The sequence below is a fragment of the Anguilla rostrata genome, chromosome 2 (genome assembly GCF_018555375.3).
Source record: "Anguilla rostrata isolate EN2019 chromosome 2, ASM1855537v3, whole genome shotgun sequence".
Taxonomy (NCBI): domain Eukaryota; kingdom Metazoa; phylum Chordata; class Actinopteri; order Anguilliformes; family Anguillidae; genus Anguilla; species Anguilla rostrata.
Window position 1 is genome coordinate 60,090,308 of NC_057934.1, and position 68,906 is coordinate 60,159,213.

At 50.7% G+C, this 68,906-nt stretch overlaps 2 protein-coding genes across 2 annotated transcripts; both read right to left on the reverse strand.

Annotated features, from left to right (window-relative positions):
• Nucleotides 1–12,974: 12,974 nt before the first annotated feature.
• On the reverse strand, nucleotides 12,975–38,379 carry hs3st3b1b (heparan sulfate (glucosamine) 3-O-sulfotransferase 3B1b). The gene is made up of 2 exons (XM_064323516.1): nucleotides 37,450–38,379; nucleotides 12,975–16,480 (listed from the first exon to the last, which is right to left on the reverse strand). Exons 1-2 carry the CDS (start codon nucleotides 38,019–38,021, stop codon nucleotides 15,862–15,864), a joined length of 1,191 nt encoding a protein of 396 aa, XP_064179586.1. The 5' UTR covers nucleotides 38,022–38,379; the 3' UTR covers nucleotides 12,975–15,861.
• A 6,579-nt stretch (nucleotides 38,380–44,958) lies between these two features.
• LOC135248589 (protoheme IX farnesyltransferase, mitochondrial) lies at nucleotides 44,959–56,338 on the reverse strand. The gene is made up of 3 exons (XM_064323397.1): nucleotides 56,286–56,338; nucleotides 48,158–48,390; nucleotides 44,959–45,554 (listed from the first exon to the last, which is right to left on the reverse strand). The coding sequence occupies exons 1-3, from the start codon at nucleotides 56,336–56,338 to the stop codon at nucleotides 44,959–44,961; spliced, it is 882 nt and encodes a 293-aa protein (XP_064179467.1).
• Between the last annotated feature and the right edge of the window lie 12,568 nt (nucleotides 56,339–68,906).

Consider the following 68,906-nt stretch of genomic DNA (forward strand, 5'->3'; position numbering starts at 1 on the left):
GATTCAAGAGAAGGGAGAGTAAAGGCATTATGAAGTTAAAGAGTTAAACATAATTAAATGCTAGTTTGTGTGCGGTGTGTGTTAGGAAAGTCAGAGTTGGCAAAGCGAGGTTGTTTGGATGTCCGTATCCTGCGAATAAATGGTCAAATGCATGTTAGAACTACGCCTGACTTCGGAGGCAGAGGTAAATGGATGTTCAGCAACAAGCTAAGAATGAGATGTAAATCCAAGATGCATAAATCATAAAAATGCTTAGCTGAATGACTCCAGAGTGCTTTCCTCAGTCGTGAAGCAATATTCTGTTGTTATATTTAGTGAGTAATTATGGCTTTATGCAGTGAACTGGGGGGGGGGGTTATTACATAGTTGGCTGATGGATAGATAAACAGTGAGTGCTCTTAAAAGTATTACATAAACACTCTGACGTTAATGCCTGTATTATCCCTACACACAGGACACCACACTGTTGATTTAGGTTCTGTCTTCTGCGGCTTATAAGAGCAAAACTCCAAAACTTGGCTTAGCGTCTGCAGTCTTAATGAAGCTCATTTGTTCACCAATGAATGCACTTCGCACCCATGTGTTTCTCTGCCGCGAAGGCCTGTAGCCAATCAGTATCACTTCTTAACATGTGTCATTTTATTTTTTCTTTGCCGTGAACACAGTCATTTTTTCATTCATTTTACTGATGGCAAACTGCGCCTGTAAGGGGGAAAAAAAACAACACTGCTTGTTTTTAATTATGAGTCAAGTTAAGGACAAATGCTAATCGAATCAAGGCGTAAAATATATCTGTGCGTCATACGGCATGGGGTGCAAAAATAGCACGAAGAGTAAAAAATAACAAAGAGAAGGTACTTCTGCCTGTTTTATATATAAAACAGTTTCTGCTTTTATTACATGGATGCTAATAAATCAAAGCAACACTTCAAAGCGAACACGAGTACGCGTGTTCGAACGCGATCGTCTGCCATCTGCCATCAGACAGGAAACAGCGATGACATCATCATCGCCAGCCACCACCTCCATCTTCCCCGTCCGCGTCACCACCGTTATCGTGTAACACCATCTTGTGTGTCATCTTGCGGAGAATGGTTTCAATATGAGGACGAACTCTTTCCAGCAACGGGCCGGCGAGAAAATTCTCTCTTTGATCTGGGGCTTGACGAAAGCCCGTCTCCCTCTTTCTTTCCAGCCGGTCTATTAATGGCTTTATTTGCATATAATGACATTAAAGTGTGACCACAACTTCCTGCGAGATCCACAGCCAGCTGACTGTCCTGGAGGCAAGGCCGAGAGAGGAGAGGAGAGCAGAGCAGGGGAAAAAACTCCTAATTGAAAACAGGGACGCTCGCGAGTTCCTTTGAAAAGGAGAGGAAGAGAAGAGCCTCCTTCCTTTCGGGGGAACTGAAGAACATGCGATGCGTTTGTCGGCCGCGATGTCCCAAACCGGCCGTTTGCGTGAGCGCGTGATTACGACGGTGTGCTTTGGCGATGCAGTCGTTAGCTTTTTATTGCTGTAGTGGAATTCTAACCCAGAGCGTTTCTCCGTTGTTTCGGCACTGAATCTTTCCTGGCCCCCAATTTATTTTCTTTTTTCTTTTTTTTTTGCTTTATTGAGCAGAACAATTTGTGCATTGCAAACAGCGGACAGATAAGGTCCAAATAAGGTCCTTGGCAGCGTTAGTTCTGTCCCTTAATTCCACACCCTCCCCCCTTCCCCCACCCCCACCCGGTTGCGAAAGTCGATGAACTCGCTCAAAGCGCATCAGCTGACATTCGCCGCTGGCGGCGGGCCAGGCTGTGTAACAGCATCAGGCGTCCCCCTTATCGTACGCGGCGCGGGGTGGCGGGTGGGCGGAAGAATGGACTTTTAATTGGTTGTCGGAGTAATTTCATTCCGAAACCGGCGGTGTGGGGGGGGCGGCGGTGTCGGGCCTCGGCTGAGATGGAGAGATACACCCGTGGGATGAGACCAATTCTAATTACGACAATGGGCCCGTTCCCCTACACCCCTCCCCTCCCCTCCCCTCCCCCGCCCCTGACCCCCCCCCCGCCCCACTCTAAGGCTCTTCAGACGCGGGCGAGCTGACGGGCTGATGGCTGGGAGCAGGAGGGAAGACTGATGGTGCTTAGGCTAATGGGCAGAATGCAGAGACGTGTGCTCACCGGGGGAAGCTGCTCGTGCCATGAGGCTGTCTGCTGCTGCCACTCCTTACTGCTGCATCTGTTTGACTCTCCGCCTTGCTCAAGCCTTCTCTCTCTCAGATGCTTTCCCTACTATCCGTTTTGTACCATTTCTCTTTATTGTTCCCCATTCTTTCTCTCTTCCTCTCTCTGTCTTTCTTTCTCTTTATTCTATGTTGCTTTTTCTACCATCGGTTTCTTACACCATCTCTCTTTTTCCTGTATCCCACTCTCTCTCTCTCTCTCTCTCTCTCTCTCTTCTCTCTCTCTCTCTGCTCTCTCTATCTCTTTCTTCTTCTCTCCCATCATGCTTTTAAGTCCAGTTCTCTACCTCCCCCCCCCCCCCCCGCCTCCCAGTCCTGTGTGGGTGTAAAACTCCAGAGATGTCCGCTGCCTGACTCCAGCAGTCTCAGCCCCGTCATGCTTCCTGCAGGAAATCCTTTCTTCCAGAACCTGTGAAATATGCATGAGGGAAACGCCTCCCTCCCTCCCTCCCTCCCTCCCTCCCTCGCCGCCGCCGCTCGCCTGGCTCTTACATGGAGAGCTCTATGTAGGTTACCGTCCGACCCACTGACGCTGCAGTTAGAAAGGCCACGGAGTCCCTGAGCTCCATAAGCCCCCATAGCACTGCGCTGGCACGAAAAAAAAGGCCCGCCAACAGCCCCGCCCACCCCCCACCCCCCCACGCCCTCCGCCGCTGCCGCCGCCACATTCCGCTTCCGTTAGCCAGAGGTAACCGCCATCCCGGTCCGGAACAACGCCGGTGCCGCCATCTGGAAACACAGGCCAAGTCACTGCTTGCATGTCACACCTTTTTTTTGGGTCGTGAGTGATGATCCGCACTCATGAGCCGCCAACAAAAACAGGTCCCTTTTCCCAGCAGCGCTGAAATAACAGGAGGGGGAGGAGGCTGCGTCTCTCAAAGCTGTCCATCGACGGCACGTTCTGATTGGGTCTGCTCCTACACCCCCAATGTACAGAACACCCTGCACCTACACTCCCAAATTCCAGCGCTCCCCTGCACCTACACCCCCAAAGCCCAGCACACCCCTGCACCTACACCCCCAAAGCCCAGCACACCCCTGCACCTACACCCCCAAAGCACAGCACACCCCTGAATGCCCCCAGGTTCAGACCTAAGGCCGGAGTGAGTCTGTTATATAAATGCAGCAGTTGGTGCAGAAAATTGAGGGAAAGCCTGTCTGTCTGCTTCTGCTCATCGCAAAATCATGATATTCAATAGCGTCCGCAGGTCTGGCTGAAACCTAAACTGGGGAGGGGGGGAGAGAAAAAGAAATTGTGGCACTGGGCGATTGTGCATAAGCTGTGTCCCGCAGCAAGACCATCGCATTCGCAATTTCCATCAGTTGTCACTTGGACGTGAAAAAAAAAATGTTATTACTGTATATTACTGTATGTGCAATTCGAAATGAGGAGTCTGTCTGTGACTAGGGCTTTAGGTAAAATGGTGGAAGGGGTTAGAGGGGCTAGCTCAATAACTCCAGGTAATGCATTAATTTCATACCCTGTTTATGGTGCGTTTATGGCGCCCTGCCATGCCGCATTTCCACAGACGCACGGCCCTCTGCCCCCCCGTCTGCCGGGGGGATGATTCGCTGTCGGCAATCTTGGCGGACGTATGACAGCGGCTTATTAAAGATGATACGGTCTGCACCCCCCCCCCCCACCCTGAGGCGATGGGGGGGGGGAGGCAATGAATAAATCTATTACACTAATGCACTGACCCTAAAACTGTAAACGATGTTCAAACAGGGAAAGGGCTGCTTCCAACTGATGAAATACTCATTCAAAAAAAAGAGAAAAAAAACCCAAGAAAGAAATACGTGCTTAGTAGAGCCCACTCACCCATCCACACCCCGCCCCCCCACCCTTACTCGTCTCCCCCAAACTAACTTTATTTCCAAACCCCGAGATGAGAAAGGAGCTTCCACCACCAAACCACGTCAAACAGACCGCAAGCGGAGGCTCTTCGCGGGACGGACGGATGGGCTGTCGAGTGGTCCGCAGGAGGAAGTGGGGGAGAGCGCGATGGCTTCCAGACTGGGGCTGAAGCAGTGGCTGGGGCACGGGCTTTCCTTTATGATGTCACAGCACTCCAGGGGGCTTTCCTTCATGATGTCACAGCGCCCCAGGGGCTTTCCTTTATGATGTCACAGCGCCCCAGGGGCTTTCCTTTATGATGTCACAGCAGTCCCTGGGCAGATGAAGCTCCACTCATTCACAGGAGGTTCGGATGCACAGAGTGCTGAAGAGGGAGTTTATAAACAGACCTTCGCTGAGGTAGCACTGATGCACACAGCTGTGCTGGAGGTGATGCATCATAAAACACAAATGCGCACACACACACACACACACACACACACACACAGATAGATACATACACAAGTATACTCACGCTCATGTATAAGAATATATGCACACATGCACTTAGTGATGAAGATCCACAAACCCACACACACCCACAGAGAGAGTGCAGATCTGTCTCAGCAGTAGAAAGAGGAACAGTGATGTCATTAAAGACACACACACACACACACACACACACACACACACACTCATGCACACACACACCCACAGAGAGAGTGCAGATCTGTCTCAGCAGTAGAAAGAGGAACAGTGATGTCATTAAAGACACACACACACACACACACACTCATGCACACACACACACCCACAGAGAGAGTGCAGATCTGTCTCAGCAGTAGAAAGAGGAACAGTGATGTTATTAAAGACATTTGTGCCACCCCCTCTCCAGAGAACATACTGCTGATGTAGAAGGTGTTTTCTGAGATGAGAAGTTGGACGAGACATGGCCCTACCAAGGGTATATTTTTCCAATCCCACCCTCCCACCGTCTTGTCTCTCCTCCCATTTCACCCAATCAGGGGACGGCATAAAGCTGAAAGACGGAGTTAGCTGAAAAACCCATGAACATGGCCATGTAGAAGTGAGGGTAAAAAAAAGGTAAAAAGAGTTTTTCCTTTTCTCTCTCTCTGTCTCTGTCTCTCTTTTCCCAGCCACTGACCACATTGAACACATTGCCTGAGGCCTGGTGGGAGACGAGCCGTCACTGTGGGGCGCCAGGAGGAACGTTCCGGAAACCCTGCGTGAATCTTTTCATCGCCGGACCGTCGTCACACTCACGCCGCCCCCACCCTCACCGGCGTCTCCCCTCCGGCTGTCTGTGCGGCCGGGCGTCATGAGACGCTGAATTAAAGTCTCCCGTGGATTTGACTTCCTGCCGGGTCGAGTGTCCTCTGTGCAGGCCGATGTAGCCACGTCACCAGCCTCCACTGCCTTATTAATGCCAGCCAGTCTGAGTCTGACCACACTACAGCATCTCTGCACACACACACACACACACACACACACACACACACCTGCACTGACGCACACGTACACGCACACGCACACACACACACACACACCTGCACTGACACACACACACACACACACACTCATGCACACACACACCCGCAGTGACACACACACGCACACACACTGTCACACACACACAAGCACTCAAGCATACTCACGCTCATAAATACACACACAATCACGATTCACGCACACACACACACACGTGTGCGCGCACACATATATATTTTCTATATGAGATCACTATATACATCAGTCACAAAAAAGTCCATCGTATTACTTGATGTCAGAAATGCTTCAGACTTTGTTTCCTTCTGCTAATGAGAGACTATGCACCAAGAAAGACTTAATTAGATAGCTTTGCTCCAAATATATATCAAATACACAGCTTAGTAATATTTTTCATTAATGTTTACCTTCAACAAATATAAAATAAATAATATTTTTCAAAATATTTTGACTGCAACATGTTTTTTGTCATCCAACTTATGTAAAATAAATGTAAAATAAAATACTTTTCATTGGCCAGGTCTCAGGAGGATCTTGTTTCTGAGCTCGGATTGCCTCAACGCCTTAAAATGTACTGTTGAGAAAGAGAGAATACACAGCATCTTATCTCAGTTTCTGCTGGAAAAGGGTGTCTGCCCACAAGGCAAAAGAAAATATAACATAAAGTCCCTGATAAAGAGGATGATTGCTTGTGGCTGTGATTTCAAAAGTGCTGCTAATGTACACAAGTTCATGATTAGGCACAGCAAAGTAGGGCCGGATGGAAAACGTATCTGAAATGAAGGTGGCAGCTGGTCTCTTCGTACAGGAACTGTGTTTTTTTTTTTTTTTCCCCTTCTTCAGTGTCACCTGTGTAGCCCTCCTACCCTCTGACCCACAATGCATTGCTCTCAGGACAATGATAGTGAGAGTGAACTGCTTTGTACTGCTCCTATTCTAAATATACAATGAAATAATCCACCAAACAGACCATGATTGTGACAGTACACATGCAGGCATACAAACATACACACACACACACACACAGACACTCACACACAAATGCACAAATGCACGCACACACAAGCATGCATGCATACACATATCCAAACAACAGGAAATACATCAACAGACAAGTAAACACAGGAACCCACCCCACACACACACACACACACACACACCGTTATAGAGAGAGAGAGAGAGAGAGTGGGAGACAAAGAGAGAGAAAGAGATAGAGACAGGAAGAGGAGGAGGAACCATCGCTGACTGAAGACAGCAGTGGCAGGTGTATCAACAGCAGTCACAAAAGGCCAGGGCTTTTCCCCTCCCTTTAAAAAGAACACACTATCTCTGTTAGTTTGTGTGTGTGTGTGTGTGTGTGTGTGTGCGTGCGTGCACATGTGTGCGTGTGTGTGTGTGCGCGTGCACATGTGTGTGTGTGTTGTGCATGCGTGCATGTGTGTGTGTTCGTGCATGGCATGTTGTGTTGTGTGTGGTGCGTGATGGTTGTGTGTGTTCGTGCGTGGTGTGTGTGTGTGCATGCATGCACATGTGTGTGTGTGTGTGTTCGCTGTTGTGCATGCGTGCATGTGTCGTGTGTTGTGTGTGCATGCGTGCACGTTGTGTGTGTGTGTATTCGAGTGTGTTTCATCCGTGGTCGTGTGTGTTTTTCCGTGCAGCGTGTGCTTGTTGTGTTATATCCATGTCTGTGCCCTGAAACCTTTTTCCAGCGCTGCCTTGTGTTCCACTTGCACACACGGTCACAATCTCTCCACCGCCCGCCCATCACTGCAGAGCCCAGACTGCACCGGCCGCTGCCATATGTGCCCAGGCGACTGCACCATCAGTGAAGGACACAGAGCCCAAATCACATCAGTGAGATGACATTCACTAAAACAAAACAATAACCCCCCCCCCATCTATTTTTACATGTGCCTGGGTGGGGGGGGGGAGTGCTCTCCAATAGAATGTTAAGGAGTTTGGTTGATGACACACCACTCTGAGGTGCTTATTTTGACTCGTTAAAAGCCATCGGTGCTCCAGGTCACGGCTGGGCTGAAAGGACGGTGTTGTGTTAGCCTTCCCAGACAGCCTCACTGCTGTGCGCTGCAGTCTGCATGTTTGTGAGGTGCTCATCCCACGGAGGGAGTGGACGGAAAATGAAACTTTTTTTTTTTCCTGATAACAGGAGCGTTCGTAATCTCCAGGCCCTTGGGAGACTGGAACAAGAGCGTGATCTGAGCGAGGGAGGACGCGATGGGGCAGTCCCCGTTCCTGGAGGAGCAAAAAAAAAAACTTACCTTTTGAGCTTCCGTCCTAATCTCCCCGCTATCTCGCGTAAACTACCGGACTGCCACCGCAGGTGTGGCCGCTTATCTGTATTAATACCTGCCTGGGATAAGAAACACTTACGCACTCTCAGAGAGAGAGAGAGAGAGAGAGAGAGAGAGAGAGAGAGAGAGAGGAGAGGGAGAGAGAGAGAGAGAGAGAGAGAGAGAGAGAGAGAGAGAGAGCCTTTATGAGCCTGAACTTCCTGTCAAGGTCAAGGCAACTGTGAGAACCAGGCTGCTTACCAGGGACAAGGGATGGGATGGATCCCCTTCTAAGAATGGGGCTAGAAAGGAGGGCAATTATTATTATTATTATTATTATTATTATTATTATTATTATTATTATTATTATTATTATTATTATTATTAATAATAATAATAATAATAGTAACAATAATACAAATACATTTATTCAGCCAATGCTCTTATCCAGAGCAGCTCTTAGAAAAATTAGAACATGAGTGTTAATGTCAAGAACGCAAAAGTGAAATAATAATAAGAAGGAGAATGACTCATTTGACCGGTAATGTGGTGCTGAAATCGCCCACACACTTTGTCCCAGAGTGCAGGAAGTGATCACACTCAGGGCGGCCGGTGACGCTGTGGATCCTCATCACCATAACCATATAGCTGCTCATATCCTCGTTTTGTCTCCCTCGGTTTTTCTCTGGTTCTGAGGGACACTGGAAGCATATCCTCATTTCCATCACCCCTCCTGAAGCATAGTCCCGTGTAACCCTGACTTATATGTTCCGTATCTGGGTCAGGGAAGACGATTAAAAATGTAGAACCCCCCTATCCCACTGCAACTCGTAATGACGGGGGTTGGACATCCCTGAGTGAGGTGGGACAGCTCGAATAAGGCGGGGGCCCACCCACGTGGAGGAGCAGCGAGGTCTGTGTTTGTGTGTTTGGAGGAGAGAGGGAGCAGGTCTGTGTTTGTGTGTTTGGAGGAGAGAGGGAGCGGGGTCTGTGTTTGTGTGTTTGGAGGAGAGAGGGAGCGGGGTCTGTGTTTGTGTGTTTGGAGGAGAGAGGGAGCGGGGTCTGTGTTTGTGTGTTTGGAGGAGAGAGGGAGCGGGGTCTGTGTTTGTGTGTTTGGAGGAGAGAGGGAGCGGGGTCTGTGTGTGTGTGTTTGGAGGAGAGAGGGAGCGGGGTCTGTGTTTGTGTGTTTGGAGGAGAGAGGGAGCGGGGTCTGTGTTTGTGTGTTTGGAGGAGAGAGGGAGCGGGGTCTGTGTTTCTGTGTTTGGAGGAGGGAGGGAGCGGGGTCTGTGTTTGTGTGTTTGGAGGAGAGATGGAGCGGGGTCTGCATTTGTGTGTTTGGAGGAGAGAGGGAGCGGGGTCTGTGTTTGTGTGTTTGGAGGAGAGAGGGAGCGGGGTCTGTGTTTGTGTGTTTGGAGGAGGAGGGAGCGGGGTCTGTGTTTGTGTGTTTGGAGGAGAGAGGGAGCGGGGTCTGTGTTTGTGTGTTGGAGGAGAGAGGAGCGGGTCTGTGTTTGTGTGTTGGAGGAGAGAGGGAGCGGGGTCTGTGTTTGTGTGTTTGGAGGAGAGAGGGAGCGGGGTCTGCATTTGTGTGTTTGGAGGAGAGAGGGAGCGGGGTCTGTGTTTGTGTGTTTGGAGGAGAGAGGGAGCGGGGTCTGTGTTTGTGTGTTTGGAGGAGAGAGGGAGCGCGACCTGTATTATTGATCCCCTCTCCTGTCTTATCGGCCATGTTCCCATCCTGTTAGGACACGGTGCGATCGGCCTGGGATGAGGGACCTGTTAGCTGGAACCAAGAGGATAATAACCAACTCCAAACAGTGAGGAGAAGGAGGAGGAGGAAGAGGAGGGTGAGGTGGGTGCTGCTAGGTTGGCGGGGGGGGGGGGGGGGGGGAATTGCGTGCCTAGGATCGGCAGATGTCTGTACCCACCTAAATCCCCTGAACAGCAGCAGCCCGAGGGGGGCATCGCCGACGACAACAAGCCGCCAGCTTGGAACAGTGCCCTCATCGCGCTCGGTCCGCTTCACCTTCTCATTAACTGTCAAAAGGGGGGCGTTGCCTTAAAATGTGTCGTATGACTGTCACTAGCCTGCAGGCTCTCGGGTGGGGAGGGGCGGGGAGGGGGGGGGTGTTACGGGCAAACAGGTAAATCGGGTCATTATCGGGTAATGTGCTGTCCTGATTTATGATGGATGTGGTGTGACTGGGGTGTGGAAGAAAGGGCCCTTTTTGTTGTTTACAAGCGCGACTTGTAACTGACATCACTAAACACACGCAATCTCCGCTAAGCACACGCAAGAGTCACTAAACACATGCAAGCCTGACTGGGCACACGCAAGCCTCGTTAAACACACGCAAGCTCGCCCCAACCTTTCAGCGCTGCGTCTGAAGAGAGCGTTTCACCCAGACGTGTCCGTGCAGGTTGAGAGACAGCCTGCACTGCTAATTAAAGGGACAGTCGCAGAGGAACAGCTGACACTATTCCGCATGAAGTGTTATTGTTGTTGTTGTTGTTGTTATAATTATCAAGCGTTATTTCAGCCTACCTCAAGGATCACGGACGGCGTGGCGGTGCAGTGGTCAGCACTGTCGCCGGGTAAGAAGGAGGTTCTGGGGGTCCGAGTCCTGGCCGGAGCAGAACCTCTTCGCACGGACCTTCTCAAGCGCTGAGAATGCTTACGCGCAGGTGACAGAAACAGATTCACAGGTGAGACGTCGCATGAAACCCTACCAGACTGTGACGAGGCAGGTGAGCTCAGAGGTCTGTGATTTAAGCCACTCTCTGGGTGTTAAGGTGAGTTTGAAGCTCTGATGTAAGCCTGTGATTTAAGCCACTCTCTGGGTGTTAAGGTGAGTTTGAAGCTCTGATGTAAGCCTGTGATTTAAGCCACTCTCTGGGTGTTAAGGTGAGTTTGAAGCTCTGATGTAAGCCTGTGATTTAAGCCACTCTCTGGGTGTTCAGGTGTCATAATGTAGTGTAAGAGGGGCAAAAGGAGTCTCGCTTCCCTCCACTCTTAACACACCTCCCCCAACTCCCTACCTCCGTGTCTCTGAACACCATCCTGGTATCTCTTGGGGGGGGGGGGGTGTAGCAATTCAGCCCTCCTCTCCTCCCCTCCGTCCCTCCTCTCCTCCCCTCATCTCCTGGCGATGGGGGGGGGGGGGGCGAGGGGGGGAGTTGGGGGGAAGGTGGTGTTTTGGGATCGGGTAGGTCTCCCCGGGACCTCGCTGTTTTCAGATCCCGTCTCCTCCGAGGAGCCGCGGCGTAGCAGACGGAGCAGAAGACCACGGCGTGACTCCGCAGCCGCGGGCGACGGTGTCCATGGCGACATCCCCAAACCCAACCCCCCCGCCCCCCCCCCCCCCCCCCCCCCGTCCCCTGTAGCATCAGCGTTCACACGTGGAGTCTAAGGGGGCAGCCGCGCTCATTAGCACCTCTGCTAAATATATCTTACGCCACGAGCTCGCCGGCTTGGTGAACCCGAGATAAGGAAGGTGCGTTCAGCAGGTGCTCAGAGCAGGTGACGCAACCTCAGCGTTAACTTCGCCGAGCTCCCACCCAACGCTAGGCTGAGCGCCGGCCTTCCTGCGGACTTTGCAGGGGCAGCCCGCGCTAACGCTAACGCTAACGCTAACGCTAGTCTTTTTTGACGAGCGAGCGAGCGTGAGCGACGCCCCGGTGCTGCGCGTCGGGGGCGCAGCTGGCATCCGCGAGATCGCTGGAGCGCGCCGATCGCTCGAGTCCCCGCCGCGAGCGCAAACAAACGAGGAACAATAACCCGCGGTGCTCGCGCAGAGTCTCCTGAGAGACGCTGGGGGTTAGAAGTAAGGCACGCGTGCTTATTACAAAATTAACTCCTGCAGTTCAGAATGTACTTTTTGCTCTACTGATGTCAAGTCATTTAGCCCACTGACATGAGATCTGTAATTCCCACCGATAAAACCACCACCACACACACCCTGCTGTGTGACCTGCCTCCAGCTGTCTACGGAACAGAACATCTCGGTGGAAATTTGCACAGGAAGCCCTGGTGAAATCGCAGCCATGTTGAAAAGTCATCTACTACCCTCCACCTCTTCCGGTGCATGTCCAAGTCTATCGCCCCGTGTCTTACTAAAGGTTAGTCTCTGAATTTCCCCTGGTTCAGGTACATTTTTACAAAAATATCCACAAAATATCCCTTTTCTCTGAGAGGTAAAGGGATTATGTAGACAGGGGGAAAGGTAAGTGGCTCTTCTGTAAAAATCGAAAGGGGATGCTAACACTGCCAGCTGGGGTGTCCTGGGGTAAAGACCTGCACCCCAGGAAGGTCTCTATGTGCCAGGGCACCACAGGATGACCTGGTCACATTACGGTAATGCAACGGTCATGACATGGTTACAATGTGGTATAAGTTTTCAGATTCAGGGTTGGGGCCAATTCTGTTAGTTAGAACTACAAACTGAAATTATCTTCCTTCTAAAATGATTTTTCCGTTAATTCGCGGAATTTTGATTCATTTTGCGAACGGACCGAATTTGAAAATGGGCTGGGTACCATTTGGACCCTACCCAGCCTGGTTCTGTCGGGAACCCATTTCAGGAGGTTGCACTGCAAAGACTCCCAAGACCACACCCAACCCCCGACCGCATTCAGCAGCAGACTAGGTGTCGAGAAGCACACCTTAACACGCCTTAATGTGTGCTACTGAACGCATTAGCATATCATAGCCGGGAGGTACTGGGCTATGGCCAAGCCCTTAATAACCACAGAGTTCAGCGCACAGAGCTCTTGCGTTATGTTACTGCTGCTGTTGCTCATAGCTGGCCAGCTCTTCTCTGTTTCACGAGCGTACGCACGGCAAGAGGCCACACATTGATAAAGTATTTATTAGCGTAGCTATGGCTGAGCGAGGTGCTGATGCAACGTTTGCGAGAAGGAGATGTGGTCTGAGTGAAGGGCACAAAGAATTTGCATCTCTCTCTCTCTCTCCTCCTTCTCTCTCTCTCTTTCTCTCCAAATGCTTAATTCCAGGGGTGGGTTTCAGTCTTTTTCTTTTTTCTTTTTTTTCTTTTAAACTTTCAACATTTTTAATAAAAATACAAAAAGCAGAGGTTTGGTAAAATATATATTTTATTTATTTCTTCATACAAAGAAATAGTATGAATGTTCAGTATTTAATTATCTAGAAACATCTGTTGCGTTCACTTTTCAATGTGTAAAATTAATTTTTTTTGATGTACTTACCACAAAATACTTGATTTACATGTCTTTTTTTCATTTTTTATACATACAGATTGGCTATCCTAAATACCATATTATATGGGTAAGACAAACATCACTAACATTTGTATACTTCTGAGGGGTTGAATAAAACTCAACCATAAATGAATGCAACGACATGAACTGTCGAACCACAAGAAGAACCTCTCGGTGGCTTTAAAGAAAGACCCGGGTTCCTTCTGCGTTTCTCCAATGGTAACTCTGCGAGGAAGCCATCTTTTCTTGCTTTAAGTGCCCGGCAGCACTTGGTTTGCATATGGGAAGCCATCTCAAGATAGAGACAGTCCTGTTGTGTCCGCCATCTCTGAATCGCTCACGCAGGTAATCCCGTCTTCCGACTGGCGCACAGGATTCATTTTCTCGACAAATGATGAAAGGAATTTTGGGGGGTTTGCGTAGTACCGAACCGGCAAAGAGGCACAAAAAAATAAAATAAAAATAAAAATAAAAAACAGTACCATATTTTAGACCCTTAGTTAAATGTCTCTCTCTCTCTCTCTCTCTCTCTCTCTCTCTCTCAGACAGTGCTTTTGTGACTGACTCGCCTTTGCGTTTGTAAAAAGGTTTCGATGTTGGGGGAGACGACAGCACATACATTCATGAACGTGCGGGGCTGTTTCCCTCTCTCTCAGCGACCGGGGCTGTGACCTCACATCCTGGATCTGCGGACATTTTGGACACTACAGCTTTGAATGGCCCCCACCTCTCACTCAGTCTCTCCATTTCCCTCTCTTTTTCTTTCTGTCTCTCAGTCTCCATCCCTGTCTGTCACACTTTCTTTCTCTCTCTGTCTCGCTCAGACACGCACTCTCTCTCACGTACACACACACACACACACACACACGCTACATTACATTACTAACAGTCTCTCTCTATTTCTGTTTCCCCACGGCACACTCTCTCTCTCTCTCTCTCCCCTTTCTCTTTCGCTCTTTTCTCTCGCACCAAAGGCTGGATGCTACGGAAGAGACTCCATCTCTGAACGAGTACAAGCAGGCGCTTCTCCCTCTTGCATATACAGGATTCAAGTAGAACGACGAAACAACAACAAACAAACACAGCCGTACGGGGAAAAAGAAGCTGAATCAAACAAAATGAGGCCAGTTACACAAGCTTGGTATTCCTCAAGAGCTTTTGGGTTCCTTTAGACTGACAGATTTCAAATTTGGCAGCAACCACAGTTTGAGAAATAAAGAAAACCACGGCGACAGGAGACGGGGTATGATGGGATGGTGGAGAGATTTGGGTTTGGGGGTTTTGAGCAAAGAGAAGGCAGCAGAAGTGTCCCGCTCACACGGTCCACACGCTTATCTGTCGCTCTCGCACACGCACTCCAGAAACGTCTGTCTTTCATTCGCAGGTAACGAGGGGCCCGCCAGTCACACGGCCGCATAGCTTCAGCCAATCAGAGCCTTCGCTCGCCCCACGATAGGTGTGGCTCTGAGCCCAAGGAAGCAATGAGAACCCCATGTAGACCAAACATCCCATCAGACCACGCGGTCAAGGCTTAGAGGTGCTTTCAACCAAAACAAAAACACAAATACGTCTTTTAAAATCTGAATTTCAGGATATGGAGAGGGATGGAGGAGTCCACGGACATTCACTGAAAGACCTTACTTGACCTTTCACCCCTGGGTGACTGGGGGGCTGGCCCTGAGCTATGCCCTTTTCTAATGGGCCAGAGGATCGGGGGGCCAGGCCGGGGGCATCGATCCGTGAGGTTACATTATACGATTAGCATTATGTCAACATGAAGCCCCAACTGCCACCATAGATGTGATTTGGCCACTGATATATCTCCCATTCATTAAAAAGGACCATAGACGTGGTACAGGGGGGCAAGTGGAGTTATTCTTTAAGCTGAAGTGACACAATGAGTAGCGATTAGTCTATTGATCTAGCCGTTATTAAGAGGGGAGGGGGGGAGGGGTTTGGGGGGGGGGGATCAGCTGGGACTCGTAACGGCCTGGCTAAGTGGTCCCGGTGCCGTGTGGGGTCAGGCAAAAGTGAATTCTGAGCGATGGGGCACCTGCAGTCAAACGCAGTCCCGTCACCATGACGATGCGGCCGCCAACCTCCAGAACAAAGCTCTGAACAGGGTTTAAATACCAAGAGTTTTAAATACCAAGGTGAACCAAAAAAAAAAAAGAAAACAAGTCATGGCGAATGATTGCCAAGGGTTTAAGAGAAATTGTGAGGCATTAAAAAAAAATGTAAAGAATGCATGCTGAGTTGGTTTTTTTGTTGTTTGTTTGTATTTTATGTTTCATTTTCACTGGGCTGTGAAAGCTCCATACCCGTAACACAGTGCTTTTCTTTCCCTCCTCATTAAAAACATGCCCCCCCCCCCACCGGGGATTTCCTCACCCTGAGACTCCACAGAGTCCCCGCATTTGGAAGCACCATTAACTCAAACGAGTCGACAGGATCGCCAGGGAGGAGAATTAAACGAAAGAGCGGAATGTCAAAAAAAAAGAAGAAAGAAAGCCAAACAAAGAAGAGAAAACAAAACTATGCGGGCCGGCTGTTATGTACAAAATATGGTTAGGCAGCTTAGTGAATTAATTGCTTAGAAATTAAAAATAAATTATCATAAAATAGATTTCTGTACATTTTACATATATATAGCAAATATCTCCATGTATTTTGCCAGAATTACAGAAAAAACTCAAACAAACAATGTGTCCTCTTATTATTACTATTATTTTTTTCTTTCGTTTCAATCCCAACCGAAGTTGTGTCCCGTCATCTGGTAGAACTTCATGTTGAAGGGCCTGTAGAAGTCCCTGAGTCTCTGCAGCACCTCTGGGTGGATGTTGGGGTGCGTGCGGCCTTTGGTTTTGCCCAGGCAGTGGGGCTTGCTGCTGCCCTCGGCCTTCTTCAGGCAGGGGAAGCCCTTGGTCTGGTTGAAGTAGAAGTGTTTGTCGGTGATGATCCTCTTGAGCCCCAGGAAGTCCTGCACGCGGCCCAGCTCCCCCGCCGGGTCGCTGATGAGCCGCTCGCCGCTCACGAACAGGATCTGCCGCATGGGGAAGAACTGCAGCCAGTTGTCCAGGTGCTTGGCGTAGATGCCGATCTGGACGGCGCTCCAGGACGTGTCGATCAGACCCGTAGTCCTGTTTTTGAAGGTCAGGCTCTCGAAGGTGGGGATGTCGGGCTTTTTGGACAGCGTCTGGGTGTAGTCGGAGACGGCCCTGGTGACGGGGTCCCGCACCACCACGATGAGCTTGGTGTCCCGGGACATGGCGTAGATGCGGGCCGGCGCCTCCTTGGTCACAAAGTAGCTGGGGGTCTTCTCCATGGTGATCTGACCCTCCAGGGTTTTGGGCATCAGGTCCCTGAGAGGCAGAGGGAGAGAGAGAGGAGCAGGTGAAGGGACTGCTGGGAAACTCAGGGAATGCTGGGATAACTGGGTAAAACACATGAGCAACGACCGACCGCAATCAATGATGCGTACAAATCATCATTACTGTGCACAGAAGCCATTAGCAGAGAGTAAAACACACACACACACACACACACACACACACACACACACACACATACGCAGGGAAATACGTGCATACTCAGTTCTCACAATAGTCATCACTATCTCATGTGTTGCAAATTAAAGGACTGAAATATGCCAGGCAGTGATATAAACAGTCTTCAGCTATGGCAAGGACACACACGCACGCACACACACAGACACACACACACACGCACACGCACCACTCCACCCCTAATGCTGGAGAGTGGCTGGCTTAGCCTAAATCCATCTTGGCCTACTTTATCCATTAACCACTTAAAGCCCTGCTAAGGCTCCTTCCTTTAGGGAATGCGCTGATCAGCGACTCGGCAGTCGCTAAGAGCCAGCAGAATCCCCCAGATTCAGGCCCACAGATGCATTATGGGAGGGGGAACAGGACCTGCGACATACATGCAGCATACATGCAGGGCACTTGTGAGAACTGAGCAGAAGGGTGTCTGTCTGCACTGGACAGGTGACAGGAGCGTTACGGGCCCACGCAGTCAGCACCGGGCCCCGGGCCTGAGGCCTGCCAATCTGTCAACACGTCCGCGTGTGAGCGTGCGCCGCCCGCTTTGTCAGGACAAGCAGAGAGAGAGAGAGAGAGAGAGAGAGAAAGATCAGGGTGTGTAACAGACTGGGGGGGCTTTGTCATCAGAACATGAGGCCGTGTAGTAGGATTACTGCCCTGTTTGTAAAGAAGTCCCTGTGCTGTTCCTGTGAGAGTTCAGCTACATACACACACACACACACGCACACACACACACACACACCACACACACACACACACACACACTCACACACACACGCACACACGCACGGTAGCTCAGATCAGCAGTGCCTCCAAGGCCTTAGGTTTTGAGAAATATTAATAATACGAATTTTACTTATGACAATAACAGTTTTTTGTTTTTTTTTAAACCTATAAAAGAGAGACACGCCCAAAGCATTTTCAGGTATCTGATGATATGTTTAATGGAATTTCATTGGCAGCTACATGCAGTTTTTCTGCTTCTTTCAAGACAGTGTCAGCGATGTAATTATGATAATATCTTTCGCCGTTTTCTGTCGCTTCGCTGGAGGGGCTGGTCTCCAGGATGGATCCCATGACTGGTGGGAGGGTCTGTGAGTTAAAACCTCATTAATCGCCTGGCCCAATGAAAACAGCCGTGTGCGCACTCTCTTCTGCAAGTACACGACAGGTCCCTCCTCAGGCTTAACTGCTATTAGAGTATGCTAAAACAATACGCGTACGCAAGCATGCACAAGCTGCACAAACACGCCAGCGTGTTAGAAAACAGCAAGCATGCACACAGATACACAAACACACCAGCGCACACAAGCATGCAGGCAGATACACAAGCACACCAGCGCACACAAGCAAATGCATACAGATGCATAGCCACACACACACACAAATATGACGTACTACACACACCCGTGTACACAGATAAACATGTCGAGATGCATGTGTGCACAAATGCACGTGCATACAGGCGCACACACACACACACACACGTACTGCACTAAGCTATCTACACAGATAAACACAAAAATAAACCTATGTTTATTGCGCTTTATACATGCCTGGAGAAAAAAAAAATAAATAAATAAATAAACGCGGAGTCTAATTTTGCGAGTACAGCCCTGGAACAGAACAAACCTCTGAAGGAAGACAAGGCAGCATTAATTATTCATCCACAGGCGCTTGAAGTCAACAGCAGCAGAGAGAGGGTGTAGCTGCCATGACCCAGCCAGCCAGCGCTTGCCCTGCTTTTACACACGGCAGCGCTTTCGGACCCGCGCAGGAAAGGCCCGGAAGCTTCCGCGAGCCCCTTTCAGACCGCGGCCTGCAGCCGAGAAACTAGGGCTGAACGGCTAACCTTCATCAGGGCGCGCAATGAATGCAGTGGCGAGATTAAACTCGGAAGACATCTCTTGTTCTGTTGTTAGGAGGCGAGGCGGGCGGTGTTGGGGGGGGGGGGTTGGGGGTAAGTTGGGGTGGCTGACAGAATGTGACAGAACGGACAACGGGAATCAGACCCTCGACGGCAACGAGCTCTCAGGCGAGCGACCGTTAAATGACTTCACCTTTGTGCCCCGTCGCTGAAGAGCACTAGAATTATAAGGGGCCAAAGAAAGAATGTAAGGGAGAAAGAGCGAGAGCTAGTGCTATCGTAAGAGCTTTGTAAAGAAGGAGAGAAAGAGAGACAGAGAGAGAGAGCTCTCAGAAGAACAATGCCCATTATGACTGTATGATTTATGAGGTGTCTCACAAAAAGATTCCGTCAGCAAACAGCCCTTCCTCTGACACCAGGACCCCATTTTCTTCTTCTTTTCTAAAAAACTAAGGGGGAGGAGAAGAAGAAAACTACAGGCCTGGAGCGGGCCGGGCCAAGGGATGAGCTGCCTGCTGAGTGCTGAGAGGAGAACATCACCAACACCCCCAGAGCAGGAAGCTGTGTGTGTGTGTGTGTCTGTGCGTGGGTGTGAAAGTATGAGTGTGTGTGCGTGCATGTGAAAGTATGCGTGTGTGTGTGTGTGTGTGTGTGTGTGTCTGTGCGTGTGAAAGTGTGAGTGCGTGTGCGTGCATGTGAAAGTATGTGTGTGTGTGTGTGTGTGTGTGTATGTGTGTGTGTCTGTGCGTGTGAAAGTGTGAGTGTGTGTGCGTGCATGTGAAAGTATGTGTGTGTGTGTGTGCGTGTGCGTGTGTGCATGTGAGCTTGTGTGTGTGCATATCCTGCACATAGATATAGTTGCATATATTCTCAGGAAAACAATGCACTAGTTTTCCAAACACTGCTCATAATCAGTAAACGTACTGTGAAAAGTGTCATTCTGCTTCACCCTTTGATGTTTTAGGTCGTATTTCCTGCCCACCAATAGGGGAAAGACTCACACACTGCTGAAAAAAGATCCTACTGTCTCACTCCATCTGTTCTCACGTTTTGTAATGGGCATCAGAACAGAGTAAATATGTCATACTGGAAGATTTTGGAGGCACCAGCATGTTCTCCCCCCCCCCCCCCCATGTGCTTTTCCCAGTGGTCCCAAAATGGATATATTTTGGAAAACCCTCAAAGGGGGACTACCGAGAGCCCACCCGCAGCTTTCCCGATAACGCCATTTTCACATATCCCCTGGATTTCAGCGCCCGTATCTTCAAAGGGCTTCGTTCTGAACCAGGCCCCGCAGGAAGACCTCCGGCGACCGGCCGTCGATGAACTCGGTCCTGCGTTTCCAACGACAACCCAGACCGAACATCTGAGGAGACGTTGTGCGCCGGTCTCGTCTTCGCGGGTTGTTTTGCCTCCCGAGACGCGGGTTTCGTCCAGCGTGTCGCGTCAGGTCGACTCTCGCGTGCCGGTCGCCTGAGAGCCCAAACCCCCCCCCCCCCAGCCCCTCGGGGGACGATCGCCTTCCAGCTCAGAATGTTGACAGAATGTTGAAAGACGGGTCTCAGCTTCAACCAAACATGATTACTGTTCTCATTTTCTTTGCAAACATGAGCAAAGCGGGGCGGGGGGAGGGAAGGGGGGGGGTCATATGGGAGTCTCTCCCTCTTTCCGTCTCTCCTTTTCTGCTTGTCTCTCATTCACGCTCTCTTCTTGCTCTCTGTTCTCTCAGACAGCCTAATAATAAAGGGTTCCCCCCCCGAGTTGAAAGAGATGCCAAAACACAGAGATAAGACACAAAGCAGGCTACCTCTTACAGGACCACTTCAAAGAGCGAATGGGGCGACTCGTGGGACTGGATTTTAAGGAGCTCTGATCCTCTCGACTGTTTACATCTGTCCATTGTTTGTCTCGCTCGGGCCCTGCAGACGAATCGCTGGTGGGAAGTGGTTTCGCCAAACGAGAGAATCCCGTCAAAACGACGTTCGTTTGGACACCGCGTTCGTTCAGAAAGAGGAGCCCACCGGGCGCGTGCTCAAGGTCAACCGCAGTTTTTTCCCACAATAATGCCACAGAACATCAAAAGCACCCGATATTCATCTATTTTTACAGTTTGCAGACTTTCAAAAGGACAACACCCCCCCCCTCTTTCCTTTTTACAAAAAACATTGTACTGTAGACAAGAGGGTTCACCTGCAGACACCTGCATAGGTTCACTGCGGGCCTTGGGTTATCTGGCTGGGGTGAGACCGGCTAGACTGGCAGGCCAGACTAAATGCGGAGCCCTTGGGACAGTGGCAGGGGAGCTTGTGGCGGCTGGCTCCCGGGAGGAGCGTCAAAGCAAAGCTTTATTTGAGATACGAGGGCACGCTGAGCGGGACAGGGACGGCGCGTGCAAGCGCACCGCAGCGGCCAGAGACCGGGGAAGCCTCGAGACCGTCCGAGCCGGCAACTTCCATCACCGTCTGCTCCCACAGCCCTCCAACGACATCGGCCTACAATCTGATCGCTGATCAATGGAACCCCACCGCCCCCTTACCCCCACCCCCCTACCCCAACCCCCAACCAAGGGACGGGTCACGATCCCGAGAAGATCCAAGCAAGCGTTTCAGAGAAGCGAGGGATTGTTGAAAGAGTGCCTTTCTTCTCAACCCCCCCCCCCCCCCCCCAAAGTGTCTCTCCTTCTCTCTCTCTTTGCTTGGGACAGGAGGGCCGTACGGCTACACAGCAGAGCTGCTTGTTAAAACAGGCACGTCATTCTTCTCCAAACAGACGATACGCATCTCTCCGCCTGCCTGTTCCCCACTCGGAAAAACACGGCCCCTTGTTAAGTGGGGACCTGCATCGCCCCCCCCCCCCCGCCCCCCCTCCCCGCCCCTCCCTCGGAAGAGCTGACAAGTAATTAACTCGGTGATTGAAAAACTGAAGGGAGTGTTCTGAGTGCTCTTTATCGCTTAATTGTGCAGCGCTCATTCCGAACTCTTTCAAATGAGTGAGCGCATTCCGCCACGTTGTGCGCTCAATTATACATCGACGGCACATTAAATCGTTACCTTCCCCTCGGTTACTTAGCAACAGTGTTTATTGTGTTAGCTTTATCACGGTTGTGATTTTTTTTTTTTTTTTTTTGCCTTGCTTTCATCTTTTGTTTTTACATTTTTCCATTTTTATTTTTCAATTGCTGAGGATATCTGGATTCTTCTTCTTTTTTTTTTTTTTTTATAAGTGGAATTATAAGCAAACCTCTATCAGAGGGAATTGTTCCTATTACAATAGCACACCAGCATGATTAAAGTGTGCAAATGGAAAAGGACGGTCTTTTACTGAGCTCGGAAATGAACAGTGGAGCCTGGTCCTGGAATTAGCACTATGGCCGAGGAAAGTCCGGTTCTGGATTTAACAGTAGGAGAAGGTTAGCCTGGTTCTGGAATTCATCAGGAGATCAGCAGATTCCGGATCCAGAAATAACAATAAAACAAACAGATTATGGTTCTGGAATTCATCAGAAGGCCAGTAGATTCTGATCGTGACAGCAGCTGCATTCAGGCCCGTCGAACCCTTGCTTTAAAACCCTTTCTTTCTGAGACACCAAAGGCAGACATTAGACACCCAATCCCCCAAGAGCTGCGCCCCTGACATTGTGTTTAACCAGCAAACAGCTGTAGGCGGAGCGGGGGTCACCCCACGGGTCACGAGACAGAGGGACAGGTGGATGCCTTTCGGGAGGGGTGGAGCCGGCCCCTTTGAACAGCCCGAGAGGAGCAGGTGGTAGGTGGTGGAATGCAGCCACTTAGGGATCCCTGACGCTTCATCTGCCGCGTGACGAGGCCCAGAGCAGGGCTCTTAACCTTCCTGAGAGAGAGAGAGCACGGCTGCTCACTCAGGCCAAGTGCGTGTGCGTGTGTGTGCGATTGAGTGTGTGTGTGTGTGTGTGTGTGTGTGTGTATAAAAATGTACAAGGGAGAGAAAGAAAGAGTGTGTGAGTTTTAATGTGTGTGAAAGAAACACAGACACACTCTGTTTTGTTTCACCAGTCTCCTCTCTGTATCTCCCCCCCTCTCCTCCAGTGTATCCAGGCCCACTCTGCACTGTCCTGGAACTCATCAAAGCCATCCCTCCCTGTCACACACACAATCCCACAATCCTCTGCACCATTCTACTGGCACACTGAGCAGGTGATCTGGGAGCCTGTCTGATAGGGGAGGGGGGGGGGGGGCAGTGGGCGGTGGTTAGGACACTGAAACTAAGATCTGGGTGCAACTCATATAATGTTAGCTCATAAGCAAGGACCCACACCTGAAATGTTTTCCAGAACAGTTGGCATGTAAAGAATATGTTTGTAATGAAATTAGAAAACAGGACGTGATGCACCTGGATGAAGGCATCCAATAGGAAAATGGCTGAACGTGGCTCACATTATGATTGGACTGCAGCAGATGTGTGGGAGTTTTTTTGGCCACAGTGTGTCACCCCTTTACAGTTACATGGAAAGTCACGGAAATCGACCCCCGTTCCCAGTGTCCCGAACGGCAGCCTCATTCAGCCTCTCCACTGGCTACACCTCACCACCGAGTCCTTCACCGCCACCACGGCGAAGAGCCGGTGCATTATGGGAAAACAGATTACCCACAAAAAGAAACAAATAGTTAACCTAAACGACCCATTGGAGAGAGAGAAAGAAAGAGAAAGAGAAAGGGAAAGAGAGAGAGAAAGAAAGAGAAAGAGAGACAGTGAGAGAGTGAAAGAGAGAGAGAGAGAGAAAATGTCTACTTTATACATTAACTGAGTGCATTTTTCTCTTTCGCTTTCTAGGGCTCAGTGCAGCAGCAGCAGCTCAAGCGGTGCAGCAGTTTTAAATCTGGAAACGGGCCCATCCCAGCACTGCTGGGTGAGAACACTGGGCACTGAGGGGCAAACAAAAAGCTGGCGCGGGCATGTCCCGTACCACATGAGCAACTGTGTCCCAGACAAACATCAGACTCTGACTAACTCTCACTGCTCCTACATCCTGCTTCCTGTTCCTCACCCCTGCAACACTTAAGCGAGGCCTTCTGAAAAGCCACAGCGGTTCCTTTGTGTACGCAGCGTCGCCGAAGCATAGTATAAATGCATCCATTTTGGTCAATTCCAGTTGTGATTTGCAAGAAGCATTGTCTGGAGGTTTATTTGTTTCTGTTCAACACCTACAGAAAAACCGCTTGTGCACGCACACACACACACACACACACTCTCACTCACCCACCACACACTCACTCACACACACACACACACACACACGCACACACCAGGTGAGCAGGTCCCACTGACACACAAAAGTTGTCAACATCACCTGTAAACACGAAGTGCCCAGGCCTCATAAACCAGAGTAATGACTGACAGCTGCAACCCATTTCAATTTCTTAAAAATTGCAATTTTCCTCTATCTCATCCATCCATCTCTTCCTAAACTATCTTTCTCTTCTTGTCTCTTTACAGTATTTCTTGTGATCACAATAACACCTCCTCTCTCCCCCTCTCTCTCCCTCTCTTTGTTCCTCTCCCTTTCTTTCTCTCTTGCTCTATATAAGTCTGAAGGGATGTTCAGGTGCTTATGGGCTCATGGAGCAGGGGTCTCACGGTACCACAGGGCCTGCACTGCGGCGTTTGCACTGGTAATCCCCCGCTGATTACACGGTGGGGCCTGGTTCCCGGTGGCAGGAGTGGCCAGGATCGCTGGTGACCCGCTTTATCAGAGACAGGCATACCTGAGCACTAAGCCCCTCAGACACATTCCGCCGTCGCCATAGCGCCACTTCTGCCGCGCGCCGATAGGCCAAGTGCATCCGCTGTCGCCATGGAAATCCAGCGAAGGCCAGAGGGCTCTCTGGACATGGCTGATTCCACGAGGAGGGCTGGGAGCTGTAGAATATCCACCTCTGTGACGGAAACCGCAAGCTTCTCGCACAGACCAGAAACGAGGGGGAAGACACGCTACTTACACACGCGCACACACACACACACACACACACACACACGTGTAACAAGGTCCCCAGAAAACACTTCTGCTGCTTGCTGCTCGGTGCCCCGCCGCGGTTCGGACCCGTGATTTACAAATCCCTACCGACAAGCCGTCTCCCTTTCGCAAACTACAATTACAAAAAAAAGTACACGCAGTGATAGCAACAGTAGTGACAATTAAACTGTTCACTTTAGAGTAAAAGAGCGACACCCGATTTCCTGCCAGCTCCTCAGGCAATCCAAAAGCCCTTTTGGACGATAGCCTAGATATTCGGCATGATACTGCAACCAAGTACGAAGACAAGATAATTACCCTGGAACACAGGAGAAACGGGCATTAACCCTTTGTGCCTTTCTGAGCGATCGCAGGACCTCCGCGTCGGAGGTGGGGTACGGTTTCGGGGCTTCGCCATTTCGTCGAAGTCTAAGTGCCCCCGGAGCGCGATGACAACCTCCTCTCCCCCCGTCTCCGCCGCTCCTCGGGGCCTCCCGGTTTTAAACGAAATAGGATCTCCGTTCGGGCCGCTGCCAGGAAGACAAACTATTCGGTGGGGCAGGCGGGGGGGGGACCGGATTTGAAAAAGACATTCGCGAAACGCCCCGTCAGCTGAAACACTCCTACGTGCGTTTCTAATAAACCTGACTTTTCATCGCAGAAATGAACAGCGCTCAGCGGAGAAGTTTCCGTTTCTCCGCCGCTCTCTTCCCCCTCTGCCCATTTGCCTGTGACACATTATGTCAGGAAAAAGTCTGGCGGTAGTAGCAGGAAAAATTCCTTGAAGGGAAATTCTTTTTCCCTACGAAGAAATAGTCTATTACTTTTTGAAGAAATTGACTACGGTCCATCTCTGATCTCAAAATGCATCATCGCCTTTTTACCTTAGCTCAAAGTAAAATTATCAGAAACAACATGGCACTGGCAGCAACAACAACAACATCAACGACTAAATGAATGTGTTGGGGAAACAGCAGGGCTAACGCGCACTGCTCTTGCTTGTTTAAATCATCAGGGCCTGTAGGTCTGACTGCGCCCCCGGTCCGGTTGCCGTGGAGCTCAGCGGCCAGCTCATGCTGTGCTCACCCACGGCACCTCGCTCGCCGTATTTGCATACGAAGTGCGCAGAGACAACGCGCTTCCCTCTTAATTGTCATCCCTTTATTGTCGGGGTTAATGCACAACCCCGGGAGGGGAGGGGGTCCACTCCAAAAAACCCGTTTCTACTCCCCAAGTGGAAAGGGTAGTCACTCTTTAAACGCTGCGTAAGTTACTTCTTTCTTCTTTTTTTTTTTTTAATTTACCCGATACTGCAGTGGGAGGGCATTATGGTTTACTTCTCAGCCGATGCCTCTCCTTCCCTGCTTATTCACCTCTCCGTTTCTCCTCTCTTCTTCTCCTCTCCCCTGCTCTCCTCTCCTCTCATCTCCCAGTTGTGTGATTTTCTTTTAGGTAATCCTCAGAAATAATAACTTTTAAAACACATTGCTGATGGAGAATTGTGTAATAAGGGCGGGGGGGGCGGGGGGGGGGGTGGTTGTGGTTACTAACGCATAAAGCAAAGCATCTTCCCCCCCCACAGCCCCTGGGTCTATTTAATGTGCCAAAGAGTGTTTATTTAGCAGCAATGAATGACCATTAACCAGGGAGGGAGGAGGGCGAGCTCTGTTCTGACATGTGTTCCAACATCCAAATTATCACCTTGTTAAAAAAAAGAGGTCCAATTGACTGCAAACACAAGGGGAGGGTGTGTGTGTGTGTGTACAGGGCAGTGAAGGGAAGAGAAGCACAATCACGCTCTCAAAAGCATACGCTCTTATTCTTCTCATTCTTCTCCTTCTTTTATTTGTGCCCTTCGCTTGTCTAGACTTGACTTCAGCCATAAGGGGGAATAAATAAATGATTTGTCAGTTGGAAGGAGGGAGGAAAATGAAAGAAAAGAAAATGTTTCTCCACAGCTCAGCAGGCACAGGGGTCTCTTTAGTGGGCTTTATGAATGAGGGCGGACAATTGGTCAGAGACTGTGTGTGTGCGTGTGTGTGTGAGAGTGTGTGTCTGTGTATGCGTGTGTCTGTGTGTGCGTGTGTGTTTGCGTGTGTGTCTGTGCGTGTGTGCGTGTGTGTCTGTGTGTGTGTGTGTGTGCGTGTGTGTCTGTGTGTGTGTGTGTGTGTGTGTGCGTGTGCGTGTGTGTGCCTGTGTGCATGTGTGCATGTGTATGTGCATGTGTGTGCCTGTGTGCGTGTGTATGTGCGTGTATGTGCCTGTGTGCGTGTGTGTGTGTGTGTGCGTGTCTGTGTGTGCGTGTGTGTGCCTGTGTGTCTGTGTGTGTGCGTATCCGTGTGTGTGTGCCTGTGTGTGTGTGTGTGTGTGTGTGTGTGTGTACGTGTGTGTGTGTGTGTGTGTATGTATATGTGTACGTGTGTGTATCCGTGTGTGTGTGCCTGTGTGTTAGAGCCCTTTCTCTGTGGAGACGTGAGTGTTTGTCACGCAGTCCCTGTCGGGCTCCTTTGTCCGCGGGGGCAGCGGGAGGTTCCTGTTCCGCGGCGGCCATGTTTGCCCAACTGTTGTGGGCAGAGCTGAACGGCCGCCCGCGAGGTCCCGGCGCGGCGGCGGCTCGGCCACGCCCCTCTCCCCAGGCCGCCCCTTTTACAATTAGCCAGCGGTAATTTGGGATGAAAGCACCCCGCCCCTCCTCCCACCCCTAGTTTACTCCCTCCCCCATGCCAGTTTAAGAAAAAAGGGGGGGGGGGGGAGGGCAGACCCCCCTCTCCTTAGCCGGGGGCCAAAGAGGGCCCAGTGGCCAGAAACGCTGCCACATGATTGGACGGAAGGGGGGGGGGTAAGCAGAATGTGACACTATTCTGTTTGCCAGCGGGGAAGACAGGCATGGAGGGATTAAATAAAGGTTGGGAGATAAAAGGAGCTTTGGTATCAGCCAGAGGGGGGGCAGCGGAGGGGGCGAGGGGGGGTGGGCAGAAAGGACTGACCACAAAAGAGAGTGATCTGTGAATTTGGGGACACACACACAGCAAGTTTTGGCCGGAAAACAGAGAGATTTTTCTATGTTCGCTGCTGTTGTCCTCGCCGTCGCCATTGGCAGGGTCAGGACGGCAAAGCCGACCAGCAGTGAGTCGGACCGTTGGGCGGCCAGACGGCTAACTCCTGCGGAGCGTCAGGAGGCGGTGGGGGCAGGGGGGTGGGCTGGGGGGTTGAGGACGGAGTGTGGCACAGTGGGTAAGGAACTGCGCTTGTAACCGAAAGGTCGTAGGTTCGAATCCCGGGTAAGGACACTGCCGTTGTACCCTTGAGCAAGGTACTTAACCTGCATTGCTTCAGTATATATCCAGCTGTATAAATGGATACAATGTAAAAATGCTATGTAAAAAGTTGTGTAAGTCGCTCTGGATAAGAGCGTCTGCTAAATGCCTATAATGTAATGTAATGTAATGTAATGAGGGGTTAATAAGGAAGAAGCAGGAAGCGGTCACAGCTCCACGATCTCTGACCGAGCCAATCAGCTGGGGCACAAGCGGCCTCCCCCGTAACTGTGCTAGCCCTTACCGGAGAAACCGCAGAACATTCCGTAGCCAGGTAGCAGAACGGTTACGGAACTGGGCTTGTGACCGAAAGCACACGTTCAATTCCCAGGTAGGACACTGCCGGTGTACCCCTGAGCACGGTACTTCAGTATATACTTAATATATACAGTGTATAAAAAACGCTAATGTTGTGTAAATCGCTCTAAATGTAATTCACTGTAAACAGCAGACCCCTGTTCCAGTGAAGCAGCAATATAAATCCCATTAACAGCAGGCAACCCTCAGCCCCTATCCCACAGGACAGACTTACCAGTGGGACGGGACTCCTCAGACAAACAGGATCCAGGCTCCGCCCAGCAGCAACAAAACCGCAGACAAATCCCCTAATGCAACACCCTGTCCCCCGTCCTCTCTGACCAATCAGAAAACACCCCCTATCCCAAGTCACCGAGCTGTTTCCCACCGGCCGTTTTGCGTGAGTTTCGAGCAAGGGGCGCAAAGACGAGCACCCCTACCCTCCCAAAAACTGCCTCTCCCTGCGAGCGCGCGGCCAGCCCTTCAGAAACAGGCTTCATCGCGAGCAGGAAGCAGCGTAGCTTCACGCCGGCTCCGCCGCGGCGCGCACACAACCGCCGCTGCTGTTCACTGCCGGGCCCCGCCCATTTCATCTTTCTATCAGGAGGCCCTGAGAAGAGTCGCCGTCCCGCTCTGAGTGTTTTGAGGGTGGGTGGGGGGGGTGGGGGGTGGGGGGTCAGTCGGGGCCAAAAGGAGTAACGGGTCACCTACGCAGCAACGGGTCCACTCCTACGGGCAGGACGGAGGGGAAAGGAGAGCGTCCATCCAGAACTGTCCCTCACACAAAGGAGAACTCCGGGGCGAAGGTGCTGTTCTGCTGGGACGGGGTGTTTGACGGGAAAGAGAGGGACGTGGGGACCGGGGGGGGCCGGGGGATAAGGACTTTGAAGTGACAGACTTCCGCAGCGTCTCGGGTGCGACGGCGGAACCAGTCTTTCTCGGAAGCCCGGCGGAACAACGCTCCACTTGTGCCTTTGTGTCGCGCTGAAGGGGCAGCTAGCCGCACTGCCACTGAGCAGCCTTTGATTTGCACTTAATCACTGGAAGCCCGCCTACACACACACACACACACACACACACACACACACGCACACACACACACACACGCACACGCGCACGCGCACACGCACACGCACACGCACACGCACACACACCACACCACACAGCAACACACACACGCACCACACACACACACACACGCACACACCACACACACGCACAGCACACACACGCACACACACACACACACGCACACACACACACACACGCACGCACACACACGCCCAACTCAGGAATGGCGCCATCCTCGTCAACAAGTTCCTGTTCGGCAGCCGTTTGGATGGAGAGCTCGTCCTTTGATCACGCAGGGCTGGGGGGGGCTGGGGGGGGGGGGTGTAGGCAAACACGAGAGGCTTACCTGACATTACCCGCGGGCATTTCTCCAATCAGACGTGTGCTTTTGGATTTGGGCTCTTTAAAGGAGGGCCGCGGCCGCTTGTAATTAGACTGAGCTCTGTTAAGGGCACCAGGCAGCGCGCGCGCACACGCAACACCACACCACACACACACACACCCACACCACACACACACACGCTGGATATACCCTCAAATCATTAACTCCACAAGTGCTAACTAATAAAAGGCCGTGTGGACTCTCTTATCTGTCGGCGTGCCTCTGAGAGGGGGCCGGCGGAGTCTTCCCAATCTCTCCGCTCTCCAGACCAGCCCCCGGTTCCAGCAGCACACATTTGAGATCATTCCGGAAGACCCCGCGCACCGGAACGGTCTCGTGACTTAAAGAACTATTTCTTTCAAATCATCGCCGGCGAAACGAAAACGCCAAGAAATCCAAGAAATGGAAAGCGTCCAAGGGGTTCGGTCCACCAGGACGGCAAAAAAGTTACTTCTATATTTAGCGTACCGGCACAGCGTAGCGGTTCAGGCCCGTGGGTCTTGGCTAATAGTTATGAATTACTGCCTGTGATAGCACACACAGCTGGACAGGGACCTTAAATATGTGTTTTAGAAAAAAAAAGGCAAATGAGGTGGCAAATATCTCAAACGTCAGTCATCTGACCGGCATTGGGAAATGCACAGGGAAGGACAGCCTGTCCCAGCTCTCACTCTCACGCCTGTTGGGAAAAAACTATTTCAGGAGGGCGGGAATAAATTGGATTTGTGTTTTCGGCAGGCGTCCACGTTCCCCGATTTCAGTCCAATTTCAGGAAACCTCCGTCTGAGAGTGCCAGAGCTCAAACTCTGGGTGCAGCCTCCTAAAGTGCTGAAAACTATTTCTTTCTCGCTCTCTTTTTTTTTAACATCATAAACACAAGGCTGGGAGGACTGCGAAAGCGGCAAACATGCCGCACGAATCAAACACGAAAGCTGCAGAGCAAGACGGCACGAAAGCAAAGCCACAGCTCAGTAATTAAATATCAAAGGCACTTCAAACCCAATACGTTTTTTAAGCTTAAACGCATCCGGCGCGGCAGGAAGGGTTGAAATAAATGGCTACGCATCTTGGTCTGCAACGGCAAATTGCAAATGAAGTTCTCCTCATCGAGAAACAAATGTACAACTCACTTTTTTTTTTTCTCCCTCCCCTACATTAGTGGCTTTTGCTACGGTGACACACGTACCAGAGGGAGCACAGACGACAAAGGAAAACCCCAAAAACATTATGCGGGGCGACGCGCGACTATAATTTTTTGTACCGACAGACAGCAGAAAGAAGCCGGCTAACGTGACCGAACCCTGGTCCTGTCGCCGCCGGTGATGCAGCGGCAACCGCGATACAACGTTCCTGAAACGTCACGAGAACGTTTCAGGCCCTCGGCTGGGAGTAACCTCGGCGCCTGTCCGTCAAACCGCTCGCGGGGGCGGATCGTCCCGGAAACCCCGCGAAGGGGTTCAGCTACCCCCCCAAAAAAACACAGAGCCCCGGCACGTGGCTTAAAAAAAAAGGGTCGTCCCGTGCGCAAATAAACCCGCGTGTTACGGCAGAATCCAGGCCGTGCCATCGCCCCTCCCTTTCTCCCACACGCGCCCGGCTGGTGGAATTCCAAAGGCAGATGCAGGCGAGAGCTTTGGCGAAGGAGGACTGAGGGTCGGACACGCCGCCGGTCTTCCTGACGCACGTGAAGGCCGGGACGTTTACGCCAGAACTCCATCATGAGTCTGTTACCATCGGCTGAGTTCCTCTCTCTCTCTCTCTTTCTGTCTCACTCTCTCTCTTCCTCTCTCTCTCTGTTTCCGCTCACATTTAGCTGGTGTAACAGTGTAAGCCAAGCACCACAGGAGTTCCATGAAGAAAAGGATGAGAATCAAGGGGTGATCAACACTGCAGATTCCCCCCAAAACGCACCCAACAGGAAGACGGGGTGTACTGCGAACACCTGAGCTTTACAGCAATGAGAGAGAGAGAGAGAGAGAAAGAGAGAAATGAAAGAGAAAGAGAAAGAGAGAAAGAGACATTTACGCAGTTACAAGAATCAAGTTTGAAGGCAAGGCAGTCCAGGCTAGTCCAGGCTCTGAAACAGCATTTAGGCCTTGGAGCAGGGTCCTCATCTATCAGAAAGGCGTGGTGAGGCTTGTTCAACTGAGCAGTTACACCTGTTCTATAATCAACACTAGAGTAGTCTTTAAGGACCTGATAGTGGAACTGTGTCACTGGCGAACAAGCCTGCCACTTCTGGCCCGCCTAGTTCAGGGGAACTCCGCAGAGCAGATCGCCATTCCACCTCTCGCACAGCAGCTCTACCGCAGGAGAGCTCGGGGTCCCCGGGCCTGAAGCTACCCGGGGAACCGCGGGCATTAACAATGAAGTAGGGTTTCCTCTCTCCTGAAGAGGTCCTGCTGCTCTGTTTATCCTCCCCTTTTTTTTTAAAAAAAAAAGGGGGGGGGGGGAGGCTTACAAAAACTTTCCAGAAGGGGAGCGCCGCTCCAGCCAGCTGCCTTCGCGGCGATGCGCCCTTTAGAATTTCCACTCGCGATGGTTCTGAGGGCTCTCTCTGCCCGAGCTTTTCTCTCACTGCGAAAACGCGCAGGGAAGGGGGGGGGGGGGACTGGCTACAGGGTGGCTACACAAGATAGTATACACAATATTCACAGGTTTATATGGGGAGGCCTTAGCCGAAAACACCACCGCGCTGTGACAGTGTCGCACAACTGTGAAAACTAAAGTTCTCTGCGAAACTGAAACGCAACATGACGCGTAGTGTTTTTTTTTTCATTAATAAAATAAATCACATGTACTGCAGATATGACAGCAGCCTTTAGTAATTAATTTGGTTTTATCTTTAGGAAAAGATTTGAATTAATTGAGTAAAAAAACAAAGTCAATTCTTGAAAATCTGATAACCAAAAGATAGCAAAACAAATAGTTGCAACAGTCAAGTGCGTATATTGTCTTTGGTTGTGCAACTCCTCTCTTAACCTTGCACACTCACAGCAAAACTTAAAATTTAAATGTTCAAAGTTACATCAACTCCAATGGGAGTGCATGTTGTCCCATCAACTCATATAAACTTTGCTAAACTTGAATTAGCAGTACCCTGTAACAGGTGGTACAGGTCAGGCACATTAAGATAACATTCCAGTGTTAGCATAACGCTGGACCATTAGGTTCATTTGGTTAAACTTAAACTCAGCACACACAACCGTTGGTCAAAAAACAAACACAGAAGTCCGAAAGTATTCAGCCTCTGTTCACGCCAGAGTTAAAGCAGTAAAATAACTGAGATAGACGGGCAGGCCTCCTCCGTACTCAAAACAGGAATGACGCGACTGAAACATTCACACCGAGAAGAGCAGCTGTAGCATCAGTAATCTGACCGATACTGCATAATTGTGCAGTCACACGGTGGATGCGGATTTTAGGCCCATGTAACCAGCGCTGTGACGTTACACCTATCGGTTGCCAGGGCGCTGCGCTGCGCAGCGTTAACATTATGCCGACCTCTACCCGTACCGTCCCTGAGAAAAAAATCACCTATGACGTCTTCGTAAACTTCCCGGCCATCTGTCTGCAAAGATCAGCCAGCCGTTGGTACTGCGCAGCCTTGCATTATCCACAGGCGAAGGCAACTCCGAATCCTCAGAGGCCCGTTTCAAACGGCAGACAGTGCCAACGAAGCGGCTTTAGTTCGTGATGTGGTTTAATCTCCTGCCCCCTACTTCACTGTGAAGGTTAAAATACAGCCAAGTAAAATTCGTGTAATAAGACTGAGTTGATTTTATGAGCTAATACGTGCCGTTTAGCCTGGCTCCGATTAGGACAAAATTAAGGCCACGTTTCAGCTCAATGTTATTAGTCTTACTGACTGCCATGTAAAAGATACTCTTATCTCTGAATACTGGTAAGTCCCCATCTGTTATTAGTATTGTAAGCGCTTTGTGACGGTTTTGGGAGAAATGCGGGCATATTTGCCCATGGGAAGGTCGTCCTACAGTTAAATTTCCACTGATACTGAGTCAAGGTCACTTAACTTCTCAGATCTGCATTGCAAAGCCGCACTTTGTTGCAATTAGCGTTGTTTCCATTATCGTTTTGAAGATAAGAAGTGAGAGGCGATTTATTTCGGATTTGGGAGGATAAAGGGAGACCCAAACAGGCCCCGAAGCACGCCAAATAAAGCCCCTGTCCCCTGATACGAGCAGCGGAACCCCGACTCTGCGGCAGATACATGCATGTTTATTTTATTTGTCACTTAAACCGTGGAGCCGGCAAGTAGACAACGCCGCCTCTTGCTTTCACAGTAAATATGGCTTAAAAGGGGGCTTGCTTCTTCTTGACTCAAACAGAACACGCAACTAGTGTCCACAATCGCGCGCTCCCAGCAGAATTTAGCAAGTTTTCCCGACCGCAGCGCCTAATAGCTAAAGCATTGAGTCCACTGCCATTATCACGTTTAAAATAACGAACGGATGTAGGCTAGTTGGCGATATAAATAAGTCGTCTGTGGGAAAAAAAATAGTGAAGTAGGGAGGAAAGAAAGCTCTTGATTTCGTCTTTTTTAATTTCTACAGTAGGCCTACCAGTCATAAACAAGGTAAAGCAAGAGGCTGCAACAACAACAAAAAAACAAAAACAAAAAAACTAAAGAATTAAAGCCTCCCATGGTTTTTTGATTTTGTTTACACATGCGCAAAACGCGCCTCTCTGTCTATTCGATAAATGCTGTGGACCAATGTGAGTTGGTCTCCCTTTCATTTTTTCTGTCTTTGTTGGGCCATAAACTTCGTGCATATCTAATTGACTGCACTTTTTCTCCGGGCAGACGAAATCCGTTTATTCAGAGAGCCATGCTATCCCGCGCTGTTTTTTTATCAACTTGTCAGAGGGGTTATTAGTTCTGCTCTGGCTCGGCGGACGAGGAAGCGAAAACTTTTCTTTTTCTGGAGATGTCTTCGGGGTTAAGTGGGAAAAGAACATCACAGCAAAGCCCCCAAGCTTCTGAGTTGTAATCCATGTGCTTTTGCGCATGTGTGTATGCGGCAGTGGATATTGTAGCCTACACATATGTCTAGTTTTCCCCTCTTTATTCTCATGTATTCCACATGTAAAACGCATTTTTATTTTTTCGCCCCAATGAAAGCCCCCCTCCTAAAACAAAAAAGTCTAATCCCTGGTGCAAGATTCGGTTGATAGCCTATTTAGAATACACGGAGTCTGAACTCGCTTAAATGAGAACTATTACCCACGGCCCATGGTTTGACTCAAACGTCAAGATTAGATTTTTATAACATGCAGATTTTTCCCAAGCTAATTATAATAATCTATAATAATTTCAATCTGGAGGCAAAATAGGCCCTAAACTTTTCACAGTATTGAATAGGCCAGAAAGTATTCTTCATTATTTATTTATATTTTCTGGGCAATACAGGATATATAATAGGGGGCTATTTGCTGAAATTAGTCCCCGGGGGCTTTTTACTTTCATTTTTTTTATTTAAAGTGGACAACTCCATATGCTGCGAATGAATTGCGCCATAAAATCATTTCTTTTGTTTATTTAACTAATTCAGCGAATGAGTATGAAGTATTTATTGAGTAGTCGCCTATATATTATTTGAGTTAATACTCTAGAGGGTTTTTTTAACAGAATATTTTAAACACTTTTGAAACAAGCGATTCCCACATTACTGTTATTTCTTAATAGGACAGCAGGCCTACGTCGTAAATATAAGGGTTGCTTGGTTTAATTATTCAGCCTGCACTTCTAAATGTATTTGTACTTATTGAAATGCAAATTACAAGCACAAAAGAGAGTTAGCCTTACTTTATTAAACAATGCCTTGAAAGGTTTTCTTAAGTGTATTCCAAATCGCTATAATGCCATTGTCTTGTAGACTGCCGTGACGTCTGAGTTTATTTATCTTCCTATGTATTTTAGTCAGCGCAAGCGAGAATCCTTTTGAGAAATTCAAGTGATTAGTTGTAGACACTTTCATTCATTTACAAAATAACGCACTCCATATAGAAAAGTATGAACTGCAATCAGGCTACTAGCAAATTATCACTAAACCGCACGCTCGGTCATCAGCATAAATATTTACAGGAATAGTGCTTCGAAAAGCTATTTATTTATTATAAAGTTAACTTAAAGTGCACTTTTTAATGCAAGTTTTGTTTCAAACTAAGTTTTTCAATCTCTACATAACTTTTTTTTTACTTTTCATTCCAATAGTTTTGCGATTTTCTTCTATGATATTTTAAAATGAAACTCAATTTTTCAACAAAAAAATAATAATAATTAAACACATTATATATGACAGTTCAAATAATACCATAACGCAACGTTGTCATGTAACAATGTTGTGTTATAATTAGACAAATAAGAATCAAGGGTGGCGCAAAATGTCGAGTATGCAGACCAGATTAAAATTGTATTTCTAAAATTAAACATGGACCATTAATAACACTAAAGCGCGCAACAAAATGAAAAGGAAATGTCTAAAATTGTTTGCCTGCAGTGTTCTCCTCTGTCCAACAGAGACCACTGCTCAACGCCAATTTGTGGCGTGTGTGCCTCTCAAACGCAGGGGCATTTCAAATAATATCAGCCCAAAGACCATTAAATATGGAGTCTCCACTCATCCACAGAATAAACCGCATTAAGAATAGGCAGAGAATCATTTGTCGTGTTTCCTAGTAAGATGAAAATGCCCGAGGCGTCCTTCCTGATAAACTGCGAGCTCGGTCTTGTTGCTCGGTTCCCCGTTCTGCCGGGGACACGCCGAGTCAGCCGTGAAAGAGAGTCTTGTATTTATTTAATTTGGTTACTTTTAAGTCGGAAACGTACATGGAGTCTGTTTCAAGTTGAAACTCCACACAAACGCGATTGATATGCATTTGCCTCTGAAAGCAAGCGAAAGCGGATGGCTTAGCTACATACGGAGTGATAGGGGCCTATTATCTGTCATTTCTGCAATAGAAACGCTCCATGATACAGGCTTGTAACGAATATAAGGGCATACATATAAATATATATTAACGTGTTTTTTTTTTTTTTTTTTTAATTAACGGAATATATTTCAAACAGCAAGAAGACTTGACCTTTTATTTCCCAAGGAGTGACTTGGAGGGTCCCGCTGGATATCCGTCGGCAGACAGAGTATTATGAGGGCTCTCTCAATTTATAAGAAATAAAGACTCAAATTTGATATTCTGAAGGCAGGACGTTCATAGGCCGTCCTCACAAAAAATGGAATAGAAAGCATTTTAATGAAATTCAGCAGATACTTCAAAATATGAAGATATATTCCTGGCCATTCCTTACAAAATGACATTAGTCACATTTTCAGTGCTTGATATGCATACAAATACAACTCATGAAAAATACATTTCGCTTGCGACTAGTCTAATGTATTTTTAAATGCAGTTATTTATTTATTTTTTTATATTTTTGCACAGCAATTCAGAAGGAAACCAATTAGCCGTTTTATATTTAAAAATTAAGTTACCCATGCTTTGTATAGAGACTATCTGTGAAGCAAGCGTGTGTGATTTGGTCACTGTACGGAGAAATAAGTATTCTGTACCCGAAACACAATGCGATGCATGTAGGCTATTCGCCGAAAGACACTGCCTCTTTTATGTTAGAGCAGCTGGAAATGAATATTTCGTTTTTCCATCTGACAGCAGTTTGGTAGTTCAGTAGGCACTGATATCGCTGCGACTCGCAGCATTTTATTCGTTGCAATATGTATATCCTATTATTACTGGGTTTTTTCCCCATTATATTTAATTTCAGTTAAACATGTACCCTCGTTTTGAATTGCACTCAATCGTATTTACCTGTACCAATCCAGTCCGTTGTCGTAGTTCCTGTCGAAGAAGTGCGGCTCAGCTCCCACGGCCCTGATGTCTGGATGCACGCGAAGAAACTCGAGCAGCGCGCGCGTACCTCCCTTCTTCACCCCGATGATGATCGCCTGGGGCAGCTTCTTGCTGCCCGATCCATTGGAGAAACTTGACATGGCACTTGGCTCAGGGGATCTCTGCTCGCCCCTAATTTCGTCCCAGTCGTCGGCTCTGTCCACTTCAATCTCGTTATTTAGCAAGTCTCTAGAAGCCGTCCTGACGGAAGGTTCATCGTAATCGGATTCTAAATCCACCCAGCTTTGGGGTCTGGGCAGAAGCTTGGACATCAGCTCTGCCCTGCCGCTCGCTGTCCGTTTACCGGCGGACTCCGTCTCTTTTCCCCGATAAGTGTCCACTACTAAACTTGGCATAGTAGTACAGTAACCCACGCAGGAATATAGCATATATACCCACAACAGAAACATGATGCACAGAAGTAAGAGTTTCTTTTTCACGGGGCTGTATGAGAACGCATATAGATTGTGACAAATCAGACTATATTCCATAAGCCTTGCGGGTACAAACCATAATCCAACGAGACATACTGGCAAAGTTGTCCATTCCAGGTAGCACGGAGAAAAATCCTCGAGGAATAGATATTAAGTCCTTTGAGGGAAAAAAAAAAAAAAGAAAGGTAAAGAAAAGACAAGAAAACTAAGCTAAAGCGAACAACATCCCTTCGGGTGCAAATTCAAGACGTGTTCCGGCAGATTCCTAACATAACTAAGGTGAAGAAACTGAAAACGTTTTATGTACAAGTGCGCGCTTCGGTGCTGTTCCAAAGCCGTACCCTCTCGCCCTTCCGCTCAGCGCATCCCGTCGCCCATCCTGCGAGCTACTGCAAGCGCCGAGCGTCTTGCAGACTACTAGGTCCTCGCACGGGAGCAAGTGGTTTGTGACAGACATTGGCGCTGGCCTATCGCAGCAGCTCCGTATTATAATTAGCCATTTGTTGATGGAAATGGACCTATCGTAAGAGAGGATGGGCGGGGTCTGGCGTGGGACTCTTCTTTCGCCGAGGTGATTAAACGCTCCTATTGGATAAGCAACCATTAAACTCGATTTCCTTTATTTGCAAGATTGGGAGATTCCACAGTGTTACAAATCTTGCTTTTGGTGGGAAACCTGTCAAGAATGTCCACCCAGTGTGAATTTCTTCAACTCGGTTTTCAAGCATGATTTAGCGCGTACAAACACACAGCGAGGGCATTCCGAGGCAAGCATTCCGCTTCAGTGTCTTATGCCCAAATAGTATTTATGTCTGCCGCTAGCAGCGCAACTTCACTTATGTTATCATATACCACCACATCGAGCATTTATACGCGCAGGACAACTAGGCTATACTACATAAATAACATCCGCTACTACTTCTTCTACTAGCCTATAATACTACTGTTATCGCCAGAAGGAATGTTCATACTAGATGGATATTCTGCTGATGGCAAAGTGAAGAAACGATCTGTAACAGTTTCAGTTTCTTGAACCCAGTTTCAGTTTTGCGTTATTAATTTTTTTAAATCTCTCTATATTTTTGTATTTTAAAATTGTTATACCATAATAAAAATATAGGCTACATATTTTGATTTGTATACTATCAACATCGAATAGGCTACGCAGCATAACAACCTGAAATCACATTGCTCAGGATCTTTTGAAGTGAAGCGTATCAATAACGCATTTCTGAATTTGTCATTAAAGGCGTCTCACCCAAGAGTAAGCCAATATGTCTAAATGTATTTTTAATTATTACTGCTATAATAATTAATATAATCTAATCATTAACAGTTCTCCCAAGTTTTGTATTAACTATACTTAGACTTGTTGAATCAGTATGCTACCTATTTGCAGCTATGTTAATAAACGGTCTACATTTTCTAAAAAGTTTCAACAGCTTTATTTATCAATAATGCATCTGCCCCTAACAAAAGCTACAGGAGATAATGAAGTACATACTAATAATAATAATAATAATAATAATAGGATGACTCATTGTTGTAACTAATTATCAATAGTCAGATCAATGACTAACAATAGTAATTTGTTGAAATTTAATATTTCTGAATCCACAAGTCTAAAGGGAGAATTTACCCAAACACGAAATCAAAAACTAATGAAAAACGTCTGGAAATGAATAGCAGACTTACACTTTTTAAATTATTATTATTTTCTTCAAAATGGTGTGAAACTCATATAAACATCAGTTTGTATGTCTCTGGGGGAAAAACGGCATATGATTTCTTAAAATAACTTTAGCCATTTATTTATTTGTAAATGTTTAGGTTGCCTTAGGCCATGTGAAATGTTCTGTGAATTGTAAGATGTAGGCCCAAAAGGTTTTATGACGACAATAGACCGGTCAAGTCCAGGCTTATTTATTTTTCGATTTTTTCCAAACTTATAGTGCATCCAGCACTGTGTTGGAACTTGTTTCGGTCTCTCGAATCAAATCGGCTACTCGGAGGGTATGGCTTTGTTTTTGTTTTTGTTTTTTTGGGAATTATTCGCGTGTAAGCTCGTACCACCTGTCTGTTATTTCCTGGACTCCTCATTTAGACATTTTAAAAAGCAATAAAGATTTGCCTCGCTTGTTCTATGACTTAGGCACATACGTTCAACATAAAGATTACGAAACTGTGTCAACAAAGAAAACTGAAAAAGCAATAGCCTAAATTTGAAGATTTACGAGAAAAGTCTCTCACACAGACGGTAAGCTATACCTTGCCTAACACACGGCTATTACCGTAGCCTTTTGATTTTTATACAAACAGATAGGGTCATAAAATTGGGAATACTCCATATAAAAATTTTCTTTCCAGTCCAGGGATTGGAAAAGATCTATAGATTAACATATTTAAATGTTGTCTTCCAAATTTATACAGAAAAAATTATCAATTTACATTTTCAACATGAACATGCTTAAGCATGTCTCAATTGTTAAATTGAGTTTTCAATTGTTAAATAAAGTTTCGTAGCCGTTTCATTGGTCAAAATTTGAAATGTTACAATAGCCTACTGTTATGAGGTTGGGACCCCATAAGAGACACAGCGGTGCACTGTAAATGAGAAAACAAAATTACTGACTGCTAAGAATGAATAGGTAAAAGTTTGGCAAGGTTATTCTTTTTTTATCTTCCTGAACTTTTCTGAAAACATTTTTTCGATGCAAACGCGCGACACAGATCGACACTGACCAATATATAATACTGTTAAAAAACAACTGTTGCTTCGATACTCCTCTCTCCGCGGCTACGTTTCCCTTTAAGCAGATGCTAACCAGGGTTATTTCTCTGAAATAAAGCGTGCTGAAGCTCGCATTACCCTTTGACATTTCCAGATTGCAGATGGAACCCTTCCGAATTGGACTATTTCAGCGAAATTAGAAAACCATTACGGAGCACCAAGCTATTTGGTCAGTACGGACCACAGACGCACGGGCAACGTTTGTACTAGTCGCTTAAGCAAATTGGATTAATATGACAATACAGAGACGCCGACGAGCAAGGAGGGCAGCGACTAAATTGACCTCAGAACTGTGGGACAACTGTAGCAGAAGCAAACGTTTCACTGTACAATGCGTTTTTTTCATTTCAGGGCATATGATTTACATTTGTTTACTAGGCTAATATGAATCAGTGTTTGTATATGCGTGTGTGTTTTGCAAGGGAATAACGAATAACGTATAGGCTACTCTGCCGTGTGTAAAATTAATAAGATTTTCACAAACAAATACCCATGTAGTTCCTGAAACAAATCCTTCTTATCAGCACTAGGATAATTTCGCATAATGACATTATCAAGATGCGCTACCTAACCTAAAAATAGGCTACTAAAGTGATTCTTTATAGTATATAATTCTATAACTCCACAGCTTCTACTGCTGCTATAATAATAATAATAATAATAATTTAAATAATAAAATCGCGCAACGGAATTTTATTCATTTTAATTCATATTTAATTACCTACTAATTTTAACTAGTATTTACTTACTCAACAGCAGCACATTGCATTAATAACGTATGCTGCTTCCAAATGTTCAAAGTTACTAGACAATTTGACAAAGCAAATGTGATGAAATGTTTTCAGAGATCAAGCAAACAATTAGGAGAGGTCGAAGCTCAATTCTGCAAATACATATATATGACACACTATTATGTGTCCGCTCTCTCTTACACACACACGCAACTTCACTATGATCAAAGGGAAAGCAGCATTCAATAGCCTAATTGAATGCTGCTTTCCGCATGCCACACACGCGCTTATTTTAAAAAAATAGCCTACCTTCTCTTATTTTAACTAATATTTTATCACGAACTAGCCTCATTAACTGCAGACTTTCGTACAATATTGACAGTTTATCTATTTGAACCGCCCTTCAAACTTAACCTAAATGCCTCATGAAAGATCCTGACTAAAATGTAAAATCTTGCTAATGTCTTGCCAAACACTGTTAAACAAATGGACTACAACATGAACCGAATGCTACACATCTGTTTGCAAGTCCTCGAGCCTCTTCAAAAATTAGCATTAGAATGCGCGTGAAGGACAATAGCGAAAGAGTTTCGTTTCTGCACGAGGAGACAAGCACAATCGCCGCCTGAGCGCGTGGAAGTCGCTGAAAGAGTCGGGCAGATGTTCGAACATCTCCCGCAGTTCCGTCACAAATGACCGTGTTGTCCGGGACCCGTCTTGTTCGCCTCGACTTCTTGCGCAGAATTCCGCGCGATGGGGTCGCCAGGAGCATGAAATAACTTCACAAAACCGGACGTTTTGTGAAGTTTCCCACTCAGTTGTCACAGGCCTATATGCCACAAATTCTGCGTGGTGTTTGACTCGCTGCTGCGGAAATTTAAGGTGAAAATCATTGCCTTAGTCTGTCAAACTCACCCTCGTGAAATAGGCCTACACTGAATTACATGTAGGCTGTAGACCTAGTAGGCCTAATAACAACAACAACAACAATAATATAATAATAATAATAATACTAATAGTAATAATAGTAATAATAATAATAATAATAAAACCTCAACACTATGTTCACACTAGAATGTTTACCCTGGTAAACTCATACCGTGCGGTAGTATGCGTCCGTAGAGGTGGCCCTGTTTAGACGAAACAAAACTGGGGCGGTGTTCACATTTTGCACGTGCAGGGAGGAAACGCAAGCCGTGCCATAAAGTTCGGTGAAAGCTCCGGTGACCCAAGAGTCAGCAACGGACATAAAAGACAGAAACGTTTAGGACCCAATTTCTGTTTGGGGGATTAAACGAGTTTAGGTATGATTGTTTTATTAAAATGTTGTGGACTCTGGCCGTAGTTAAATTCTCCAGTCTCTCTGAAGAAAGGGAAAAATTGAAGTTGAACTTTTCAGACATTGCATTTCCAAATGAGATTTTCTTTCCTGGAATTAACAAAAAAAGAAAAAATAAATTCTATTCTCATCTCACTCATGAAAAATGTAATTCCACATTCTAACCAAGGGTGTGTGTGTGTGCGTGCGTGTGCTAGTGCAAGTTAACCGCTCTTAAAACCAAAACCATAAATCAAGGACTCACCTTGTACACTCCAGGAAAGCAGATCCATTTTCAGTTTGTGAGACCCAGACGTGGGCGGAACAATCTGCCAAGAACTCTACAACTGCTCCTCAAATGAGGAACCAAGGGAGAAGAAGCCTAGAGAAGCCCACTTTAAATTATTAATATTAAATAATTATTAAGCAATCATAAACCAAAAGGGTGAATGAAAATAGCAAATACAAAAGAAATGTAAATAAAACATACGCAGCTGCTGACTTTTCACCTCTGTCCTGAAGGTAGGTGGAAAGTACTGAACATCCCTGTCTATTTGACAATTTAAAAAAATAAAAATGAAAATAAAATCGTTTGTCAAAGGGAGAACGGGTAAGAGGGATATGACATCACAGTTGTCCATTCTGGAACAGGAAGCGGGCAGAGCAGCAGATGCCCTGAGACAGAAGAGCGGAGGCAATGCTTTACCGCTAGAAGGAAAAAAACAAAATACAAAAACATAAAGTAAATAAATGCAACGACCGCGAGCGGTGGGCGAGGAGTGAGGAGCCCAACGCTGCTGTCCCGGGGCACTGGGGCGCACACACACAGACCCCCGTGGTGGGTACCAGAATTCTGATATTCAATCTGCACACAGGTTGAGCCCTTTTCCTGGCAACAGCTGGAGCTGCCCCCCACCCCCACCCCCACCCCTCGACTTCCTCCGCTGGGCCTATGAAACACAGCAGGCCAGGGCAGGCCAGGCCACTCCAGACTGGGGCTCTTTACGAGGAAATGACTCGCTTGTATTCCCGATTCCCGGTGCCTAATCCCAACTGCGCTTCCGGTGGGGAGGCAGGGGTTTGGGAAAGGGAATATCCTGTAGTGAGAACGGAGAGGGAAGTGCGACCGCAAACTGAACGGGGTTAAAAGCAAAATGCGGTTCAGCCAATTCGGCGACCCCCTCCACCCTCCCACACCCCACACCCCCTGATGTGACTGCTATTCAACGGTAAAAATTCTGAACGGGACACAGGACTTACTGGAGAAACTGGACAAACGAGGAGGACTCACACAGGCAGGTAAGAGAACAGATTGAAATGCCAAGTTTAATTTTTCAGACGAAACACAAACAAGGACAAAAAAATATTTTTTTTCCTCACTTTTCGTGAAACGGAGCACCTGTCCGTTCACTCGCATATTTTAAAATGGCGACTGTCCTTTGGGTCCGCAGACGCTGGGGTTCTGAAGCGCAGCGTGGCGGTGGAGTGGAAAGAGGAGGCGGAGCGCAAAGTCCACGGAGCCGCCCCCCCTCGTCAAGGGCGACATCCAATCAGCGAGCGGAACACAGCGCGCAGACGCGTTTGAAGTAACCGTTCCCCCCCTGAGTTCAGAGGTCATTTCAGGGCGTTTTAACAACCGCTGAGCTCACTGCTGCTCAGCCTGTGCCAAACAACAGCCTGTGCATTTCTGATAGCGTGAACTTACAGTGCAGTTAAAGGACACTGCGTTTCTGTTCCTTTCTGATTTTTTTTGTTTTTGTTTTTGGTACAATAGGACATTTCCACAACCAGTTAAGGGACTCCTACGTTAACAAGAAGGGACAAATGATTCTGTACAACGACGTGAAACTACAGTAATTTACAGTAAGCACCAGGAAGTAGGGGTTTGTGTCTGTGCACAATAATTTACTTATTTACACTGAAATCATTACATTACAGGCTCCCTGAATATGATAAATATTTATTTCTATCTTTGCAAGCGCTTCCAGGCCGAGTGCCCCCCCGCCCGCTTGGCGCGTGCAGGAAAGGCGCTGAGTTCGTAACGGCCCCTTTGATTGGCAGGAGAGGCACAGAGAGGAGGAAGTGTCCCACGGTCTGGGGGGGGGTTGCGGTTGTGGAGATGGATAAAGCCATAGATGGACAGTGTGCAGTATGCTAGCTCTGGGGGGGGTGGGGAGTAGGGGATGGCATGAGTGCAGGGCGGGGCTGTGAGACGGGCGGGGCCTGTGGGCTGTGACAGGGGCGGGGCCTGTGGGCGGGGTGGGCTGTGGCGGGGGCGGGGCCTGTGAGCGCAGGGGCGGGGCCTGTGAGCGCGGGGGCGGGGCCTGTGAGCGCGGGGGCGGGGCCTGTGAGTGCGGGGGCGGAGTCGCCCGGCTCTCCCCGCGGCCTCTTGCAGGTGAGCAGCAGCAGCAGCAGCATGGGCAGGTGCCACAGGCTGCAGAAGAAGAGGCCGCGGGCGCTGGCCCGGTCCGCCCGCCGGTAGAAGCGGAAGGCCAGGTAGCTGATGTACAGGTTGATGGGCAGCGACACCAGGGGGAAGGTCCAGGTGGTGAGGTCCAGGGCGGGGCCCAGGGCCGACAGGCCGATCAGGCCCAGGCTGTGGCGCAGGGCCACCCTCCGGCAGAGCGCCGGGTGGGTGACGGACATCATGCGGTAGCCGCCCCGCGAGTAGTCCTCCCGCAGGTTCCAGCTGAGCGCGTTAAAGTGGGGGAACTGCCAGCAGTACAGGAAGCCCCCCAACAGCAGGGCACCTACGGGTGTAGAGTGTAGAGAGAGAGAGAGAGAGAGGGAGGGGAGGGAGAAAGGGGGAGCATTTCAGTTACAATTAGCATATTAAAAGTTGAATGACCTGCAAACCAAACTAACATTCACTAGAATGAATATACAAAGCCATGTCCTACAATTAGAACATGGCTTCCTTTGCACAACTGAAAAACTTTCCACCCGGGGAAAAGCTGCCACAGGATGGGACTGCGCTGGTCTCCGATTACTGCATCTCAAAACTGGACACATTTCACACACACGCTGTGGCTCTAGTGTGTGTGTATGTGTGTGTGTGTGTGTGTGCGTGTGTGTGTGTGTGTGTGTGTGTGGGGTGTGTGTGTGTGTGTGTGTGTGTGTGTGTGTGTGTGTGTGTGTGTGTGTGTGTGTGTGTGTGTGTGTGCGTGCGTGTGTGTGTTCCAGTGACTGAGCGGTTTCAGTGTTGTCCCCCTCTGTAACTCTCATGCGATGTGCAGTAACCCAGCAGCTGTGTGGACGTGCAGCTTGGAGAGTGGCCCCGCAGTAAGGGCCCCTCCTGGAGCTGCATCACAGCGCCAACCCAGCTGGCCGCCGCTCCGGAGGGGTCCTCACGGTACGGGGCGGGGCCGGCGGCGGATGTGACAGAGAGGGGGCGGTAAAAACCCAAAACGCCCTGCGTGTTTCCCACCCTGCCTGTGTCTGTCCTGTCTGTGTCCAGCCCGTGTCTGCCCTGCCTGTGTTTGTGAGCTGCCTATGTCTGTCCGGCCTGTGTCCAGCCTGTGTCTGTGCCCTGCATGTGTGTGTCCTGCCTGTGTTTGTGAACTACCCTCACAGCAAGGGTCAGAAGTGAATGGAGCAAGAGAATGAAAGAAGGGATAGAGAAATGAAAGAATGAGGCTGAGGTGTGTGTGTGTGTGTGTGTGTGTGTATGTGTGTGGGGGGAAGGGGGGTCTCTGGGGGCACACCCCCCAGGGCAGGGGAGATTCACAGACCAGCTGCTGCTGCACACACAGCCAGAGCACAGGGGGAAACGCAGAGACCACCCCCCCTCCACTTCACCTGTGAACATGGAAAACACACGCGTGTGCACTGCGCTCCAGGAGTGTGTCGAGATGCTAACCCAGGCCTGTCCAAACCTGTCCAACCCCGTCCAACCCCGTCCAAGTCTGTCCAACCCTGTCCAACCCCGTCCAAGTCTGTTCCTGGTGATCTACTGTCCAGCTCTATAATCTAGCACATCTCACTCTGCTAATTAGCAGCTCAGTGAGATCTCTGGCTGCTGAATGAGGTGTGCTTTGTTAGGGCTACAGTAAAAACCTGCAGGACGGTAGATCTCCAGAAACAGGAGTTGGGCAGCGCTGTTAGCTAACCTGTAATCAGGCTCAACTGCAAAGCTCATAACTTAAGTGCTGTTCAAACATGACACTTTTCAGCTATTCCCTTCACACCAGCCTCCTTATTCCACCCGATCAAAAAAAATAAATAAAAAAGAAGTTAAATTAAAAGTGACCGCGTCCTCGTCCGCCCAGGACTGAGTTACCTGGAAAGAAGGCACACCTTTACCGCGACGCAGGCAGGGGAAACGCAGGCCCGTCTCTCAGCCCGTTCAGATGTCTCCGTAAACAGACTCATTAAGCGCTGGCAAGCGCAGTGTAAACACGCACAAGCACACACTTGAGACTTCCAGCAACAGGCAGAAACACAGATCAGTTGCCATAACAGCACACTTATCAGCCCTGCCAAAGCACCCTGGGATATCGGCCCCCTCCCCTGTTTCCCTAAGCCGCCCGCGTCACCAATAAAAGCCTGCTGACTTAACAGCGTGGGGGGGGCGGGTCGGGGGTCGAGGTGAAATGTAAACTCAGGCCGGGGAAGGGGGTCATCTGTGAGGCCAGTGACATTCACCATGACCGCTTTGGGCTCACAGCATTTCCTGATGAATTAGACCATTTTAAGAAGAAGGCCAGTGGAAATGGTGTGACAGTGGGGTAAAGAGCGGGGGGTGGGGGGGTGTTGTCATTTTGGAAGGTTTTCGGGACGTCCTCGTGACCCCGTGGGCTTGGGATGTTGGGTAAGGGGAGCAGGACTGTGCTGAACACTCCTGAGCCCACATGAGTCCACGGGGAGGGTCACCCCAATGGGCCAGGGGCATTCGGGTTAGGCTATGCGCGACTGTAGGGAGGCGTGCTCAGTGTATGCGTTAGTGTGTGCGGTGTGAATGTCTAAGATGTGTGCAGTGTGTGTACAGGTGCATGTGATGTGTACAGGTGTGTGTGTGTTGTGTACAGGTGTGTGTGGTGTGTGTGGAGTGTACAGGTGTGTGGCGTGTGTGGTGTGTACAGGTGTGTGTGGTGTGTACAGGTGCATGTGATGCGTACAGGTGTGTGTGTGGTGTGTACAGGTGTGTACAGGTGCATGTGATGTGTACAGGTGTGTGTGGTCTGTACAGGCGTGTGTGGCGTGTGTGGTGTGTACAGGTGTGTGTGGTGTGTACAGTTGTGTGGTGTGTACAGGTGTGTGTGTGGTGTGTGTGGTGTGTACAGGTGCGTGTGATGTGTACAGGTGTGTGTGGTCTGTACAGGTGTGTGGTGTGTACAGGCGTGCGGGCGGGTACCTAGGTCCAGGCTCCCGGTGGCTGCGGTCCAGCCCATGACGGGGGGGATGGCCCCCACCACAGCCCCCACCCAGGTGTTGGCGATGCTCAGCCTCTTGAGGGGGGTGTAGCAGCAGGTGTACAGGACGATGTTGAGCGCCCCCAGGAACCCCGTCAGGGGGTTCACTGCCAGAGTCAGCATGGCCACGCCCGGTACACCACACCCTGCAGCAAACAGCACCGCATGGAGGGGGCTGGGGGAGGGAGAGAGAGAGAAGGAGGAGAGAGGGAGAGGAAAGGGGGAGAGAGAGGCAAAGAGAAATAGGGAGGGATGAAAGAGGGAAGCAGTCAGAGAGAGGGAAAAAAGACAGACAAGGTGAAGAGGAAGAGAGAAAGAGGGAAAGGAGAGAGGGAAAAGCAGAGGGAAAGAAGGTGCAGGGAGAGAGAAAATGAGAGAAAAGAGGTGAGGTTGAGAAGACAACATATTTGAACATTACAAACACAAAGCAAAATGTTTACCCCTGTGTACAGAGTGAACCTGGGTCACTGCTGAGCACAGTCAACATAAGGGGTAAAAGTGCTGACTCAGCGACAAAACAGCACAGCTCTAAAATGGGTCAAAAGCAGGATGAGAGAGAGCAAAGCAAACAAAACAAGAACCTGCAACCTCCCCCAGAGAGAGAGAGAGAGAGTCTGTGTGTGAGAGAGTGTCTGGGTGGGTGTGTGTGTGTACATGTGCGTGAATGCGTGTGAGAAAGTGTGTGTGTGTGTGTGTGAGAGAGAGAGTGTGTGCGTGTGTGTGTGTGTGTGAGAGTGTGTGCGTGTTTACATGTGTGTGAGTGCGTGTACGTGCACGAGTGTGCGTTTTAATAATTAACACAGCAGTGCGTTTGTGATGTAAGACTTGAGAAAGGACAGATGGAGATCAGCCTGCTCTGTGTACAGCCACACGCACGCAATGACAAACACTCACTTACGCGTGTAAACACAAGACCAATACATGCGGTGCACTAACTCATGTACAGATACAGCCACCCACACACACAGGCACGCATGCACACACACACACAAACACACACACACAGATGCACACACACACACACGATGAACACACACACAACACCACAACCACTACAGATAGCCACCACACGCACACGTACGTACACACACACAGACTGATGCACACACACACTCTCACACACACACACACACAGACTGATGCACACACACACTCTCACACACACACAGACACAGACTGATGCACACACACACTCTCACACCACACACACACAGACTGATGCACACACACATCCACACACACACACACACACAGACTGATGCACACACACACCCACACACACACACACAGACTGATGTACACACACACACACACACACACACACACACACACACAGACTGAATCACACACACACACACACACACACACACACAGACTGATGTACACACACACACACACACAGCCTCCAAGAAGCCTGTAGCATGTACACAGCTGGACAGCTGCAAAGACGTGGATGACAGAGGACACGACCTGCAGTGACACGATGCCACACACACACAAACACACACACACAGATGCACACACACACACAGACTGATGCACACACACACACACACACACACACAGACTGATGCACACACACACACACACACACACACACAGACTGATGCACACACACACACACACACACACACAGACTGATGACACACACACACACACACACACACACAGACTGATGCACACACACACACACACACACACAGACTGATGCACACACACACACACACACACACACACACAGACTGATGCACACACACACACACACACACAAACACTGATGTACACACACACACACACACACACACACACACACACAGACTGATGCACACACACACACACACACACACACACACAGACTGATGCGCACACACACACACACACACACACAGACTGATGCACACACACACACACACACACACACACACACACACACACACACAGACTGATGCACACACACACACACAGGCTGATGCACACACACGCACACGCAGGCCTCCTCAGAGGAAGCCCCTGTAAATGCAGTGTGAGCGGAGCTTTGTGACAGTGCTGGGTCTGATAAGCGTGTGAGGATGACAGAGGGGGAGAGAGCGTGCAGTAGATCACAGCGCTAGCCGCGGTGGCGTGGCTAACCTCGTCCCCTTGGCCCTGGAAATGGGCTGCTCTGAACTCACAGCTAGCGCGTTACAGCTCAGAGCCAGATCACAATCTAGAGCAAACCCAGGACCAAGCGGGGCTGGAAATTCGGCAGTGCTATCAGCATTGCTGTCCTAGCTGTGGCTACATCCAGCCTGAGGGCTGACAGTTCTACTGTCCTATGGGGGCGGGAGGGGGGGGGGGGTGTTGGGGCATTTCACAGCTTAGAGTTTGCCGAGCGTTTCACAGTCAGACACGCACAAGGGTGCACACGTGCCCGCCCGCTGTCCCACACACGGGTCTCCAACGGCAACCCTCTGCTGGAGCTTCGGAAGAGCAGAGCAGGGGCGACGATTAGCACGATGTAGCGACATTCCGGATCGTTCCATAACCACCAATGAAGACCCCACTGCCCAGAGTGGAAACTATTCTGAGTTACGTTCAGGGTGTATGAGCCTAATTTTGTACAACTTCAGTGTGATTTAAAGTTGGCCTTATTGATGATGACCTTATCAATACCAGCGACCAGCGTGACGAGACGCCGTCGTCCCGGGCGACCGGAGCGGTCCGGATTCCACACCGGGCCCACCCGCGCACCAGAACAGCGCCTAAACAGGCCCGGCCATCCAGCAGCCCTGAACAGGCCCGGCCATCCAGCAGCCCTGAACAGGCTCGGCCATCCAGCAGCCCTGAACAGGCCCGGCCATCCGCGCCCTGAACAGGCCCGGCCATCCAGCAGCCCTGAACAGGCCCGGCCATCCAGCAGCCCTAAACAGGCCCGGCCATCCAGCAGCCCTGAACAGGCCCGGCCATCCAGCAGCCCTGAACAGGCCCGGCCATCCAGCAGCCCTGAACAGGCCCGGCCATCCAGCAGCCCTGAACAGGCCCGGCCATCCAGCAGCCCTGAACAGGCCCGGCCATCCAGCAGCCCTGAACAGGCCCGGCCATCCAGCAGCCCTAAACAGGCCCGGCCATCCAGCAGCCCTGAACAGGCCCGGCCATCCAGCAGCCCTAAACAGGCTCGGCCATCCAGCAGCCCTGAACAGGCTCGGCCATCCAGCAGCCCTAAACAGGCTCGGCCATCCAGCAGCCCTGAACAGGCCCGGCCATCCAGCAGCCCTAAACAGGCTCGGCCATCCAGCAGCCCTAAACAGGCCCGGCCATCCAGCAGCCCTGAACAGGCCCGGCCATCCAGCAGCCCTGAACAGGCCCGGCCATCCAGCAGCCCTGAACAGGCCCGGCCATCCAGCAGCCCTGACATCTCCAATCTTAATCTCAAATCTCAAAAAGAATAACAAAAAAATTAAAACTGCCAATATAACACAAAGCCTTATCTTACGCCAGGTCACACGCCATTACCTCCAGCCTAACTGCTCTAATAAACCATTTAAGCCACAAAAAAACCTTCTAAACGCTGCAGCCGCTCGTATCCGAGCAGGAAGGAACTTCACTGACGGGCTGGTTTTATTTGAGAGAAACGGAGCAAAGTGGCGCAGGTTTCCCGGCGCTGGCACGCACACGGGCGGGTCAGGATGTTTTGTTTGGGAACGGCTCATCGCCGTGACGACGCGACGCGGCGCAGCTGACACGGCGGAGACGCTCGCGGCGCTCGAGCCCGGCGGTAAACACACCTGCCGTTACCCCCCCCCCCGCGGAACCCCCGCCATCCTCCGCTGACGAGGGTGAAGAGAGGCTCCTGACTGACCGCACCCCCCGCACGCCCCCCACCCCCCCCCCTCCAGGCCCACTCTCTGAGCACGTGAGTGTCACTGTCGCTCTGAAGGGTATTGGCAGGTCCCAGTGGTTAAGAATGAGCTCACTGCTTTTACTGCTGTCAAAATATGTATGTGCACAGAGGAGGTCAGAGGTCAGAGGTCAGGGGTCAGCCCCATTTCTGTGAGTTGAGCAATGAGCATGCAACAGTGTGACATAATGCCTTGGGACCTGACTTCACACCCAAAACAAGATCAGGTCAAAACCTAGTATATGGCTGGACCGGCGACCAATGGTGTAACTTCAAACCTCAGCCGACCAATGGTGTAACTTCATTATTCAGTGACTCAGTCACAGACATTCGCGTTTGTAGGGCTGGCCCCGCTGTTGCGGTTCAGCCAAAAGTAGTGATAGACAGGGATTGAGATGAGCCACTGCTGTTCCACCCCTGAGAAAGGAACTAATGCACTTCACAAACTGTCCCACAGCACAAATGCTAAATAAGTCGGGGATAAAGCCGTGCAAATCAGAGAGCAGTGTTAACAGCAGTGTCTGCACTTCTGACTGATGACTGCCGGTACGTGTGTGACAGAGAGATATGGGGGGGGAGGGTGAGAGAGGGAGAGGCAGAAAGAGAGAGAGGCACAGAGAGGGAGAAAGAGAAAGGAGAAAGACACAGCACCTGCACCAGGGCTAACAAAGGGCTGGAGATTACGGGTGCTATTTATTTGCGAAACACACCCTTGCGCAGCGTGGCTTACATAGCTGACATTTTTACACACAACCCACTGGGTATTTACTGAGACTCTCGGCAAAGCTGCAGCAGAAATGCCCCACCCTGGACTTGAACCTGCAATCCCCCTGATTACAGGAGCTTGAACACTACGCTACGCTGTGCCACGACTGCCTTTAGTACTGTGCTACATTAGTCCATGACTGGCTTTAGCACCATGCTACATTAGTCCATGACTGCATTTAGCACTATGCTACGCTATGCTACATTAGTCCATGACTGCCTTTAGCACTATGCTATGCTACATTGGTCCATGACTGCCTTTAGCACTATGCTATGCTACATTGGTCCATGACTGCCTTTAGCACTATGCTATGCTACATTGGTCCATGACTGCCTTTAGCGCTATGCTATGCTAGGCTACGCTACACTGCACAAAGGCTTCCTTTAGCACCATGTGATTCTATTAACATTATGCCCCAAGAACAGCTTCCTTTAGCACTATGCTATGCTATGCTACACAGCAACAGGACTTCTGTTGGCACCATGCTATGCTATACCACAGCTCCACTGACAATGTGCAGAACCAGTGTTGACTGAGGAGAGTCTGTGCTGGGATATGATGTACTTCCAGGTCACTGGCCACAGCGAATGGCCTCCCTCCCTTCGAGGACAGTGAGGCTCCATCACTCCCGATAAGACACAAACCCTTCGCTGCAGATGTTTCACTGGCGTACCGCGTGCGGACGACCCCTGGCTAAGTCTTAAGTGGAGGAGCCAAGGGGTCACAGGTCAAAACCCACTCTTTACAGAGTGCATCATGAACTCACACACCTGCACTTTGACACCCCCCCACCCCCCCACCCCCCATCGCCCAAAAAAAAAAAAAAGGATCAGCGGGTATTTTGTACTGTAAAACATCTGGCACAGTAACTCCCCCCACTGCGTGACAAGTTAGAGATAAAGCCAGGAGGAGAGCATGGGGAGGGGGGTGAGGAATGGTGCGGGGTGCAGGGGAGGGTGTCAGGCGTCCGGACCTTATTAAATAAATGAAGTGTGCAACACAAAGGAATGTCTCTGCTGAAATGCGATCTGCAGTCAAGAGATTGGGGGGGTGGAACGTTCTGGAACTCTGTTAAACAGACACCCTGTCCGTCTCCACAAAATGAGTTCCACCATGAGCAGCAGCACCCCAGCTGGGACGTTTTGGCCACACTGTCCCAGGCGACGTTGGCCAGGCACGCACGGTTTATCACCGAAAAAATAGGTTCACCCCTCGAGCGGCACCCGAATCTGTCCCTCAGACGGGCGCGAAGACGCTCCCGCGAGACACGGACGAACACGATAAACGCTTAGCGGGGTTTGAAATTCCTCCACGCGACGAGCGGCCATTTTTTTCTCTCCTGAAGACAAACGGCAGAGGGAGAGAGAGAGAGAGAGAGAGGGAGAGAGAACAGAAGAGAGAGAGAGAACAGAAGAGAGGAGCGCGTGGGACGCGGGGAGCGGCGCTTGTTTGACAGAGCCTTCGGGCCGGCAGCTGGTCCCCGTAGCGACGCAGGCAGACGCTGTCACACAACGCGTCCTCCGCCACGCCGGCCGGCCCATTAGCGCGCGGGCGGCGGCCCCCGAACCGTAAACGGTGCCGAGCGGCGACCGTAAAGCAGCACTCACAGGGACCACCCCACAGCCCCGCGCCCCCGCCACCCCACAGCCCCCCGGCACACCCCCGCCACCCCACAGCCCCCCGGCACGCCCCCGCCACCCCACAGCCCCCCGGCACACCCCCGCCACCCCACAAATCACGGGTTCGAGTGGGACCCAGGCCCAGGATACGAGACAGCAGTGACTCTGAGCTGCTGAGCTGCTGTCAATAGTTTTTGACCCAGAGACGCTTTAAGGCACATAACTGGAACTCCTTTTGCACAGGAAACGGGTAAGCCACTGGAGCAGAGTGGCCTTTTGGGGGGGGGGGGGGGTGGGGGGATAATGTTTACCATCTTCACCTGCAGAACGCTAAATCCCAACTACCCACAAGCCCCTGGTGTAGCGTTTCATATATTTATGGAATGGGGTGCTTGTATATTTATATTTCGTCGCCTCAAACTGCTTTACGGTGAATTACAAGACTGAGCCTGAACCACTGCTAATGGTGCAGGGCGGCCATTTTATGAGCCCAGTCGGTCTCACAGGCCCCGGGTCCCCACCCCCCGAAAATCAGAAGGCACACATGGATCCCTGACGGGCTGGCGCAGGCGGGCGAGGGCGAGGGCGGGGCCGGGGAGCACACAGCGGGGCGTCCCGTCGCTCTGTCAGATTCGGGTCGATACGCGGTTCACTGGACCGCAGCAGAGCGGGTATCCAGCGCCTGAACAGCAGGGACACGGGAAGCCCCTCCCCCTCCCCGCAGAGCTCCCGTTACACCTGGCAGGTGTGTGTGAGTGACGCGGGGGGGGGAGGGGGGATACTGTTTCTAATGCTGGCACAGAGGCGCTGGGACGCTAAGCCCAACCGTACACCCGATTATGGCACCTCACCAAAAACAACCGTAAGCTGATCTGAGATGTTCCATCTCTCTCCCTGTCCCTCTCCCTCCGTCTCTCTCACTCTCTCCCTCTCTCTCTGTCCCTCTCTCCCTGTCCCTCTCTCGCTCTCTCTCCCTGTCCCTCTCCCTCAGTCTCTCGCTATCTCCCTCTCTCCCTCAGTCTCTCGCTCTCTCCCTCTCTCTCTTTCTCTCTCTCTCTCCCTGTCCCTCTCCCTCAGTCTCTCTCTCACTCTCTCCCTCTCTCTCTCTCTCTCTCTCCCTTTCTCCCTCTCACCCTGTCTTTCTCCCTCAGCCTCTCACTCTCTCTTGCTCTTTCTCCCTCTCTCTCCCTCTCATACCATCAGTCTCTTCCTCTCTCTCCCTTTCTCACTCAATCTCTTGCCCTCAGTCTCTTTCTCTTCTTCAGTCTCTCTGCCTCTCTCTCTCTCTCTTGTTTCGCTGGGTAAGGCAAAGACAGCCGTTTTGTTGACTTGGCAGAACAAAATTGGTGGTATGGGTTCACTGGACCCAGTATATGTTTTAAGACTAATTCGCAAGTGTCTGCTCCCTGAGTTATTGTTTTTCATTTCGGTGGATAATGTTAGGGTTTTTCTGGGGCATTTGGGGAGTGGGGGGGCTGTCTAGGTACAGTGAATGAGGGGGCGGGGTTACAATTGCTGTTTTGAAGTCACAGTGGGATGGTCTTTTTTTCCGTAATGGTGGTTCTGTCTGCACGGTGGAATCTGCAGTGGCGTGGGCCAGCTTTGCTGGACTCCTCTCTCCCAAACATAAACCACTTTTAACACGCTCGCTCTCTGCAGCCGAGGGGGGGGGGGTGAGTTTTAACCAGGAAGCACGCGTGTCATAAACTCAGAGGTAAGACATTTTGTTTTAGTGGTTGTGCCAGTGAAGCTCCTATTAAGTGAGAAAGGCAGGTTGGCAGCATGGGGGGGTGGGGGGGTGTACCTACCTGATCTGGCCCCTCACCAGGGGTCTTGTTCTGGTGCGGTCAGTTGGAGTCATAACGACCTCAAAGTAGAGAGACAAGAGAGAGGGAAGGGACGTTATAAAAAATACTGAGAAGAGGAAAAGAGCGAGACAGAGAAGCATGCAGAAGAAAGAGTGAAGGAGAGGGAAATACAGAGCGAGAGCAAAGCCCCAAGCACTACACGCACACACACACACACAGACACACACAGAGACACACACACACACACACGCGCACTCACATGTCATTAAACTGAACATATGTATGCAGGGCCTGTGTATTTTCGGGGGTGTTGGGGTGCTCAAAGGGAAGGCATCTGCACACAGCCCAGCGCACATCAAAGACAGTTCCGGAGAGTTCCGGAGAGTTCCACATCTGCTCGCGCAGCGCTGAGCGTGGCTGTTAAAGACCCTTCCTAATGGCACAGCGGTGCCAGCGGGGTCAGCGGACAGGGGGCCCGTTACCACGGCGAGCCGCTCTCACAGCCACCTGCAGGAAAAGCAGCCGAACGCCAGAGCGTGTCCAATCTATCAGCCCCGCGACGGAGGGAGGGAGCGAGGGAGGGAGGGATGGAGGGATGGAGGGATGGAGGGAGGGAGCAAGGGATGGAGGGAGACTGCGCCGCCATGTGAAAACCCGCTTATTGTTTCCCTCCCGCTTTTTATGATCTGCTCCGGGGGCCCCAGCCGTGCCCCCCCCCCCTCCATCAGGGTCCCAAACGCGAGGCTAAAGCGCTAACACATGGGGTGCGGGAGCAGAGCCCCCCCCCCCCCCACACGCCCGCGTGCGGCTGGGCCTCCGGTCCCTAAACGCAGAAAGCAGACAGAGCCGCTCCGCCCGGACAGCAGCGGGGCCATTACTCACTGAGTATGCAGCGCATGAAGGAGCTAATAAACAGATTATCTGCTCCCCGCCCGCTAACTCACTGCGCCGCGGCGGCTCCACGGCCTCCGCGTTTAAAAGCGCTCTTGGGGTCCGCAGGGCAATTCGTGAGGAGGACGTTTGTATTTCGTCAGGTGCCTTGGAGAGCAGTCTGGACTGAAAGCGCTGGACTCGCACACGATGCGCGTTCATCCTCCTGTTCATCTGAGACGGTGCTGTCCGTCAGTCCGTCCGTCTGTCTCCCCGTCCAGCAGGGCAGGTCTGGGAGCAGAGCGATCTCTTCTCTGGATCTCAGAGCTCCTCCTCACATCAATAACTGCATTAACCCTTTGAAGACTATGTTCGTGCAATGTTTGTATTTGTTTCCTCAAAATTCTAATTGTAAGGAATTCTAAGTGTTCTAGAACTCCACTGCTTTCAATTATAGTAGCGATCAGCATTAGAATGCTGAAGTTCATAACATTCTAATCACGTGTGTAATCTTAAAGAGTTAAACACCAGACAGCATCCATCACTTATCCATCTCATCAGTTAGCTACATCAGCTACATGTCTAACGTTCAGGAAAGTGAGAAGTAGTGTAACAAATGCGTGGTGGTGGGGTAAAAGAGGGACCGGGGTGCGGTGGGGGGGACTCAGTTTGGAAGGTTCTCAAACGCCCGCTCCACCTCCGCCACAGAAGTGTCGAGCCCGTGAGCTGCTAATGGATGTTTTTTTTCACGTTTAGTTTTCTTGGCTGCGGAGGCGAAGGCAGGCCTGGTGCGTGATGGAGAGGTGACCCCCGCATTAATAATGCCACGGGGAAACTACTCCCCAGATGTGCGTCAGCAAAAACCTTCCCCAGCTCAGGGCTCAGGGTGTGTGCTGGGGACGGGGGGGGGGTTGTCCGGTACAGCTGTGCTGTGGTGACACTCAAGACGGAGAGCTCTAAGTTCTGTTTGCTGGGTCACAAGCCGTATGGCCCACAGGGGTCTCCAGAACCAGGCCCGTTTAGACACTCCGTAACGGTAATAAATCGAGGAGCAATAAAAGAAATAATAAAACAGATGTACAGAAATGCTACAAAGCAGCTCAAACCCAATGCACGTGCGCGGCGTATTAGCTACGCGACACAGACGCAGGACAACGGCCACGACACCGACACCGGGTCCGAGACGCGCTTCCTCCAGTTTGGGCTGGACCTCGTTCGCTTTGCATTGAATGCGCATTTTGATGTCACTTCCTGCTGCTGCTCCAGAATAGAGCCTTTCCACCATCTATCCCATGACCCCCTTTCTCCTTCAGCAAACCTACTTCCCGTTAGCAACCAGGCTCACTTCCTGTTACCGCTACAACCTTTCAAACTGGGGAGGTAGGCGTCTATTCCAACAAACACCAACGTCAGTTCTCTAGTTGTGGGCAATCTTTGTGGGTAGCTAACCGAAGTAGAGGGCTAAAATAATGCAAAGATTTGTGCTGGCCAGCTCAAAGACATCGGGAGTGAAAATTAGGACCGTTTCTGTAGTCAGGCAGCACTAGCCATCTGCACTGCTCTGGAAATGACAGCTACAGAAAGTCACCGCTTTGCTAAAAGCTACCGAGCACTGCCTGATGCAGCTGTGTCACAGGCCGGCATGTTCTGCAGCATGCCCACCGAAAAAGCCTGGAGCACTGTTAACACACACACACATGCACGCACGCACGCACGCACACACACGCACTGTTTCTTTCGGCCGACTTCCAGAGCTCAGAAACAAATAACTGACAAATAACTGTTTTCTGTTATTACTGGATGGGTGTAACTTGCGTGTATGACTCCAACGAATTCCGATGAACCAACTGCAATTAGGACTGTAATAACTGAGAAAACAGCTTGAAGGCAAAAATAACTTTCTGATCCCGATTCAGTGGAAAACAGGCAAGTTTATGAGAAGGATCAACGTGCAGCACTAAAGCAAGACAAGGCTCATCATTCAAACCCAAAACTGGAGCCTAAATTCACATCATTACTGAGAGGAGAGGAGAGAGGGACTGAGGGGGGGAGAAAGAGAGAGAGAGAGGAAGAGGGGGTAAGACAGAGGGAGTAAGAGGGAAGAGAGACAGGGAAAGGGGGAGAGAGGGAAAAGGAGAAAGATGAGGGGATAAGACAGAGGGGGAGAGGAGAGACAGAAGGGAGAGAGAGACTGAGGGTAAGAGAGAGGTAATAGAAAGATGTACGATAAAGGAGAAAGAGAAGGAAGAGAGGGAGAGAGAGAGAGAGGAGGGTTGGCTCAGGACACAGCAAAGGGAAGCTGCTGTTTCTGATTACACACCACGGCTGCAGGGACAATTACTGTCCATATGAGGAGCAGAGAGCCAGGCAGAGGAGGGGGGCGGAGCCTGCTGTCAATCAACCGCACATCAAAGGAGAGTGCACTGCTCTCACAACCGCCACATCTCAACTGATAACAGGCCAGGGACCAGACAGCAGCATTACAGCATATCCATGCGCTGCGTGCGTGTGTGTGTGTGTGTGTGTGTGTGTGTGTGTGTGTGTGTGTGTGTGTGTGAGTGTGTGTGTGTGGTCTGTGTGTGGTGTGTCTGTGTGTGTTGTGTGTTGTCGGTGTGTGTGTGTGTGTGTGTGCGCGTGTGTGTGTGTGCCGTGTGTGTGTGCGTGTGTGTGTGGCGTGTGTGTGTCTGTGTCTGTGTGTGTGTGTGTGTGTGTGTGTGTCGTGTCGCGTCGGTACGTGCGTTCTGTGTGTGTGTAGGCGTGTGTGTGACTGTCGCGTGTGGTAATCTGTGTGTGTGTGTGTGTGTGTGTGTGTGTGTGCGTCTGTGTCGCTGTGTACAGGGAGCACACAGAGGGTGTCGCTGGAGGGCTGTCCCAGAGTGAGAGGACAGGAGCGTCCCTCACGGGTCAGCGTACGCGCACAGGTTACAGCGCTGCCTTATTAACCCCATCCCCAAACTGTTACCTGTCCCCAAAACCCGTACAGCCCGACCCGAGCCTGAACACAAGCCCCAACCTGAACCGATACCTGTCCCCAAAACTCGTACAGACCGACCCGTGTGACACTGAACACAAGGCCCACCCCGATACCCGTTATGATATACACCTATTAACACCACCCCCCCACAAGCCCAGGTATTCTAGTGGGACTGTACGCAGTTAATAGAATGGCGGGATGGAGTATTTTAAACAGACTGAGGTGGACGTTTGAGCGATTCTTCACAACAGAGTGGAAAAACAATTATAAGACGCTTCAAGGTGCTAGCCAGAGGTTTGTTAATATTGGATTACCTACCTGTCAAGCAGTTCTAAGACCTCCCACGTATAAATTTATGTGTCGACTGGTTGAGTCAAAGAATAGCACGACTGAGGTATTAATCAATCCCATGAAGAGCAGTGTTGGGTTGCAGTCAAACCATGTGGGGAAACTGGCGTAGGAGCCTTCATGTAAACTTCTTACATGGGTCATTAATGAAGCCTTTGCAGTTTATTTATATTTACTGTAACCTGTCCGTCATCGTTTTCTTTTTTCCTATAGAGCTCTTTTTAGACGAGTCTGAAATAAAAAGCTGAATGAAATGAATGAATAAAGGTCTGTAAATGTTTTACATGTAAGCTCACGCGTGTGGATTGATGAATGGAATCTCCCTGCGGACACTGGACGCAGAGCTCCAGCGCGCGCGTGTGTGTGTGTGACAGCGCGAGCATGTGTGTGTGTGTGACAGCGCGGTGTCGTCGTGCGGTCGAGCGTGGCCAGGCGTGTCACGGCGGTGTAATCAGACTCCGGGGCGCAGTGCGGCTCTGTTTAAACGTAACCCCACACCTGCGCCCCCCCATTGTGCTCCGCTCCGTACCCGCGTCACGTGACCAGCGCCGCGCCAGGCCCCCGGCCGCCAACAAAAGGCCCGAGCGCAGCGGGGCTCTGATAGGCCATCGGCACAACAGCGCCCTGTCACCTGACTCCACCGCTACCAGCTCACACAGCGCACGCCTCCACGCTACAGTCAGGCATGCGGAACATATACACACACACGCCTGTACTCATTCATACACACGCACACACACACACACACAGACACCGTGTACTCATACACACACACACAAGTACTCACACACACACGCGTGTACTCACACACACACACGCGCACGCACGCACACGTGCACTCACACACACACACGCACACACAAGTACTCACACACACACACACACACACGCACGCACACGTGCACTCACACGCGTGTACTCATACACACACACACAAACGCACTTACAAGTACTCTCACACAAACACGCACGTGTGTACTCATACACACACACACACACACACACAAAGCACGCATGCACGCACGCACGAACATGTGCACCCCTCTATTGCCCCAGCACTCCTCACTCGTACAGGAAGCAGCTCAGACAGGAAGTACCCTGGCATCACCGCGGGCAGGTGGGCAGGCAGACACCAGGGGGTGAGTCATGCCAGCTCCGCAGCCGGTTACATCTGGATCAACACGAGGCCCAAACACTCCTCACACACACGGAAAACAAAAAACCCACAAAAGAAACAGAGAAGGATAAACAAAGCCAAAACATGCCTTTAGCCATCAAGATTTCTCCAATGTTCAAACTCCACACAATTATAATAGGGAAATAAATAATTAAGTATATTCTCTTAACCGTGTAAAACACAGCAGTGTCTTACGCCCCCCAGACGCAGTGACGCAGCTGAAGAGGAAGTGTCAAAGAGGCTGCGCTCATGAGTAAAGCACACAGAGTCCTGTACGGGTAGACCCCTACGGGCACAGGGAGACCCCCACGGGCACAGGCAGACCCCTACGGGCACAGGCAGACCCCCACGGGCACAGGTAGACCTCACAGGCACAGGTAGACCCCTACGGGCACAGGGAGACCCCCAGGGGCACAGGGAGACCCCCACGGGCACAGGCAGACCCCCAGGGGCACAGGGAGACCCCCACGGGCACAGGGAGACCCCCACGGGCACAGGCAGACCCCCACGGGCACAGGGAGACCCCCACGGGCACAGGCAGACCCCCACGGGCACAGGCAGACCCCCACGGGCACAGGAGACCCCCACGGGCACAGGCAGACCCCCACGGGCACAGGAGACCCCCACGGGCACAGGCAGACCCCCACGGGCACAGGCAGACCCCCACGGGCACAGGGAGACCCCCACGGGCACAGGCAGACCCCCACGGGCACAGGGAGACCCCTACGGGCACAGGTAGACCCCCACGGGCACAGGCAGACCCCCACGGGCACAGGTAGACCTCACGGGCACAGGGAGACCCCCACAGGCACAGACACTGCACACAGGCAGACCGCCGCAGGTACAGGGGACTCCACACAGGGAGAAAAGCGTGGGGTCTCGCCTCATCTCCTTCTCTGCTCTCCAGCTGCGACGGAGGACAATATTTATCTCACACTATTTACAGTCAGGGTTGGGGGTGGGGAGACAGCTGTGTGGGAATGCAGCATCTGCAGCGCTCACAGACGGGGTCTCTCTCCCGCGCAGCGACAGTGGATCCCGCGCGCTGTAGGATGACTCTCCCTCGCAGTTCTGGGCCGATCTGATCTGATCTATGGGGGCTGGCTGGGTGAGAGAGGAGGTGCAGGGGCTGGGTGAGGGAGGAGGTGCAGGGGCAGGTTAAGGAGACGCTTAATCACTCCTAACAGGGCCGAGTGCTGCTGAGGAGCGCTCCTTCCTGTCCCAGGAAGACTGCTCCGCGCTGGGACGAGTGCAGGGGGGGTGGGAGCGCTCCTGTCTGAGGGTGTGGGGGCGAGACAGCCCTCCACACGGCTGGCTGGACTCCCTCTGACCCGGAGAACACCCAGCCAAACACACCAGGGCTCTCTGCTCATCACTGGGATGTGTGAGCTGGGCATGCTGGGATGTGTGAGCAGTGCATGCTGGGATGTGTGAGCAGTGCATGCTGGGATGTGTGAGCTGTGCATGCTGGGATGTGTGAGCAGTGCATGCTGGGATGTGTGCGCTGTGCATGCTGGGATGTGTGAGCTGTGCATGCGGGGATGTGTGAGCAGTGCAGGCTGGGTTGAGTGAGCAGTGCGTGCTGGGTTGAGTGAGCTGTGCATGCTGGGATGTGTGAGCTGTGCATGCGGGGATGTGTGAGCTGTGCATGCTGGGATGTGTGAGCAGTGCATGCTGGGATGTGTGAGCAGTGCATGCTGGGATGTGTGAGCAGTGCATGCTGGGATGTGTGAGCAGTGCATGCTGGGATGTGTGAGCTGTGCATGCTGGGAGGTGTGAGCTGTGCATGCTGGGATGTGTGAGCAGTGCATGCTGGGATGTGTGAGCTGTGCATGCTGGGTTGAGTGGGCAGTGCATGCTGGGATGTGTGAGCTGTGCGTGCTGGGTTGAGTGAGCAGTGCATGCTGGGATGTGTGCGCTGTGAATGCTGGGATGTGTGAGCTGTGCATGCTGGGTTGAGTGGGCTTTCTCCTGGGCTCAGAGTGCTGGGCTCTGGGCTGTTGGCAGTGAGTCATCTGGCCCTGTCCTCTCTAGATTAACGAGCTCTGCGCAGTGCTCATGTTAATCAGCCAATTAATACTGCGCAGGCCTGCTTTACTTCTGCCCTGCCGCTGTTACTACAGCGCCGGTCTGCTGCCCTTCACCAGGGCGAACGTTAGCATTAGCATTAGCCCCACCAGTGCTGGGACAGGGCTGCTGCCCTCCACCAGGGTCACACACCCCTGCCCCCTCTCCCCTCCGTCACTCCAGCCAACCTGGCAGGCAGGACACAAACCAGAGCAGTAGTGAAGCTGTCAGGCGGCCATGATGGATCTCCAGTGGAGTAGCCCATCCTCAAATTCCTACACACACGTGCATGACCACAAGCACACAGACAACACACATGCACGCACACACACGCGCACACACACACACACACACACACACACACACGCACTCACACACACACACACACACACACACACACACACACACACACACACACACACACACACCACACACACACGACAACAGCACGCACGCACACACGGGCCACACTCTACGCCCCCGTGACCCTCGGAGCGCGACCGCGTCGGTTTAGCTCGTCTCACGGCGGCGGCGTGGCGGTCAGGCCTGGCGGTCAGGCCCCGCCCCCTGCAGCTCTGCGCTGACGCAAGCAGACGCTCCGGCTGAGTCACTCTCCTCCGCACCACGCTTATCTCGCCGCGGCGCGGCTTTCTGGAGAAACCAAACAGCCGGGACTACGCGATAGCACGATTTCAGCCCGCCGTAAACAAACCGAGCCAGCTGATTGGACGGATTCCTTTCCCACAGTCGCTCTGGCCTCGCTCCTGAGCAGTTAGCTCCTTAATTAATGGCGACATTCCAGACGGGGTTAATGCACTCATTAGTGCGGTAGGCTGGGGGAGATACACGGCAAGGCTCCCTGCTTCCCCCGTCATAGCCGACTGATGACTCTGAGTGTGTGTGTGTGTGTGTGTGTGTGTGTGTGTGTGTGTGTGTGTGTGTGTGTGTGTGTGTGTGTGTGTGTGTGTGTGTGTGAGTGCGTGTGTGTGTGTGTGTGTGTGTGTGTGTGTGAGCGTGTGTGTGCGTAAGCGTGTGTGTGCGTAAGCGTGTGTGAGCGTGTGTGTGTGTGAGTGTGTGTGTGTGTGTACTTTTGAGCCCTCAGTCTGAGAGCACTCTGTGGAGTGTTTATAAATACCCCTGGTATGGAAGGGTGGTGTGTATGGGACAGAGAGAGAGACAGACAGAGAGAGGGAGTGTGGTGTGTATGGGACAGAGGGAGAGATAGAGAGTGAGTGTGAGGTATATGGGACAGAGAGAGGGAGTGTGTTTATATTTGGAGGCCCTTCCTCTGCAGAGCCCTTAGCTGGGACGGCTCGGCCAGGCCCCTCCACAGATGACGTCCCGATATGGAGCTACCCCAGGGCCCCGGGACCTCCCCTGAAGGAGGTTAAACTTTTGAGTGGTGCTGAGCGACGCCATCTGAAGGGGCCCCTGCACTCCATCACCCCCTCCCACCCCCCCAACCTAAACGCGACAGGATCCGTCAGCACACCCCTCCCAAGTTTGTGTTACCCTGTCGACGTGTCCAGTCAAACGGCCCCACTCGGTCACCTGACAGACGTGATCACAGGGCCTCTCAGAAGAGGGGGATGATGGGATTGACGAGAGTAGCACCGCCGCCCAAAACTATTCTCAACTCATCGCTGAACGTCCTCTGCCCGGCTCTCTCCCTTTCATCTACAAATCAATGCCCTCATGTCCCATGCATCTCATTTCATTCATTTTCTTACTTTGTAAATGTCGGCCGTACACTTAGTATCCACTCTTGTTCTCAGGGGTTGAGGTCAGACATTTTTCTAAAGTCAACCTTAAGCCTCTGGCGAAAAGTGGAGGACAAACAGAGGGTTTCCATGAAGAGTCAGAGGGAGAAGGTCTGGCCTGAAGAGTCAGAGGGAGAAGGTCTGGCCTGAAGAGTCAGAGGGAGAAGGTCTGGCCTGAAGAGTCACAGGGAGAAGGTCTGGCCTGAAGAGTCAGAGGGAGAAGGTTTGGCCTGAAGAGTCAGAGGGAGAAGGTCTGGCCTGAAGAGTCAGAGGGAGAAGGTCTGGCCTGAAGAGTCAGAGGGAGAAGGTCTGGCCTGAAGAGTCAGAGGGAGAAGGTCTGGCCTGAAGAGTCAGAGGGAGAAGGTCTGCCCGGAAGAGTCAGAGGGAGAAGGTCTGGCCTGAAGAGTCAGAGGGAGAAGGTCTGACTGGAAGAGTCAGAGGGAGAGGGTCTGGCCTGAAGAGTCAGAGGGAGAAGGTCTGGCCGGAAGAGTCAGAGGGAGAAGGTCTGGCCTGAAGAGTCAGAGGGAGAAGGTCTGGCCAGTTTCATCCTGGCACTCTGAAAGAACTCTGATTCTCTTATCGTGGCTTTGTGTCAATGTGGGGGGGGGCTGCTGAGGGAGCTGCTTTATTACCACCAGCGCTCGTGAGCGACCCGTCACCCCCCCCCGGCCCAGGACGCAGGTGCGCGCTTCCTCCACCTTCGCCGTGGGGCTGGAGCTCGCACACGCGTGTGCATTCCCAGACGCACGCGGCCCGTGAACGACCCGCCGATTGTTTGGCGTCTTTCGCGCAGAACGCGGGAACGTGCCAGGACGTGGGTCAGCGGCTGTCCGGGAAACGGCATTCCGCAATCAGAGCCCGCGTTCACACCCAGGGGGCCGGCACGCCTGCCTGCCCACAACACCATAAAGAAACACACGCACAAGCTCTGCCTACAGCACTGCCCACGTACAGCCAGCCTCCTGCTACTTACTGTGCGTATCAGAGGAGACACAGGCAGGTAGCGTCATCCAGCTAAATGAGCGAATACAGAACGAGAGAAACCTGGACACTCTGTGAACTGTCTTTGCAATAAGCTTACTCGCAACAGTTTGCGCAAACACACACACACCCGTACGTGCTCCAGCTCGTCTCGCATACACACACGCACGCACACACGCAGACGCACACAAAAAGAAGAGTGGAGGGGGAGGATCCAGTCTTCTCTCAACCATCACTTGGGCTGGACTAGAGCGAAAACGCTGACTCGGCACAAATGCGCTAATTACTTTGGCGCTAACAGCGATACAGTTCAACGGGCCACAGGTCACCCATGGAAAAGAACAAATAAAAAACACACACACACACACAACCCATAATCAGCGATGGAGACATTTCTATTATTTCTTTCCTTCCCCTCTGATTGGACAGGGCAAGGATGCGTTTCTGGACTGAAGCCAGACCGTGGGAAATGCGATCGGGTTAATGCTCCATTCCACATTGTGCTCTGCACACTAGCCTGATCAAACGAAACGCTAGCTGCCATCGAACATTAAAACCAAAAATAACTAAATACATAAGTAACAGTAAATTTATGAAGAGTCTGCAAAAAGAGTCTCTGTCTCTCTCTCCCGCTCTACCCATCAGGCGATATCCCAGCCTGGTATGCTCCTAGAATGGGGGGTTTGGGGGAGGGGGGGGTTGAGTAAGCTGTCAGCAGCTTGTCGTTTCTCGAGGATAAATGCCCCCCCCCCCCACCCCAGGACGCGTGGGAGCGTTTTCCAGGGACGATGACCCCCCGGCCGGAAAGAGCCGGAAAGAGGAAGCCGACCCCGCTCTCTCAGACCAGCAGCCTCAGAGCGCGGGTTCGAGGGCTCTGACCCTGAGGAGGGTGAAGGGTCAGCGTTCGCAGTCCCGGGGGGGGGGGGGGGGGGCAGGGGGGACGGGGGGGCAGGGACGGTTAAACGCGTACGGTGAGTCCAGGCGGCGGGTAAGCCTGTCTGCTCGTCAGGCCCGCCCATGCGATGTTTGCACCACCAATGGCAGCTTTCCACTGCCATACCGTTTACCTGCAAGCGCTGTGATTGGCTGCTCAAATGAGCCACAGAGGAGAGAAAATGTTTTTTTTTTTAAAAGGCAAAGAAAAAGCCAGCCACTAATCGTCCCTTCATATATTTTTCCTCTTCTGTCAGCTCTGGTCTTCTTCAGCTCATAGTCGTTTCCCATCCTCTTTCTCTCTTCTTCTCTCAGTCAGGCTCAATCCCTCTCTCTCCTGCTCATCCTCAATCTCTCTCCCTCTCTCCTGCTCAGACAGCCTCAATCTCTCTCTCTCTCTTCTCTCAGTCAGGCTCAATCTCTCCCTCTCTCTTAGTCTGTGGTCTCCTTCGCCCCTCTCATCTTTCTCTACTGTCTTTGCTTCCATTCTCTCTCTCTGTCTCTCTCTCTCTCTCAGATGATTGCAGGTGAGATGATGGGGTGAATGTGAGAATGAAAGAGTGTATGAAAACAGGAAACGGTAGGGGTTTTACCTGGCCTGACCTCCCTAGCCTTCCCCACCACCCAAAAACCTCTCCTTAACTGAACTCTCTTAAATCGGGACTGAGAACTACGGTACCTCCTCCTGTACCTCCTCCCAAATCCCAGACACCACCAGGCAGAACAGCGTGCCTCCCCACACCTGTCGATGTTATCAAACACACCACTCAGCCCAACAGCCAGGCACGGGGGGGGGGGGGGGGGGCACATGGGGGCCTCCTTTTGTACTATAACATAGACTCCCCCCCCCCCCCACACACACACATACACAACCCCGTATTTAAAGGAAGCATGCTGCCAGTTGCCTTGCTACAAAAAAGAAAGAAAAAAAAAACAGGAAGAAGAGAGGGATGAAGTTTCCTTTTTGCGGGCTGTGTCATGCAGGTAGAGGATAAAGGGACAGGCAGGACGCCCGTCCGGGCCTTTCCACGTTACGCAACACCCCACTTTAATCACCCGCCAAAATAAACCAGGAAAGGCACACGGGAGGAACACGGATATGGAAGGACTAGGACACAAATGGCGTTTATCTGCTGGTTCAGAAAATTTCGGGATCGCGGCACCAGCGAAGTCAAAGCAGCCAGCTGGCTCGTTAATTACCCTCGCCCCTCTCCACGCCTCACCGTCCACCCTCCGCCCTGTCCCAAATCCCCCCTTTCTTTACCGGTTACCTTTCTTTTTTTTACCATTTAGACTTCTGAGCTGTGCGATTGGGACCCATGTGCAAACTGCTGGGTCATGATTCAGGGCCCTGACTGACAGTCTGCATCCAGAACAGCGCTTCCTTCTTAAACGTGACACGTGTAACACAATCTCAGACCAAGACGACACTAGGGCGGAGGGAACTAAAGACAATAGAGGGAGGAAGAGGGAGAAGGAGAAGAGAGAAAAGAAGAATAAACCAAGCTCTG

Excerpts from the sequence above, each read along its gene's own strand:
- LOC135248589 (XM_064323397.1), bottom strand. The coding sequence starts at position 56,338 with ATGACTCCAACTGACCGCACCAGAACAAGACCCCTGGTGAGGGGCCAG. Across the intron at positions 48,391-56,285 it reads CTGGTGAGGGGCCAGATCAG|CCCCCTCCATGCGGTGCTGT; the intron begins GTAGGTACACCC and ends TCCCTCCCCCAG. Across the intron at positions 45,555-48,157 it reads CACCGGGAGCCTGGACCTAG|GTGCCCTGCTGTTGGGGGGC; the intron begins GTACCCGCCCGC and ends CTACACCCGTAG.
- hs3st3b1b (XM_064323516.1), bottom strand. The coding sequence starts at position 38,021 with ATGGAATATAGTCTGATTTGTCACAATCTATATGCGTTCTCATACAGC. Across the intron at positions 16,481-37,449 it reads AACGGACTGGATTGGTACAG|GGACCTGATGCCCAAAACCC; the intron begins GTAAATACGATT and ends TCTGCCTCTCAG.